This window comes from Diabrotica undecimpunctata, chromosome 2 (genome assembly GCF_040954645.1).
Source record: "Diabrotica undecimpunctata isolate CICGRU chromosome 2, icDiaUnde3, whole genome shotgun sequence".
NCBI lineage: Eukaryota > Metazoa > Arthropoda > Insecta > Coleoptera > Chrysomelidae > Diabrotica > Diabrotica undecimpunctata.
Genome location: NC_092804.1, coordinates 131689056 through 131751297, shown reverse-complemented (window position 1 = coordinate 131751297; position 62242 = coordinate 131689056). Strand labels below are relative to the sequence as shown.

The 62242-nt window shown below is 33.9% G+C and overlaps 1 protein-coding gene across 1 annotated transcript; it reads left to right on the top strand.

Moving 5' to 3' along the window:
* The first annotated feature begins 6654 nt into the window (after window positions 1–6654).
* On the top strand, window positions 6655–50900 carry LOC140434885 (CD63 antigen-like). Its single transcript, XM_072523494.1, has 5 exons — window positions 6655–6866; window positions 22741–22929; window positions 28367–28543; window positions 38921–39145; window positions 50567–50900. Exons 1-5 carry the CDS (start codon window positions 6798–6800, stop codon window positions 50630–50632), a joined length of 726 nt encoding a protein of 241 aa, XP_072379595.1. The 5' UTR covers window positions 6655–6797; the 3' UTR covers window positions 50633–50900.
* Window positions 50901–62242: the final 11342 nt, after the last annotated feature.

The window sequence follows — 62242 nt, the reverse complement described above, 5'->3', positions numbered from 1 at the left end:
GCCGTAATTGTTATAGTGCATTTTTTTAATATACCCCAATATAACTTTGTGGACGAACTATTTGCTTTTTATTTTTTGTTATGATATGAATTTATATTTTTGTGCAAGGTGTATCTCTTTCAGGCATTTTTATTGATTTATATTATTATTTGTTTTATCATATAACTAGTGTATATGTGTCGAAATATTAAGTGTGTACCGCACAATCATAATACCTTTTCCCTCACGGTTGACTTTATTCTCGCGTGATTATCTTAACTGTATCTTACCTTTCTTGTTATCGTATTCTCTATGTCTTAAGGTTTCCCTGTTCCTCTAAAAATAGGGTGGTGCCCAAATAATTCCCTTCTCTTATCTTCTAACTGCTCTTCTCTTATCTTCTAACTTCTCGTCTCTGTATCTTCAGTACTTCTCTAACTGATTCTTTATATTTGAGCTGTAATAAGAGCCCCGACCAAGATACCTCTACCAGACTGAAGCCCGAGCCTAGTACCGTTCTTTGTGTAACCTCTAATCTGTCATTAAAGAGGGTATAATACCAAATTAACTGTTTCCTCTCAATATCTATTGTTAAGTAACCGTCTACTCCAATTCGTCGTCTTATTTCCTTATTTTAAACTCTTTCCCTGCGGGATATACCTAACATTCTTCTAAATACATCTATTTCTACAGCTTCTAATTTTTTTCTGTTGTTCTCGGTTATTCGCCAAGTTTCTGCTCCGTAAAGTAGGCTGTTTTTAATTAGTGTTTCATATATATTGTATTTTCGCTTTATTCCTATTTCGAAGCTCCAAAGTATTCCATTTAGGCAGCCAATTGTTCTTCTAGCTTGTGTTACCCTTTTCTTTATTTCCTCATCGTCTTTTCCGGTTCTATCGAAGATTACTCCCAGGTACGTATATTCACTACAGGATGTAATTTCTTCATTATTCTCCAGTTCGATATTGGATAACTCAACTTCTATGGGTAGGTATTTAGTTTTTTCCACATTAATTTCCAAGCCCCACTGTCCATACTCCTGCTTTAGTTTCCTTGCCATATACTCTAGATCGTCTTTATCATTAGCTATGATGACTTGGTCATCAGCAAATTGTAAGGTATATAAATAAACCTCTCCGAGGTCTATACCCATACCGTGACATTTACGTTTCCACTGATTTAGTGCTTTTGCAACATATATCTTGAACAACGTTGGTGAAATACAGCATCCTTGGCGCAGACCCTTGTTAACGATGAACTTTTTAGATAGTCTTTTCCCAATTTTTACTTGTGATGTAGAATTTTCATATGGATTTTTTAAAGCTTTGATTAGAGTGTAGCTAATGTTAGTTTCTTGTAGTGATTTCCACAATTTAGTCACAGGAACGCTCTCGTATGCTTTACGGAGGTCAACAAACATGAGATGGATCTCTTGATTGGTTGCTAATTTTTTTTTTCGATTAGTTGTTTTAGACAGAAGACATTATCTGTGCAAGTCCTTCCGGCGCGGAAACCGGCCTGTTCTTCTTCTTGTTCCCTATACTATATCTCAATGAGATTTCTAAGAATGCGTCCGTACACCCGGCTTAGTGTACTAGTTACCGATATTCCTCTGTAATTTGAGCAGTCCAACTTATTTCCTTTTTTATGGATGGAAGAAATATAAGCTACTTTCCATAGACTGGGTGGTGTGACATCGTTTATATATTTGTTCATACACCAAGTAAGTGCTAGAAAAAGTTTATCTGTGCCAAATTTTATTAATTCGGCTGGAATGTTTTCTGGTCCAGGAACTCTACCATTTTTTAGTTCAGTTACAGTTTTCTTCACCATATCAACTCCCAATATTGTTTGAATGGCGTTTTTCAAAAATAAGTGTTTACTTTTATTGTCAATGAAATACATTAAAACAAAAAAGAGTTGTTTACTTTTATTGTCAATGATATCCGTTAAAACAAAAAATCTCTACTTACATTTTTTTCCAACTATATAATGTAAAAAACCGTACTTTTAAGGATACCATAAACTATTGCTTCTGCAATTGGAGTCTGTCTGTCATTTTTGACTGCTTTAAATTATCCAGTATCATTCTATCCTATCATATTTTCTAAAAATATGAAACAGTTGTATGCTTCTTCATTTACGTTTTGTCTTTGGATAAAGTTTCTTACAACGTTTAAAGCACTTTCCACATCTTGTCTATTATGACCTTCCTGTGTAGATTCACCGCGACTGTCTTCTCCATCTTCATCACTTTCGTCCCTGACGATAACGCGCTCCGCCGGCGGATTTATTACTTCCGCGATAATTTCACTATCCGTCGGAAGATCACTAACAATGACGTCATCATCAATGGCAATGAATTCAGCAAACTCGTCATCATTGTTCAGCTGGGTTAGTTCTTTACCTTGCTGTTGTAACCTCAACCACTCTGCTACAGGATATTCATCTTCCACATTATTTAGGATTTGCTTAACTAAAAGTTTTCTGTAGTGAACTTTAAGGGACCTTATGATGCCATGATCCATCGGTTACAGAACAGATGTGCAATTTGGGGGTAAAAAAAGAAGGTGAACGTTTTTTAAACAGGCAACTTTCGGATGGGCTGTACAATTGCCAACAATTAAAAGATTTTTTTATATCCCAACTCTTTGTCCCAGTTCAAAAGTTCTCCACTAAAAATTTCTGCTGTCACGCACGATTTTTTATTAAATTTATATGTGACAGGAAGCTGATTCACACCTCTGAAACATCGTGGTTTTTGAGATTTCCCAATGACGATTAACTTCCTTTTTTAGGAACCGGACATGTTGGTACACGTGAGTACAGCTACTCTTTTGTTGATAACTTGCCACCCATACAACGTTCATTTTTTAATTTGAGGGTCTTATCTGGAGTAAGTCTAAAAAAAGTTCAAGCTCGTCGGCATTGAAAATATTATCGTCACTGTAATTTTGTCTTATTGTAGGCCATGACTTCAACCAGTTGTCGGTGACTTCTTTGCAAACACTCTTCGCTTCACCGCAAATTTTTCCACACGTAATTTCGTGCCTGGCTAAAACGGCTCATCCACCCACTCGATGCTTTAAAATTCTCATGACCACCTAGCGCCTGCGAAAACTGTGTTGCTTTTTCTTGAAGGAGTGGTCCACTTCTTGGAACATTCGCAGCCCTGTTTACGGTAAACCATGTGACCATTGCAGTATCGAGTTCTTTATTAGTTGCTGCACGTAGTTTTTTCAATTTACCGAAAAAATATGAACCTGCTTCAAAAATCTTGTGTTTATTTTTGAGAATGGTAGATAGAGTGGAACTTGAAATTCCTCTTTCACGACAAACTTCTGCTTTCTTCTTACCGTTCTCAACATCTTTAAGGATGTTAGTTTTTTCTTCTAAAGTAAATCCTTTTCTTTTAGGAGTCATAGTGTGTAGTCTATGTGACTATACAATCTACATCAAAACTTTCAAGACGAGAAAGCACAATCAGGGAAAAAACGATAAACATCTACGACAAAAACAACTGTGAAATAAGATTCTGGTGAAATTTGTTTCATTTTTCATGTTTACGTAGCCTCTTTACGTAGTTTGTTAGGTGCGAATGGTCAAACCCCTACACTGACACTTAAAATACACTCATAAATTGTAAATTTCTGACAACACAATCTCGGTCGGTAGATTAAACTGAAGAAGTTTATTAACAAGGGTATTTATTTATAGCCACGACCGGGCCAAAAACGTAAAAAAAACATGTTTTTCGATCTTATTTGCTCTCGTTATAACCAAATTTGACTCGCTATAGAGGGTTATAGTTCAATAGAAATTTCACGGGACATCTAATGTACCTCGTTATAAGCGAAACCTCGTAATAACCGTGCTCGTTATAGAGGGAGTATACTATATTTTAGTTTTTTTCACTTTGATAGTTCTTATCACATCACAATTCTTTTGTAGTCTTTTTAGCGCTTCAGCATTTGTAACTCGTCGAATCCACATTATTTCCATTATAAGTCTGCAGTATCACATTCCAAATGCTTCCAACTGTTTTATATGTTCTATTTTTTCCTTATATGTTTTCTATTTCTTTATATGTTTTTCACCACATCCAATGTAATTCAAAATAATTTGTTCAACGTAATAAAAAATTAATTACTAAATTGAATAGATAGTTGAGACTGGGATCAGTGAACCAAGTATAACGAAGACTTGATGAAGAATGAAGTATATTTTTCGCAGATTACGCCTGAAGAATGTGATTTTACATTCAATGCGTTTTAATCAAATTTATGCAATTACTACGACCATGTCAAAATTTGAAGAACGTTACAAAAAATTAATTACTAAATTTACTAGGCAGTTGAGAGTGGGATCAGAACATGTTTAACTCCAACAAACGTAATAATAATTTTGAATGCACCTAGAGAAAATGTGGAAAGAAAGATTAACACTGTGCACACATCAATCTGGTATATTCTTGGAAAATGATTGAACAGGCTGTTTATTTGTTCTTCAATTTAAATTTTAAATCAAATATATTTTTGAAGCGAAGTTTCTATACTTACTGGCGTTGTATTACTTTTTTTTCTATAGTAAAATGCTCAGGCGAGCATCACGAAACTTGCGGCGCGAGAGGGCGTCATGGACAGCGTCACGAAATAACGGTTCTTCACAGAGAACAACCAACACATAAAAGTTTTCGGGGACTTTTGGCCCTCAGTAATAATGTGGTCTTTCATTCTGCGTTTAAATTTTTCAAAAATACTTATTAGTTTTTTCGTGTATAAAACCCTGTATATATTTTTATTTCTTAAAAATACTATATCGTATTGTTGTCTTCGAGCCCGCTGACACTTGGCCACCATCTGTTGATTTTTTGACCTGAGCCTTCGGAGACTTGCGTCTTTCAATAAAAGAAATAGCACTGACACCAAATTTAATGTTTTCATGTTGAACTATCCCTTATCACACCAAAGTTTATTTTTTATAGCTCGGACAGACACGTCGGCGTCGGCTTACTGTTCGAAAGTCAAACTAATACTATTATGTAATAACTAATAATAATTACAAAGCAATAGTAATTACCTGTTATTATTCTTAGGAAATCTAAATAAACTTATTCCTTTTCCTGTCACAGATGAACATCCGCGAATCGCACAAATATATCCAGACATTTTAAATATAAATTAAACTTTTAACTATAAACTATAACTATAAACTTATATATTTAACTATAACTATAAACTATGTTTTAACCTTTTAACTATAAATAAATTATATAAATGGTCAAATGCACTTGTTGTGTCGAGTATTTACCATAGACGCCTACGGACTATCGAAAACAACCAGAATTAAAGAATAAGCACGTGTTTTTGACAGTTAAACAACCAGAATCGGGCATGCGTATACAAAAATGGTACACGCTTTTGGACCGCTGTGTCGCTTCTATGTGTTGTTCTGTTATTCTATGGTTCTTCACATCGATTTACTTTTCTCGATAAATTTGTTTCCAGTCATCATATATTTATTCTAAGCAGGTTTAAATTAAAAACTGCATAAAAAATAACTAACAAAATAAATTAAATAAGAAGTAAAAAATTAAAAGAATATATGTCAATATAAGATTCGATTCGTAAAGATTGTCAAAATTTAAAAGTAATAAAAGTCATCCAATTATAACAATATTGAATCGTCTGTTTAAAATTTTGTGACACTTCTCGTTTTACACTAATTTCATATACATACAATTATTATTTTTAAACATGTTATTTAGTTTATACAATAATCAAATGTACTATCAAATGATATCTATTTATTTATATTTTATTATTAATTTAATATTTCGTCTAAATTTGACAGGTCTATCAGAAGTAAACAACGTATGCCTTGTTAATACGTTAACAGGGGGCGTTAGGAGCAAACAATAATTTATTGAATTATTTTAATATGTATTTACTATTTTAATGGGAATAAGCCACAATTGAAGGTTAAAATAAGTTTATTGACGTTTCAATCCCCACTTCGGAAATCGTTCTCAAAATACAAACGTCAATAAACTTATTTTAGCCTTCAATTGTGGCTTATTCTCATTAAAATAGTAATTACTTATATATAATTATAAATAAAATATAAATAATAAATAAATAATAAAACTACTGTATTCAATTTTAAAAATATTAATAAAATTTAAAAAATAAAAATACAAGTATGAAGCTTCGCGCTAGTCTACTGTCACAGAATAATAAACAATTATTGTTATTTATTCTGTGCTACTGTACCGCCTACTTTATCATCTTTTTTTTTTCGCTTACTTTTAGATTTGATATTTTATAATAGCAAGGACATAATTTAAATTCAAAATGTCTTGTTTCAAATGAGGGCGGTAGTAAGTTGTTTACATTTTGCGAAATTGTAAGAATAATAAGATAAAAAAATATTTTATTTCTCTTGATGCCTATAAAATATTTATAGATAAACACAAACACAATTTTAACATCACAATTTATAATAGAAAATTTGTAGTTATAAATATGTATAATTTAAAGTTATCAATTATGCCAAATACGTTTTTAATCATTCACTTAAAATCTTAAAAAACAAAATTCAGTTTGACTTTTGACTTCAGTACCAGAACTTCAAGGCCATCTGTCTCTGCTTCAAGGGGTCTTATGTCAAATATTAGTTCATTCTGATGTCTGTCTGCCAGTGTCGTCGCTGTCATTGTGCGTAATAAATTACATTTTAGTAATATAAGCAAATTAGTAAAAGTAACAATTTCTGGGGCGAATTTTAACATTTTATAGAAGTGATAGAAGTTATTGAGCATGGATTGCGCTATGTGTATGAGGGGTTATTCCCGTTATATGTTAATACTTTTTAATTTCATATTTGTGGTAAGTATCTTTATTTTTTAGGCTGATATGCGATGTTATAATAATATGTCTGCCGGTATCTCTTTGTTTATAATTACAGAATTATATATGATTTTGACGCAGTGTCTTTCCTCTCCAGTAGTTTCCAATTTTCAATATAATAATATTTCAGTCAAGTGAAATATTTGTCATTTGTTATAAATAGTTTTAACTGCACAGATTCTTTGTTATCTTATCAAAAAAAAAAAAATGTTTTGAAACATATGCCCCATACCTGATAAGTGATGACTAACACTTCTTAGAATTGGTCAAATGTTTTTATAGCTGTATGTTTTAAGTTAGGAGGCGTATTTTCTTTATTTTTATTTTCGATTAATATAAATAATATTGAATGTAAAACTATTGTGAAATATTGTTTAATATTTCACTAGCTTATATCCAATTAATTTATATTAAAAGTCCTTTATTTTTAAAAATATTTTTATGGTAATTGATATACCTAAAGAGGATATTGAGATAACAGCAAATATCAAAAATTAAAAATATTACAGATATAACAAATGAAGTACAAACCTGTGAACCTGTAGTTAAACAAAAATTGTCTTCAACAATAGTCATTGATAACCTTGAAAACTTTATTATGAACACTTCCTAATCCCAGACACTTTATTGGAATCCTTTATCCAAAAGGATTGAGCTCTAGTGGGTTTCTTTCCATGTTATCAAGCCCTAGGTGACTTGATAGGCTGAGAGTAGCACAACTTTCTGTATGGTTTTATAGAAAGTTCACTTAGAGCCAGATTTTTACTTTTTTTATGAGGTTCTTCCAAGTCTTCATGGTCCAGTGGATTTGGCATTGAAAAAGTGCTACAGACAAATTTTCCTCTATTGACGTCAAATACACGATCAAAATGTGTTTTGAGGGATTTAAAAAATGTTTTGAAGTGAATTTTTGAAATCTTCGACTTTTTGTTCTTTTGAATTTTATTATTTGGTTGTTGACCAACATATGAGAATGTTAGGTCTGTTTTTGTTTCATTGAGAATTTAAGTATACTCCAGAAGTCAACAACTTCTGTGTAATCGAATTTAGAAGTTCCATCCAATAATTGTATATTATGTATTATCTTTTCCTACTAAATAATGTTACAACTTAACTCTTTTTGGGGAAGTAAGAGACAATAGTTCTTTTTTTATTGAAATTCAAATAAATGTCTCAGTGCTTCATGTTCGTACAGCTTAGTATAACTTCAGTTTTATTTTATTTTATTCCTGGTGAAATTAAATTTTTTGAAAGTAAAAATTTCTAGTTGGCAAGATGTGAAAAAGTGGCCTATTCATTATTTAGCATATGGCTTGACACATATGCATTTTCAATATACTGTAACACTAAATGGCGAGTTACCCCAGCGTATTTCCTGAAGTATTCTACCATCTATGCCAGTTCTTGACTGAGGGTTTGTTTGAGTACATTTATCTTGATGTGTTGGGTTGCGAGGGCAATGCCATCAGATACATGATTGGTGGATTAGCCAGATAAAGGTTGAACAGGAGAGGCACAAGCACTGATCCTTGGGTAGGCAGCTGCTAAGGAATTTTAATTTACTGAGCGATCCCTGCATGTTTTCCAGCATAGAGGTCATCATTTTGCATTTGGTAGTAGCTCAGTTTGTGAAACATGATATTTCGCTCTTAATCTTTTTAGGAAATCCAAGCTCTTATGCTAGTTTGTTTAAAGCTTTTTTCAGTAGTTTTTTTCTGGACTCTGTCTGTTATGAATCAGTTGCACTGCAGCTAATTGGTTTAATGTACATCTTCCATTTCTTTATGATACCCATTCCAGAATTGTGGAATCCTGTACTAGCTTATACAGGTCTAGTGAATTGCTACCATATATATTTGGTGTTACTTCGTTGTCTCCAAAAAGTGTTTACCGCCTACAATCCAATGCCTCACAGTCATCCAAGATATGGTTGACTGTTTCAGGTTCTCTGCTACAGTGTCTGCAGCTCAAGTCTCCATGAAACAGTCTTATTGTATACAGGTGCCCCTTAACTGGCGCATGTCCATTAAGGAAGCCTGTTATGTCTTTGAGCTGATTCCTGCTTATGTTCCTCTGTACTTCAACCCTCTTAGCACATGTTTGTCCAATATACATCTTGCCATATGTTTGGCTGGGTATATTTTCCCAGTGTGAGTTGTGTTGGCTTCGGATCCAGGCTTTTTACCGGTCGCGGGTGATACTTTTTTCCGGTCGCTGACGATGCTTTTTGGCACTCCCACAGCCAGCTCTGCATTGGCTCTTTCATTGCTGTATAAGCCCCGATGAGCTGGAACCCATACCAGTGTAACAATGTTATGTTCATTTTCCTAAGAGTTTGTCTTTTCTTTCAATTGATAGTTAGTCCAAATTGGTTGCCTGTAGTGTTCACTTTATTGCGCATCATATGTAAATATTTTATGTTATCTGCCAGTATAACAGTATCATCCGCATATCGAAAATTCCTTCTTGGTACGCCATTAATCTTAATGCCTTCATTGTGCTATTCTAGTGCCTCCAGAAATATTTTATAGGTTGAAAAGAGGTGGCGAAAGAATGCAACCCTTTAAAAATGGTTATATTTTGACTCACCATATGTTCATATGTGGGCTGTTTGATTCAATACAGATTTTTAATAATTTTTTTTTAGTATTAAGTCCTGAAAGATGTAATAATTCTATGAGTTTGTCATGTTTGATAGTGTCTAACGCTTTCTTGTCAATAAAGCAAGAGTAAACATCTTTTTGTTGATCCAGGCATTTTTGAACAAAGACTTGCATTTCAAAGAGCGGCTTTTGCGTTCCAAAACTACATCTAAAGCCTAACTGTGTTTTACTTACGCTTTATTCTAATTTTGTTCATATTCTAGAATGAATAATATGCAAGAATACTTTAACGGTGTGGCCCATTAAACTTATAAGGCGACATTCACTACATGTCTTAAAATTAAATTTCCTAGGAAGGGTCACAAAAATGTAGACTTCAACCAGTCCGATAGAATTTGACTGGTATCATATTGTCGTGTATCTTATTAAATAGTTCCAACATTATTTTCAAGTTGTTCTCCCTTAAAACTTTTAAAATTTGACTGGTATTTCGTCGCATCCTGTTGCTTTTCCATCTTTCGTTTGATCTATAGCTTTTATACCTCACTTATCACTTTTCAATATCCTTGGTCCATTCGTTAGATGACAGTAATCTGTAAAAACTTTTTTATGTAAATTTCACAAGTCTGTAAATGTTCTTTGTCTACAATAAGTTTGTTGTTATCGTCTATTAACCTACCAAACTCTCTTCGATATCTGTAGAGTAGGGAGGGCGAGTTACGTTTCACAGCACTTAGGCCACAATTGACCCATTGTGCATCCTTCCAGGGACCTGTCACCGTTAGATCATTGTCCATCCTGCCATTTCTAGGAAGGTGGACAAGTCACCAGGAGACATCTCTCTTATGTGGGCAGGTGTGGGCCAGGACTCGCCGAATGCGTACTCTCGTATTAACGATAACTCCGGGCATTCACATAGGAGATGCTCTACAGTTTCGTCTTCTCGTTCACTTTTCTTACATAGAGGTGTGTCTGCTAGCCCCAGTGTATGGAGGTGTTTGCTTAGTTGACAATGACCAGTTTAAAAACCAACTGTCAAACATAGGTTTTTCCTGTTCATTCTCAAGTACTTCTTTGATGTTGACTGTTCTAGGTTACTTAGTGTTACCCTGGCAAGTTTACATCCTTGCCCTTTTTCCCATCTTTTTACGGTGTACGTATGGGAGTGACGTTTGACAATTTCCGCGATTGTTGTAGTTGACCAACCAAAAAGATCCCCAGGTCCTAAGAGTCTTAGACCTGCCGCCTTCCTAGATAATTGGTCAGCAATGCGGTTGCCTTTATTCCTATTGTGTCCTTTAACCCACCTCAGGATGATGGTATTACCATCTGAAGCTTGAGTTAGTGACTCGTGACACTCCATTACTAACCCTGATGTGACACGTGGTTTATTCAAGGTTAGTAGTGCTTGTCTGCTGTCTATGCAGATCATTATAGTTTTCCCTGCTATACCTTTTTGGGTTATCTCTTTTGCGGCTATGTAGATACCAGTCAGTTCTGCCTGAACTACGCTGGCATTTTTGCCCATACCCCACTTTATTCTTAGGTTCAGTGATCTGGAGTATATCCCGCATCCTGAGCCTTCTTTCATTTTGTAGCCATCAGTGTATATGCAATAGGCATTTGCCAAGTTTGTCTCCCTACACTGTCTTGTTTCGATTTTGTAGGGTTTGTTAAATGTTAAAGTTTGAACTTTGGTTCAATTGAGTCACAGCCTGCCTGTAGCATTGATAGCGTATCCAGCTCTCCCCGCCAGAAACGAGCTCTCAATTGTCCCATTCCTACATCAAGGTTTGCACCAGCTGAGCGCACTCGCATCATTGTCACTAGCGCCACCTCTTTGACATATATATCTAGAAGCGTGATGCCAATGATCAACTCCATTGCAGCAGTTGTTTTCATGGCACCTGTTATATTTTTGGAAGCCATCCGCTGAATATGATTTAGTTTGTTAATCGTTGTTGCCTGCAGCACTTTTTTTACCCAAGCAACAGCTCCATAAGTTAGCATTGGCCTAATGAGCAGTGTAGACCCAGGCGATCACCCTGGGCGAAAGGCCTCAGGTACGTCCGACTGTTCATCGACACTGCTCATAGGCAATATATGCTCTGTTAGCTCTACCATCTAAGTGTGAGTTCCATTTTAACTTCCTGTCAAGGGTAATACCAAGGTACTTCACCTCGTCAGAAAAAATTGGGCTGTAGTTTAGAATCCTTGGGGGTATTAAGCCCGTGATTCCTCTTTTCCTGGTAAAGAGGACCATCTGTTTTCTTAGGATTTATAGATAGTGAGTGTTCCTTGCACCAAGTTTCTATTAGTTGGAGAGCAACTTGTAATCTCTCACATAGTGTGTTCTCAAACTTACCGCTTTGCACAACAGCAATATCGTCTGCATAGGCTATTGTGTAGAAACCGTTGCTGCTGAGTTGGTCAACCAGGGTATCTAGAACTATGTTCCAGAGGAGTGGTGAAAGCACCCCTCCCTGTGGACACACCCTCGTAATCATGCCTCTAACAGAAACGTCTTCTACATTTATGCTTATTGCTCTATTAGAGAGCATACTGAATATCCATTCGCTTACGGCCAGGGGAATATTCCTGACGTTGAGCTGTTGGGTGATGGTTGGGAATGTGGTTGTATCAAACGCTGCCTCAATGTCTATAAATATACCTAGGGTGGATTCTTTATTATCCAGCGATCTTTCAATTCTTCCCACTACATGATGCAGTGCAGAATCGGCAGATCTTCCCGAAGTACATATATGCATGCTGATTTGGGTGAAGTGGGTTATGGACCAGAACTTCATCCCTTATGTACCTCTCGCATAGCCTTTCCATCGTTTTCTATAGAAAGGATGTTACGCTAATTGGTCGGAAAGCCTTTGGTAGGGTGTAGTCCATCTTACCTGGTTTTGATTTGATGACCAAACGTACCTCTCTCCACTTCCTAGGAATGTATCTCAGAACCAAAGAGGCTCTGAAGGATATCCAGTCCCCACCGTAGTAGGACTGGCTGGATATATGCCGCCAGGCCCTGGTGATTTGAAAGGGGTGAAGCACAATATGGCCCATTTTACCTTTTCTCATTAATCATTGTTCTGGCGAGATGCTAGTCGTTTATTGAGGGTATGGTTGCTTCTTCCATCCAGTTTGGTGCTGTTGAGAAACTAGAACCGGGAAAGTGTGTTTTCATCTGGACCTGAGCACTTTCGCGAAGGTTGGAAGTTTTGTTTCCATCTTCCTTCGTTAGTAGGCCGAGATGCCGATGTGGGTCCTTTGAGAGCGCTTTTTGTAGCCAAGAAGCCTGAGGGGAAATCTTCGATTTCCTCACAAAAGGTTCTCCAAGCAGCTCTTTGTCTTTGTCTGCAGACTTTTTTAAACTCTCTGAGAGTTGATTGATAAGAATCCCAATCCTTTTTGAGTTTGGTGCGTTTTGCTCTATTAAAAGCTGTTCTTGATATCTTCCTAAGGTGTTCCAGTTCAGTGCACCACCAAGAGTTGGTTTTGCGGCTTTCCTGGACCATGTTTATCGGACAGAATTTTTTTATAAGCATAGCTTATTTTGTTTTGGATAGATACTGTATACCTTTACAATTCTGTATTAGTTCCTGGAGTTAAAGCCTTTTCATTCCGCAGAGCATCTTCTAAGAGTCGGTTGTAGAGTTCTACATCCGTCCTCCTAGGGTCGTGCGATTTGATAAGTGTTCAATCACAAATTAACCCCTTAATTTGTAATCTCACATTATTCTTAACTTCTTAATCTATTATAGTTTCACCGTGTATAAGTGACATTGTAAAACCATATCGTATAATATTTTAATAATTAGTTCATTTACCTACAACTAAATAAATTGCCGAATAATATATTTTCTAATTGAACTTCCTAAGTGTCGCAATTAAGGCGTAGATTAAATTGTAGGGTAAGCAAAGTTTGTTGGTATGGTATGATCGGAATCAATAACCTCTATGCTGAGGTATGAATTATTTGTGAGATTATAAATTGGGGATTTGAGCTCATGTGAGCGCAGTCTACAACAGTCAATCATAAGTAGTTACCTAACGAACATCATATTGTGTAATTACCAGTAGCTGTCAATAAATCAACACTTTTACTCCACAACTTCAACTTTATTATACCTATTATCGTCGATCGACAAGAAGCGGACAAAGGGGCATTTACAAACCGATTCGAACCTCAAATCCAAGTTCGAAATTTTCCAGACTAATATAGGTTAGCCAGCGGTGGTCAGACATAGAGGTATCCTCCGATACCTGCAAGTTCTGAAGTTTATTCGATATTTCAGCTGTTGCCAGCTTGATATCTATGACTGTTTGGCTACGAACATTAATAAAGGTAGGTTCGGTGCATCTATTTAAGGTATACAAATCTTTTCTAATAATATAGTCATAAATAAACTTACCTCGAGTGTTGTTATCTCTGCTGCCCCAGCCTAAGTGGTGAGAGTTCGAATCACAGCCGATAATAAGTTCTACCTTCTGACTGGTTTGGAACGCAAAAAAGTGCTCTTTCACCAAGACAATGCACCGGCTCACCGATCGGCCGTCGCCATGGCAAAATTACACGAATTGAGCTATGAATTGATTGAACACCCACCGTATTCCCCAGATCTTGCCGCCAGCGATTTTTTCCTGTTTCCAAACCTAAAAAAATGGCTCGAAGGACGCCGTTTCGTAACAAATAATGAAGTCGTCGCTGAAACTTCAACCTATTTTGAAGAGCTCGAGCAAAAGTACTATTCGGATGGGATAAAAAAATTGGAACATCGTATCCTAAATGTATCGAGCTAAAAGGGGACTATGTTGAGAAATAAATCGATTTAATTCCAAAAAACTTGTTTTTTCTATCAAAGACTAGTTTTATATCAATCCACCCTCGTACATTCAGGTGCAAAAAATTCGATCCATGATATATTTCCAATTTATTGCGAGTTTTAAAACTCATGGCTTGGACATGGACTTATTATATGGCGTATATAAATTTAGACAAACCCACTTCTTCTTAGGGTGCCTGTCCGTTCCGAACGTTTGATGATTATTTTGTTGGTTGCTATACGAAATAGCCGTGTTGAGGTCTTTCTATACCATGCTCTCAGGTTAGCAAGCGAGGATATTCTTCTTCGTCCTGGGGCCCTTTTTCCTTCAATTTTACCTTGTAAAATGCATTGAAGTAGCATCCTAAGTAGCATCCATGAAGTAGTATCTGCCTTGAGTTCTCATTATATGTCCCAAGTACTGCAGCTTAGGGCTCTTCACGATGTTGACCAAATCAGCAGTTGTGTTCATCTTCCGCAGTACTTCTTCATTGGTGACTTTGTCTGTCCATGGTATCTTCAGGATCCTTCTGTTTGACCATAGCTCGAAAGCCTGAAGTTTTGATAGAGTTTCCGCCTTCAATGTCCACGTTTCTACTCCGTACAGAAGCACTGAGTACACATAACATTTAAGGAGCCTTATTCTTGTTTCTAGGGTGAGGTCATGGCTCTTGAACACAGAACTCATAGTCATGAATGCACTTTTTGCCTTTCCGATGCAACATTTAATCTCTTGGGTATTGTCCCACGACTCATTGATTATAATTCCCAAGTAGTTGTATTGTGAGACACGTTCAATTCTCATTTGGTTCACATACAGATTTGCTCCAGTTATGTTTTCCTTGCTGATGATCATTAGCTTAGTTTTGCTGGTGTTTATATCCAGTCCATATTTTCTACTTGTTTTCGTTATTTTGTTTTTTAATTTTTGCAGCCCTTCTATGGTATTGGAAAACACTATTGTATCATCTGCATTCCGTAGGTTATTGAGCTTGACTCCATTTATTGAGATGCCTTCATCAATATCTTTTAGACCCTCTTCAAAAATGTTCTCCGAGTACAGATTGAATATCAGTGATGAAATTATGCAACCCTGTCTCACTCCCCTTAAGATTTTGACCTGATCTGCATATTCTCCATTTATTCGGAGTGCCGCTAATTGATTCCAATACAGGTTAGCTACTATTTTTAAGTCTTTTCCGTCCTCTTCAGAGAAACGTACGTAAAGTACAATTATTATTTTCTATACCTTGTTTTTAAATTTTTATGACATTTCTCATAAATAATAGGAAATTATGTTTTTGTCAAATATTTAAGTTCGATAAGCGACAAGAAATTAATTTATTTTCATAATGATTTTAACAACCCGACCAATTTTTTATTAAAACGGTTGGACTTCAAAATTTTAAATTGTACTAAAATGATATTAATATGGCTATGTGTGTGTGTGTGTGTGTGTGTGTGTGTGTGTGTGTGTGTGTGTGTGTGTGTGTGTGAGAGAGAGTTGATGCGTAAGACAGTGGTGTTGCCAGATTTCTCCCAGTAGGTCACATTCTTTCTCAGCGGCACAGGAAACCTTTTTTTACGAGTGACCCTCGTACTAGGTATTAATAACAAATGACATCAACATTATATTTTTATAACTGTTTTTTATCAACTAAGCTAATTTTTATTTTTTCAATTTTAAATAATGTCATATGTTTTTATAAATAAATATTTTTTTTCTCATAAATTGTGTTTCTCTTTTACATTTACTGTATCTCCTTAAATCCATGCCCAATCTATAAGTGGCGTCCCCAAAAATGTGTCTTCTTCTCTATAAAATAGGCGTAGATCAAATTTTTTGCACCTGAGTGTAGTTCACAATCGAGATTATATTATATATTTTAATTTTATTGGGATTGTTCAATAGTTTGCAGATGTTTACATGCATCAAATGAAGTAATTAATGTGCTGTACGCTACGAGCGCTATATTGCAATGTGCTCCGCTATATCAACAGCTATCATTTTGGTCTAATTTGTCTTTGTCGGTCTAAAAATATGGTTATAAGGTAAGTCGACACTGCTCGAGTATGATTTTATCCATCGGACAAAATCCGTGAAATGAACTGTGAATAGTGAAAAGTATTATGGAATGACAATTCTAATTATATATGTTATTACTCACAAGGCAATGAGTATGATTCAGCGTTTATATATTTAAACACACAAGAATTACTTCTTTGTAAAAACATCAATTTGTTTGTAATCAATGTTTATCAAAATGACAAAAAAAGTTAAAAAACTAAATGATTGAAAAAAAAAACTAAAATATAATTTTCTTTATAGATCATGTTATTAATATAATATTCTAATGAGTTGTTATGTTTAATTTAGGTTTACAGTAAATATTTTTTAAGTTGTGATGATTATTTTACAAAAATGATAGCCACCGAGTCGTCGGTTAGGAAATCTTGCATGGAAAACGCAATTTTAAAGGTTTTTATATAACTTATAAGTTTTTTACTCACAAATTTGTTTCAAATGCTTCACTTTTTTCTGATGGACGAAAAAAATCGAAAATTTACCGTTTTTTGACCTTAATTTGTTAATAACTAATTAAGTCCAAAAATTCGACTGCAGGAAATATATAGGTTCTTGTTATAGAGGTTTATACTACTCAAACCAACTGTCGTTTGCCTGCCTTATTTCCCTGGGCTATTTAGGGCAGTATGCGTATCGAGAGGGACTCTTCACAGAAAACGGCACTGCACCATATCCTACAGAGGGTGGAGTATCTTCTGGAAAACCAAGAGGTGATTTCATTTCGCGATATAGAGGGAGCATTCGATAATACCTCCTAGTAAGCAATTACAAGGGAGATTCGTCTAAAACAAATAGACGAAATAAGCTGCAGAGGGATAGACTGCACGCTGTGGAACTGTGTAATAACGCAACGTTACTTGGGGATACAGTGTCAGCACAAGTAGACAGGCTATTCGCAAGGGGAGTTTTATCTCCTCACTTGTGGAATCTGATCATGGATAGGGTGCTAGCTAAGCTCGGCAACTACATGCATTATGTCCTGGGCTATGCGGATGACATGGTCATCTTAGCCCATGGCAAATTTACTAGCACAGTCAGAGATACAATAGAACATGCTCTGACTGTATGTAGTTACAGAATAGACTCAAGTGTAGGGCTTAACATAAGCCTACAGAATTCCAAAATCCTGAAATTTATCAGGAGGAATTTAGAGAGATTGGATCCTCTAAGCCTAAATGTTACCATCTGAATCTGATGAGTGAAGTAAAATATTATGGTGTAATATTAGACTCAAGGCGTACTTAGGATCAGCAGATAGAACGAATAACCAAGAGAGCGGAGTAATTATGGTGGAAAAAGATGCAGTGCCCTCCTCAATCTAACCAATGTGCAAAACTTGCTTTCCTCGGAATCACTTGCTTTACTCGATCTTCCTTCTTTACTTATACTTATAATGGGGTGGCGAGAATGGGATATTATAGACTGCGAGGAAACCTGAGCAACGTACTAGTTAGATTAGGACATGGTCAACATTATACATAAAATTAGGAATATCGAATGGATGATGATTTCTGTTCATATGGTACACATACATATGCCTGAAGTATCTTGCCAAGTGGGGATTTGGCCAAGAGATGTATGGTGCAGAGAACACTCAACCCAGACTACAGGATTATACCTTGTATACAGATGAGTGTAAAACTGCAGAAGAGTCGGGTGCAGGAATATTCGGTAGTGATGGAAATTTAAACATTCCTATTCCATTGGGACAATTTATATTCAGGCAGAGATTTTTGAAATCTTGCTGTTTGCAAGAAAAATTAACATGGGGGCTTTTAAATTGCCCTAAGCTGGACTCTAGGGTAGTGTGGGAATACCGAGATGAACTCGACAGACTGGCTAAACATAACAGTGTTACAGTGATATGGGTTCCAGGTCACCGGAAATACACGGCAATGAAGGAGCTGATGTTTTTATCAGGAGAGCATCAGCTAAAAATACTGGGGTCAGAGCTGCCCTAGGGGTGGATCCGAAAGCAACATAACTCACAAAGGGAAAATATTCCCGGTCAAACAGATGATAAAATGTCTATTGAACGGGTGTCCAATACTGAAGTACTACGGAAAACAAGCAATAATCATCTGGATCATAACAGGCTTCGTTACTATACTTGCGCCAGTTACGGGCACCTGCATACAATGGAACTGTTTCATGAAGATGTAGCCTCTGTAGCAGAGAACTTCAAACAGTCAACCATATCTTGCGTGTGATTCTAAAAATATATGGTATGTCATCCACTAGACCTGTACAAGCTGGTACAGGGTTCCCGAATCTTGGAATGGGTACTTTGAAGGAATTGAAGATGTACAATAAGCCAACTGGCTGCAATACGAACAGTTTACAACAGACGTCTTCCATGAAAAAAAAAAAAAAAGAAAAAAGAAAAAAAACGTGGAAGATGGTTTTTAGGAACTTAATAAGTTCCTAAGGCGGTTATAAAATAATAACCAAAGGCGAAGTATGAGGAGTTTTAAAGGGCACATTATATGAAAACAAACTAAAACGCATGTCCGCTGAAATTTATTTTAAGTATGCTTAAAGATGCTAAAATCTGTTAAATACCAATAATTATTCCACACAGTTCATTACAGATGTATTAGATGGTCTTGGACTAAAGCAGATGGTAAATCAAGCAACTAGAATCACCCTGTTCACATCGACTCTGCTTGATTATGTAATCACATCTACTGAGGCTAAAATCTTGTCTATTGAGTAAAACATATCCCAGAAATAAGCGATCATGAAATGGTTGTTTTAAAATTTGGTTGTGATGTCAAAACTAATATAAATAAATTTATTACTACTCGGAATTTCAAAAATTTAAATTAGTCAATTTAAATCTGATGTATGTTCCATGGTTAACTAATACCATCAGCCAATTAATGTTAGATAGGTATAAAGCACTTAATGCTTACAAGTTTACTAAAAATATAAATCAATGGAATGACTACAAAGTATTGCGTAGTAACAGCCATGACTATGAGGCAGAAAAAAATCATATTTTAAAAACATACATGATCAATCTTCTAAAGATATGTGAAATAATTTAAAATATTTGGTAAATAATATTGCAAAACCAAAAATAACTTCGAAATTAAATACGTGTGGAATGCAAATGAGATAAATAAACACTTTATTGAAGTCATACCAAACATGAAAGCAGATATTGATACACAAATATTCTATGAAAATAACTTTAAGTATTCCCTCAGTTCTTCTCTTACCTTTAAACCAGTATCTGAAATTAATATTGTACATATTATTAATAATCTTAAAAGAAAAGCTATTGATGATGATGGTATTAACATATTAACGCTGCAGCTGTGTATTCCCTTTCTTCTACCGTATATCACACATATCATTAACTATTGCTTAACAAATTCAATTTTTCCCACTAAATGGAAACGGGCACATGTTATTCCTTTACCGAAGACTAAAATTACAGAAAGCATGAATGAATTAAGACCAGTAAGTGTACTGCCTACATTATCTAAAATTTTGGAAAAGGTGATTGATATTCAGTTACAAACGTATATAAAAAATAACAACATAATCCCTATGATGCAGTCCGGTTTTAGGTCCAGATATAGCTGTCTTTCTGCTTTATTAAATATTACAGATGATATTTTTAGAGCCTATGACCAAAACAAAATATAAATTCTAATTCTTCTAGACTACTCAAAAGCTTTTGATACAATTAACCATAATTTGTTATTCTATATTTTAAAATATATTGGTCTAGAAGCGAGAGCAGTTAATCTAATGAAATCCTATCTTTCTAATAGATGTCAAGCAGTAAAACTTAATCAAAATATTTCTTCATTTCTAGATCTTAATACTGGTGTGCCTCAAGGATCTATATTAGGTCCAATTTTATTCTCTATATACACATCTAATTTTCCCTCTGTGTTTTTGTCCTGTTCACAATATTATTACGCAGACGATACCCAACTCTATATGTCATTTTATCCAAATGAGTGTGATCAAGCGGTAAATGCAATAAATCATGACCTTCTTCAGCTGCAGATTTTTTTCTCAAAATCATTGTTTAAAATTGAATACATCAAAAACTCAGAGTATCATTTTTGGGAGGAATCTCCATAGGAAAATATTTTTAGAGAATTATGCCAATCGAATTATCTTAGGAAATGACAATTTAATTTTTAGCAAAAAGATTAAAAGCCTAGGGGTTTGGTTCGACGAAGATTTAAGGTTTACATATCATGTAAGCATTTGTTTACAAAGAGCTTACGCCGTTTTAAAATTACTGTATCAAAGCCGTAATTTATTAAGTAGGGCCACAAAGTCATTATTATGTAATGCACTGGTGTTATCAAAATTAAATTATTGCGACGTGCTTTACAATGCGTGTCTCACTAAATTTGATTCATGGAGAATACAGAAATTGCAAAATTCTTATTTGCGTTTGATTTTTGGCATCAGGAAATTTCAAAGGATAAGTCATGTTTTCACCGTAGTCAAGTGGCTAAATATGAAAAATCGTCGGAAACTTCATGCTTTATGTTTTTACCATAAAATCATTCAAGAGAGTTCAATCATACCTGTACAATCGAATAACTTATAGGACTGACGTTCATAATCTTAATCTTCTTCTTCTTCTTCTTCTGGTTCCTATCCGTTTCGGATGTTGGAAATCATATTGGCAATCATGACCTTGCTCGCTGCGGCTCGAAACAGCTCCGTTGAGGTTTTCTTAAACCAAGTTCCGCAGCCATGATATTCTCCTTCTACCGGGTCCTCTCTTACCTTTGACTTTACCTTGCAATATATACTGCAGCAGGGAGTAACGGTGCTGATTTCTCATAACGTGTCCCAGATATTGCAATTTTATACGTTTGATCGTAATCACAATCTCTGGTTCCTTCTTCATTTTTTCTAGAACTTCCTTGTTCGTGATCCTTGCTGTCCATGATATTCTCAGCATTCTTCTATAAAGCCACATCTCAAATGCTTCAAGTTTTTTCATAGTGGTGTCTGTAAGCGTCTATGCCTCCGCCCCGTACAACAACACAGAGAAAACATAACATCTTAAATGTCTCATTTTTGTATCTAGGGATATGTTGTGACTTTTGAAGATGGCGCTCATTTTGTTAAAGACCGTTCTTGCCTTTCCTATGCGGCACTTTATTTCCTGTACATTGCTCCACTGTTCGTTTATAATAGTTCCCAGGTAGCAATACTGTTTTACTCGCTCTATCTGCGTCCCATTAATGTATAGATGAGCCCCATTTATATTCTCCTTGCTGATAATCATTTGTTTCGTTCAGTGGGTATTAATGTTTAGTCCGTACTGTTGACTGTACTCGTTTATTCTGTCCATTAGCCTCTGAAGTCCCTCTAAACTATCTGCTATCACCATGGTGTCGTCGGCATATCTAACATTGTTTACTCTTTCACCCTTTAGAAGGATGCCTTCGTCTATTCCGTAAAGAGCCTCGTTAAAATTTTTCTCTGAGTACATATTAAATATCAACGGCGATAGGATACATCCCTGTCTAACTCCACGTAGTATTTTTATGCGATCTGTTTCTTCTCCGTTAATTTTCATGTATGCGGTCTGATTCCAGTATAGTTCTGAAATTATTCTGAGGTCTTTGTCATTCAGGTCTGCTTCTTTTAAAATGTTTATCATCTTTTGATGTTGAACTCTGTCAAATGCCTTTTCATAGTCGATCAAGCACGCGTATACGTCGCAGTTAACGTCCCTGCATCTTTGAATCAGTACCTGTACTCCGAAATCTACACACTAATCTTAATCTTACACACAAGAATACCCTCACTGTACCTAAACATACAACATGCCTTTTTAAACGTTCATTTTCGTATTCAATTGCTTGCAATATTAACAGTTTGTCGTACAATATTATATATGTCCAGTGTCAAATTCAAGAGATTAATTTATGAGCAGTTGTTAGCTGAACTGTAATTTAAAAATTTAAGAATTAAAAAAAAAATAAATAGTTTATAATTTATAAATTTAATATGTAATATTTTTATGTTTCATTATAAAATACGATTTCATTATTTAGATATATATCTATCCTATCTTCGGGGGGTTAGGTAGAAGAGCAGTTGTATGCCGCTGTTACACAATGGTATAAAAACTGAATCTCGCCCTACTGATACTATATTTTATTGTAAAGAAAAATTTAATTTGTTTGTTAATAAAGACATTTATTATTATTACGCTATTGAGAACAACAAACTAATTTTCTTAACCATTTTCTTTCTTATAATAAAAATTACAAACTCATATTAATTATTCTTTAAGTGATAGTCTATTTTTTATTAATTATGTATTTTTTTTTTAGATCACTGGTATTGTAATAATTTCCGTGGGTGTCAGCTCCAAAGCTTACTTCAATGAATTTGATCAACTTATGGATAACAAATATTTCTACATTTCCGATTTTCTCATAGTCATTGGAGTAGGAATATTTTTCATCGCTTTCTTTGGCTGCTGTGGAGCAATGAAAGAAAATGCATGCATGACTACTACAGTAAGTAAATTATTGACAACTTTAGGTGTCAACCAGATGCTTTTATGGAAAACAAATATTTTAAAAATATAAGAAAAAGTTAAATTACTTTTTATTAAAAATAAATTAGGTTATTTTGAAACGAACTACATACACTTGGTGTATATTGCGAAATAATTTGTTTTTAATTAAAAACAAATTTGTACATTATCATGGTATTTACTAGCTTTGTTAACTGTTAAAAATGTTATCGACATTTGAAATGCTGAAACAGGAAATCAAGAAACATCTGTATTTTGAATGTGATAATGCCATTCAAAATCGCATTTTAACAAGTTTCACGATAACTGAACAAAATGCAATTCTTTATGCCGTACATTGCATACAAAGCTTTCTATTTTCTTATTTTTACGCCTACCAGTGTTAATAATCCCATCGTTAATAGGAAAATACATCGCTAAAAGGGATTCATCGACTCACCCTAGATTTAATTTTTTTTTAAATTTTTTTACGTTCGTGTTCGTATACGTGATTAAAAAATATGACAAGCACAATTTTAGCCCGTCAACCCCTCCCCCAAAAAATGTCATTTTGAAGTCAATACTTCTTATCGCTTGGTATGATGTTTTGCACGGGCCCGAAATCCTATTCAGCGTGACTCGAAAAATTGAGACGGGTGTATTAATATATTTTTTTATAACAAATCGAGAACAAATCTATCGATTTGGTTAATTCTTATTTTAAAACATTTGTATAAAATAAAATAAAAATAAATTAAGTAAAATTATATAAAATTATAAAGAATTATAAAAAATCATTACATAAAATTATTATAAACAATTATAGGGCATTTGAGGGCATTTTGTCTATCTTAGCGGGGGTATCCTTTCTTTTATTAGTATTTTGGCACTGATTTTTGGACCTGACAGTCTATTTATGGTGTGCTTGATCTTGATTTTAGAATAAGAAAGTTGGTCACTTATTCAAATAGTTTCTTATTATTTTCTTACATGAACACGTAATTTTCTGTGAATTTTCGTTCCTCTGCAGTTCACCATTAAAGTGGTTTTCTTCTTGAATTATTTCATCTTCAAACTCTGATTCTATAGAATCTGCAAAGTTTCTCTTCTAATGATTTTTGAGAATGTTTTGGACACAGAAGGGCTCCTGTACAATGACTTTTTGTCGAAATATCTATTTATATTAAAAGTGTAATATTTCGGAAAAAAATATAGAAAATTTAAAAAATACTCATATAAATAATGAAAATTCTATGTGACAATTTGATTAGAATAAAATAGAATTATCGTAGGCAAAGAAAGATTAATATAAGGAATATAAAAGAGTAATCGCAGGTCTATAAAGGACTTGCTAATGAATTTCATACTACGTGATGATTTAGGCAGGCAAATCTTCTCAAAGAAGTTCATGTCATTTCACGATTGGTCTATAAAAATTCTATACGAATAGACACTAGTCTTTTTGGCGGATTATTGATTATGGTAATACTGCTTCTACTACGTGCTTCTATTGGTAGAATCAATAGAAACACAATTTGACTATCTAAACAAATAAATTCTGTATACAGCGAGAAGTACGTCAATGCTATTCACGACGCTTTTAGAACATACTTGTAAGAAAGCACATCTGAACGAGCACTGTATTAACACAAATGGAGATAAGCTCAGTCATTTGAGATTGTAGATGACATCGTCCTTATAGCGATCGTATGGATGATGTAATAATGTTTTAAAAATTATCTCACGCTTCCTTGGAGGTCGGACTAAAGATTAATATGAACAAGATGCAAATAATGACTAATTTGGTGCTAAATCGAAATATTGCTGTTGATGGAACGGATATTGTGCAGACTACATCGTATAAGTACTTAGGACATGAAATTCGGTTGGGCAGAGATAACCAAACATGTGTGTTTCAACGTCGCATAAAATTAGCCTGAGCAGCGTCTGGTAAATTAAACTATGTATTTAAATCGGGTCTACCCATATGCCGCAAAAGGAAAATCGTCGATCAATGTGTGTTACCTGTACTCACTTATGGAGCGAAATCATTAACAACCACAAAAAATGTAGTGAATAAGATTCGAAAAACGAAGAAATACGTCGTAGAACAAAAAGAGCAGACGCCTTTGAAAAATCGCGTCGCTAAAATGGAATTGGACAGGACACGTCGCCAGATTATCAGACAACCGATGGACAAAACGTATTGTCGAGTGGAGACCAAGACAAGAAGCAATACGGAGCAGAGGACGCCCACCAACTAGATGGACTGACGACCTGAAGCGTGCAATAACTGGATTCAAGCGGCACATGAATTGTATTTCTACTGTGAGGTATTTTGCATCTGCAGTTATATTTGAAGGTATCTCATTATTGCACAACGTGTCTGTAATATGATGCTAAAGTCTAAAGAGAATTTCTGCAACTGGTCTAACAAAATCATACATTTTACATATATATATATATATATATATATATATATATATATATATATATATATATATATATATATATATAATTTCGGTTTACAACGTTCTTCGACATCTTCCGATTTCCAATCTCCATCTCATTCTATCGTTCCATAGATCGTCCTCCAGTTCTCTTTCTCTGATTTCTTTATCAACTCCTTCTCTCCAACTTCTTTTAGGCCTTCCTGGTCTTCGCCTACCTCTTGGTTGCCATTCAAGAATTTGTCTTGGTATTCTATTCTCCGGCATTCTCCTTACGTGTCCGTACCATCTGAGTTGTGTCGTTTTGATGTCATCAACAATATTATGTGTAACCCCCATGATTTCTCGGACTCTCTCGTTTGTTATTCTGTCGCGTCTGGAGATTCCCGCCGAGCGGCGCCAGAAGTCCATTTCTGTTGCTCTAAGCATTTTCTCTGATCTGTCTTTTAGGGGCCACACTTCGCATCCATATGTTGTGATACTTTTTATTATGGTGTTGTATATTCTTCTTTTATTGTCTTTAGAGATGTTTTTATCCCACAGTACGCTGTTTAGTAAGGCTATGCCTTTCCTTCCCTGTGTATTTCGTTCCTTAATGGCTGCATCTAATTTTCCGTCTTGAGTGATCTTTACTCCTAGGTATTTGTAGTTATCACATAGTGTGATCTCTTGATTTTCCTCTACGAGAAGGTTATGTTGATCTCCTCCGATACTCATGTACTGTTTTTTCCATATTCACTTCCAAACCCCACTCTGTAAACTCTTCTAATAGTTTTCGCATCATGTAACTAAGGTCTTCAGAGTCCTGTGCGATGATGACCTGGTCATCCGCAAAGCACAGAGTGTACAAAGTTAAGTCTATTAGTGGTATGCCCATATTCGTACATTTTTTCTTCCATTTGTTGAGTGCTGCTTCGAGGTATATTTTGAATAATGTTGGGGATATACAGCATCCTTGTCTTAGTCCTTTAGTCACTTTGAATCCCGGTGTTATCAGATTTCCTGTTTTAATTCTTGTTGTTTGTTGGTAGTACAACGTTTTTACTGCTTCAATCAATTCTATATTTATATTTGTTTTCCCCAGTGCCTCCCATAATTTATCAAGCGGGATACTATCATATGCTTTCCTAAGGTCTACGAACGTCAGATGGACTTCTTTGCCACGAGCAACTTTCTTTTCAATTATCTCAGTAATAGAGAAGACATGGTCTATTGTAGATCGACCTGCACGAAAACCAGTCTGTTCTTCGGCTTCCATATCTTGGTATTCTTCTTCTATTCGATTTTTTATAATTTTCCCATATATTCTGCTAATACTACTAGTAACTACAATTCCTCTATAGTTTTCAGGTTTCGATTTATCTCCCTTTTTATGGATGGTGCTCATATGCGATTCTTTCCATTCCTCAGGTATTTCATGTTTATTTATGCATTCCTGGAAAAGTTGTCGTAGTCGTTGAATTAGTATTTTGGGTCCATGTTTAATGAGTTCCGGAGCTACATTTCCGGGGCCAGGTGATTTGCCATTCTTTAGATGTCTGCATACGGTTTCGACTTCTCTCTCATTTATTCTGATTGGTGACCCTATCAGCCTGACGCCTTGTAAACCATAGTTCTCTATCTGTTTGAAGGGTTCTCTTGTCTCTATTAGTAAATCTTTAAAGTATTCTTCCCAAGTTTGCGGTGATATGGACTGGATAATATCTCTTTTTCTGTTGTTTCTTAAATTTTTTAACAGTTTCCAGCTTTCTGAACTTTGGCTTCCACCAATGTATGTATTTATCATGGTGCACTGTTTTTCCCAGGATTCATTTTTCTTTTGGCATATTTTTCTTCTTACCATCGCTTGCATTCTTTTGTATTCGATTCTATCTTATTAATCATACATTAATCATACATTTGTGGACGACATTGTTATGATAACAGATATCTTAAAAGAGATTGGAACTATTCTTACTGAGTTAGATGCCGCCTGTAATGAAGTTGGTTTGAACATAAATTTTGGAAAGATGCAATACATGCCAAATCTGGTACCAAGCGAAAATCTAAAAGTCGACTGCAACGAAATTGGATTAGTTCATAAATATAAATACTTAGGTCATAAAATTCAAATTGCTAAGGACACCCAAACTGCTGAACTGCAAAGAAGAATCACTTTAGCATGGTCGCACATGCAGCTCTATCAGACATCTTCAAGAGCACCATGCCAAATTAATCCAGGCTACAGCAACCAAACTCAGAGTAGCCCAAAAGACGAATGGAACGCTCGCTACTTGGACTGACTCTTAGAGACAGAGTTAGAAACGAAGAAATAAGGACAGGCGCCACAGATGCCATAGAGCGCATAGTATGGCTGAACCGTAGACGTATATATTAACCTAGACCGAGCAGTCTGTAGAGTTAAGTGACAACACCATCTTTGTTGTTTTACTTTACTTTTCTATCGATTTAGGATTTTAAAAGGCACTGTTAAAATATTTTGAACATTGTTGATACAATGTCCCGCTTTACAAAGATATTTGTAGTTTAAGTTTATAGTATATAGTTTATCCTAAATTTAAAGATTAAATTAAAGGCAACGCTATGTCCTAAGTCTCAACAGTTGATTAATTCTTCGTTCATGGTAAGTCAAATATCTCATCATCGCAATAAGTCATAATCTTGTCATAATCTCGTAAGTCGATTCATACAAAAACAACATACATATTAGAAACATCATCCATGTGATATTCTTATTAACTTATCCCTTTATGAGTTCGTTAACTCATGAGTTAAAAATTATAAAATCCCTCTTCGTTGGGTATTGGCAGCATTTAAATTATAATTTTAGTGGTCGAGTCCGGAATGAAAAACAGAAGAAATTACAGGTCTATCGCCAAGATCAAAAGGCAGGTTGAAATGGCAAATTTGGTAATCATGAGTTGTCATAAAACTTTTGTAGTAATAAATATTTAATACTCTTTATAGTAATTGTATATTCGTTTTTAGTATTCAACTTTATTGGTTATTATATTTATTCTTGAGTTGGCTGTTGGAATTACTGCTGTAGTATTCAAGGGTAAAACTGAAGAATTTTTAGAGGACAGATTAGAAGAAACAATGTATACATATAACAACAAGAGCTTCAATGAAACTACAGCAGTTTGGGATACAATACAATCACAGGTAAGTGAAATAATTTTATTTTAAGGTACTAATACCGTCTAGAATTACCAAAAAATCAATTTTTACATTTTTAGATTCCTTTCACCTTCAAAAATAATTAAAATTAAAATAATAGAAATTCGAAGCCAATCCCGAGATATAAAGTATTTACTGTTAGTTGCGCGACTTTTATTTATTTACCTTTTTTTCCCAATAAATATCGGTTATTCTTTTACATATTGTATTTTTAGCTTTCTCATACATCCTCAGTTCTATTTCTATAGAATCGATTTTGAAATAACTCTACAAAAAAAAAGCTAAAAAAAACTTAAACGCGATTTTTTCGGACCTACGTTTTAAAACTGGCGGACATTTAATCTCCGGTAGATTTTAATAAACCTTGATGTATTTTGTTTATTTTGGTTTTCTCTTTGATGGCTTACCACGATTTGACAAAAAAAATAATGAAGTTTTTGTGACTGAAAAAAGTCGCAAGAAAGATAATTTTTGAACAATTCTTTAAAATGTCCGTCATTTTCTTTTTTTTTTATTTTCAAATTTTCTGGTAAACTATCACGTAAGGGCACTTCTTTTTTAAAACCCTTCTCGAATTTTATGTTTCACGTTCTAGAAATTAACTGTCAGCCATGGATCAGTAATTTTTGGACGAAAAATTTGGCGCCATCTTTAAAATACAGGAACAATGGAAAAAAACTTTATCTTCATAAGTTGTATAATAATATAATAAAAGTTTAATTGCCATATATAATAAATAACATTTCGAAGGATTCTATTTTAGGGAATATTTCTGAGTTGGCATTCGTTATCTTTTTTTTTAAGATCTTTCTTTGTAGTGTTATCTGGGTTCTTGTTTGAGGAATATAAATCACGGTAAAATGTTTGAGTAACTTTTAGGATTTCGTTCTTTTCTCTTATTTCTTTTCCATCTTTATCCTTCTCTGAGATTATGATAGGCTTTCCTAAGTTGGATCTTAGACATTTTAGGCCTCGGTTCTTTTCTATTATTTTTTCTACCTTGTTTTCATTATAGATCCTTAAATCTTCCTTTACTCCCTTAAGCTATGGCACAACTAAAGAACAATAAGGCTCCGGGTCCAGATGGAATACTTGTGGAAATGTTGAAGGAGGGGAGTGAAATTATTCTGGAGGAATTAAAAAATTCTTTCAACGAATGTCTTGTCAGAGGAGAAGTCCCAGATGATTGGAATGAATGTTTGACAATACTTCTCTTCAAAAAGGCAGACAGTGGAGATTTGAAGAACTATAGGTCAATCTCCCTGCTGTCCCAAATGTACAAACTGTTTATGAGAGTAATAACTAACAGGTTAATGTCGAAACTCGATAGCTATCAAACGGTAGAGCAGGCAGGATTCCGAAAGGGTTGCAGTACAGCGGATCATCTTCTGACAGTCAGAACGCTAATAGAGGAAGCCAATGAATATCACTTGAACTTATACATTGGCTTCGTTGATTATGAAAAGGCATTCGACTCCATAGAACTTTGGGCAATAGAGAGAGTTATGAACAACTGCAGGATAGACTCCCGATACAGAATGCTCATACATAATATTTACAAGAAAGCTACAATGAAAATACAAATAGATTCGCTATACCAATATACGCAAAACCAAAGCTATACCAATCAACAGAGGAGTTCGCCAGGGAGATGTTATCTCACCAAAGCTATTCACACTTAGACTGGAAGACGTGTACAAAGACATTAACTGGGTAGATAAAGGAATAAATGTTAATGGAAGAAAACTGAGTCATTTGAGACTGATGACATTGTAATTTTTTCTACAAGTTTCGAAGAACTACTGACCATGATGACTCAACTATTTCAAGCTTCGGAAAAAGTAGGTCTTAAGATGAACTTGGAAAAAAACAAAAATAATGACAAATACACCGAACATTAGAGAAATAACGTTGAACGACATAAATTTAGAAACAGTAAACGAATACAACTACCTGGGACAGATAATGAAAGTTAACAGAGAAAATCAAACTGCCGAAATTACCAGAAGAATAAGGTTAGCATGGGCAGGATTTGGAAAACTGAGTTGGATCTTGAAAAGCACTTAAATAGAACACTATTTGAAAACCAGAATTTACGATTAGTGTATCCTCCCTATACTCACGTATGGTTCACAGACGTGGACACTCACCAAGTCTAATATGGATAAAATAGTAAAAGCACAAAGAGCGATGGAAAGATCAATGCTCGGGGTGAGACTTATAGACAAAAAAACAAACAAATGGATTAGAAGCAAAACCAAAGTAAAAGACGCCGGGGAACATACTGCCGAATTAAAAGGGAGCTTCGCAGGACACAATGCCCGACTGAAGGATAAAAGATGAAACCACGAAATACAACAATGGAGATTATGGTTAGAAAAGAGAATCAGAGGAAGACCACAAATGAGATGGGTTGATGATATTATGATCGGAGGATACAACTGGAAGCTAGTGGCGTGAAATAGAAAACACTGGATTGATTTGGGGGAGGTCTATGTTCAAAGTTGGATTACTTAAGGCTGAAGAAGAAGAATAAATAACATAAAAACAGTAGAACAGTAGGCGGTACAGTACACTAGCGCGGAGCTTCATACAATGTTTTCTATATTTTTAAAATTTAAATAATATATTTAAAATTAAATAAAATAATTTTATTGTTTATTTATTTTTTATAATTTAAACAAATTTAATAAATTATTATGCTTACTTCTAACGCCACCTATTAACGTATTACAAAGTATAAGGTTATTTATGACAAACCTCTAAAGTTCAGACCAAATAATAATAATAAAATATAAATATCATTTGATAGTAAATTTAATTATTATATAAACTAAATACGTTTAAAATAATAATTGTATTTATATGAAATTATTTTAAAACGAGAATTTTTATAAAAATTTAAACACAGGATTCAATGTTGTTATTAGAGATTTGACGTATCGGAAAAAACCGGAAAAATTGAGGAAAAAAGCAGGTTTTTTCCAGACCATTGGAAAAAATGGGAAAATTTAAATATTTTTTAATTGAGACTTGAAAAGTAAAAAAGTAACCAGCAAACTAATTCGTTTGCAGTCATTTGATCAGTTTCGATGAGGATATAATTATTGAAAGTGCGTTGTATATTATTACATATTAGTCAGGTGGAGACCGAAGCAGTAAAAGACCTCCACAAAAAACGACGAAAACGACACTGGTAAACAACATCATTGTTTAAAAGCAGAAGGCGGTATAGAGGAATATACTTATTTATTGATCTAAAAGTTGAAATAGAATACGGGCTTTTTAAAAAAATTGTTGTAGAATGAAGTCTACTGATTTTGAATGGTTATTAAATGAAATTGGTCCAAAAATCGCGAAAGAAGATACAAAGTTTAGAGAAGAGATACCGCCAACAGAAAAGTTAATGTTAACCCTACGATATTTAGCTACTGGTGACTCACATACAAGTTTTATGCACTGGATTCCATAAAACTTCCCGCTCTCGATATAAATCAATAAGTTTTAAACAAGCAGAATTAGTCCACTCCATTATTGCAAATTATAAAATCAAAATAAAATCGCGACTACGTTCGACACTTTTACTCGGCGTTCGCCAACGTGTACGCGCCTTTCTTCGATTATGAGGTAAAACTCGCACTGGCTTCTGACTGAAAAAACGCGTGTTTTTATCCCAGAGATTCTGGGATTATGTTATCTGGGATTATGACGTAGTAGTTTGTATTTTCCAGCCAGAGAGCCAATCAGTAATTTTTACCGATGCGAGAGGTGCTGTCGGTACGCTGATTGGTCAGTGAATGGCAGCCTACGACAATATAATATCTGTTAATATGTAAGATATAAGTACGTATGTATATAGGGTAAAAAATTATAATTATTATGTAATAACTAAAAGTATCAAAACTAAAAACTCAATGGTAGAAAACACATTATTTAACCAAAGCGCTTAGTGGTATATTTGAGTATATTTGCATATTATAAAGCATCTGATTCAGATTCGATCTCCGCTTCATCATCCTGGACGGACAAAACAACATGATTTTTGTCAGTCTCTTCTAAAAGTGGGTCTGGTCTAGCATCGTAAATAGATGTCGTCTGTTTTTCGTTTACAACTAAATTTGAATGAATAGCAACCAGCTTCTGAATTTTATTCTGTGATTATCTATTTCTTTTGCTTATAAGAATTGGGCCGTGTACAGACCAGATTCTTTCTGAAGAGGCAGAATATAGAGGCCCATTTAAAATTCGGGAGGCAATTGGCATAAGTGGCTGCGACGTACACAAACCTTGCCACCATATAACAGGATGAGTAGGTACTATTCGCACTATCCCATAAAGAATTTCGACTAAAAAATCCAGTTTTTGTTTTAAATTGGACTAGATTTGCCACTACCTTTCCTACATCTCGATTTAGTGAACGAGCCATTTCAGAAATGAAGTCTACAGCTTCAATTAGTTGGTTTTCATTCAATTGTTCACCTTTAAAGTGAGCATCAAGAAGATTGACTGCAAAGTGAATCGGCTTGGAACAAAATTCGTAGCGTTCTTCAACATATTTTTGCAAGCATTAGTTAATAAAACTAGTCTGATCAACTTCTTCTTCCTCTTTATAAGCAATTCTGCTTGTTCATTGACGCATTAATACCTCTATGGAAGGTTGTCACCCCATCTTGTGCGCGGTCATCCGATACTTCTGCCGATTGGTGACTTATCTCTTGCTATTTTGACGACACGGGTCTCCTCCATTCTGCTTATGTGGGTATTCCATTCTTTTTTTCTGTTTTTCACTTCTCTTTCGATCTCTCAGCGTATTTCCTGTAATTCTTCTCAGTACTCTCATCTCTGCCGTTTCCAGTAACTTTTGCGTTGTGGCTGTGTCAGGTCTTGTTTCTGAGGCATATGTCATTATTGATCTTACACTGGCTTTATAAATTCTTTATTTCATCTCAGTGTCAATGTGTCTGTTTCGCCATATAGTGTTATTAAGGTATCCTGCCAGTCTATTTCCTTTTTGTACTTGATCTTTCACTTCTTTGTCCAGGTCCATAGCTAGACATTGTAATTCCCAGGTATTTTATTTCCATTACTTGTTCAATACTGATGCCATCAATTTCTATTTAACATCTGGTTGTATTTGCTGACTACTATTGTATTAGTGTTCAGATGATATTGTCATATTGTTATTGTGTCATATTGTGAACACAGTTGTTTGGTCAACTTGTTGGGGGATATTTAATATTATGTCTTTTATATACTTAAAGACAAAAGGCACTTCTGATAATATAGATCTACACGATTCTATTGAATTGATCGATTTTGATACAGGATGCAGACTTTGTTTAGTATATTGTAAGTTTCTTCAGTGTGTATCATAAAATAAATGATGCGCATAGTGCGCATCATTTAATATTTTGTTTTACATTCAGGTTTTTCACTAATACAGTACATTGCAGAGCTTCCTTATTTCTTAAAAGCGAATTCACGGTTTTAAAAAGAGAACCCCATCTTGTTTTTGCAGGTAATTTGAGGGAAATTACTTTTCTTTTTGGGTATTTTTCGGCCCCTGGCTTTTATAAAGTCCTTTAGTAGTAAATTTATAGTGTAAGCTGCACAACCAACACAAGATATATGAGGATATGTTGTATTTATTATATGCCAAACAGCTTTCGTATTGCTCGCATTGTCAGTCACTATTAAAAAAAAAATGTGGCCCTATTTCTTGAATAGCTTAGATAAGTTCATTACTTTATACGTTCCCGTTTCTTTTGCAGTGCCACGATTAACAGCTTTGTAAAATAAAGGTATAGGCGTGCATATAACAATATTGATTAATCCATCTCCAACTACATTTGTCCAACCATCTGTTACTATTGATAAACTATCGGATTCAGAAAGCTTTTGACTTTGGTTTATCTGTACACGTTCATACTCGGCATTAAGTAAGTTTGTTGACAGGGCGTAAGGGCTAGGTATTTTGTATGACGATCTATAACATTTTTTTGGTATATGAAAAGAGGAAAAAGAGCACCAGTGGTATAAAGAGCCCTAGCTAATGTTATATCAATTTTAGCAGACTCTGAAACAGCTATCTTATCGAAAAACCCTCTCAATGTTTGTTGGCAGTTAGCTTTCTTGCGTTTTGCTGCTGGTAATAGAGATTTGGAAGATGATCACATTGATGACGTGTCGTTTGTGCTAGTTGAAGGGAGACTGGTATCTCTTTCATATCTTTCACTTTTTCTTTTGACGTCGAAAACTTCGAACTCGATTGTATTTCATTGCCATATTTCTGTTAAATTTCCAAAGGACATTTTTAACATTGGTTTAATATAAGATTCGTTATGCCAGTTGCATTTGGAAAGGCGTATTTTAAACAGCAAAACTTACACATAGCCTTGGATTTTTTATCTATTTTTCCAATATCATAATCATAATTGCCAATAATTGCCAAATATCTGAAAAGGGTCGAATCATATTGTTCTATAACAAGCAAAAAATAGATAAATAAAATATATATTGCTGCACTTCATCAACTGATTAAATTCTTGTAATTTAATGAGTATACAGATAATAATTATTATTGAATCTTTAAAATTAGTAATAATAATGAAAATATGCAAGGAAACTGAAATCACACCTTCAAAACACTTAAAGCTATTCCAAATTTATATGAGCATCCACAGACATCAATCTCCCACTCAATCTTAACCCCAAGACTCAGATCCTCATCATACGAAAACTTTTTTTCCTTACGTCAAAGGTGGCAGTGACAAAATCTACAAAATTCTTAAATCAAGAGGAATAAAGACAATATTTACCCCTTAACAAAAACTTTCATCTTTTGTCCGATCAATCAAAGACAAATCCACATGAAAAACACGGAGTTTATGAAATTCGTTGTGTAGACTGCCCCCGATCTTATATAGGCCAAACAAATCGTAGAATCCAAAATAGGATTTATGAACATTCCATTTCTGTTCGCAATTCCGATTCAATTTCAGCTCTAGGTCAACACCATCTTCATACAGGTCACAAAATTGATTTTGAAAACTCCAGAACCATAGCCCCCATCCGCTTTTATAAACCAATAATTACGAGAAATCATAGAAATTGAAAAAATGCCAAATTTGTAACGATTATTTTTGCCTACCACATTGGGACCATTATAAGGGGTTGAAAATTGGGGACAGAAATTAGGGGGCTAGAGTTAGGGTAAGCAAAACAAACCGAAACGGCTACTCAGGGTTTTTTTGGAGACCTGGGCCGCAGATAAGTGAATGACAAGGGGACTGGACTGGATTGAACTACAAAAATGAAACAAAAAGGGGTACTTACATGAATCTCCGGACAAACACAATACAAGAAGGTTTAATAAGCTACCATGACTACCAAAGAGAATTGAAATACTATTATAAAAATAATACGTCAATCAACCATGGGAGCTTATCGTCTATGCTTCGCCTAGCTCAGTGTCTCAAGTGTGAATTCGTCTTGTCTTAAACTATGAATTAAACCATGAACCCTTAGCTGATAGCAAATAAACTAATTACTTAACTAATCATATATCATATTTATTAAAAATAAGAAATAATCAACCCTGCCAATGCTTTACAATAAATAAATTTGGCGATACTTATGGCATCGATGGGGGATTGTGTGGCCTCCCAATTAGATGGTTAGGCCCTCCTGACAGCTGCAGTTAGGTCCTTCAGAGCATATTATTCCATACAATATTCAGAAATTTCATATAAAATCTCCAATAAAGTCTTCTATACAGCCAATAAGTTCTCCAATAATACCAATAAAGTGGTAATGCAGCCAATAAAATAAAATATAAGGCTTGTATTAGAGACACATCAAAGGGGGTTTAATTTCCTTGACATTTTACCAAATTACAAATAAACAAATAGCAGATGGCAAGGATAAAATGAAATAGAATTACTGTTGAACTTAGTTAAATTCTGTTGGATTACTACTACACAAAATTGAAAGCGTGGTTTTACAAGAAGTGAGGTTACAAATATTGAAAATGCTGTCAGAATTATAGAATATAGATAACAATTAAAGTACTCACCCCAAGAGAATTCTGAAGGCCATAAAATGAAGCCTATAATAATTTTTGCCTTCTTTTATAAATTTTAATTACAGACAAAAAATAATCCCACTACGTTTAGAAAAGTTGATTGACAGAAAGTAGGGAGATTAAAATGAAGTTAGCACAGGTGACATAGGACGTATGCCTATGATGGAATTAACTCTTCTGTCAACATAGAAAAGAATAGTTAGTCTACCGGACAGAGATAGAAGGCAAATATTAATTCTACGGGACAGAAAGGGAAAGAAAAGAAAGACAAAGGGCGCCAACTACTTTTTGAAGAAAAAAAATAGTGAAAAAGAAACTAAAGGTAAAGGAATTAAGGAATTAATAAAGAAATTAAAATAAAATAATTATTTAAATATAAATTAATAAAGATGTGACGTTTATAACGTTACAAGCTATTTAAAGTAAGGACTTCGCTTAGAAGAATCTTCCTGCTGGATGAAAGAAAGGCTTTTCCTTCCTAAAAAATATAAAAAACGGTTAGAAACTTTTTAAAAGAAATAATAGGGAAAAAAATTACATATTTATTGTTGTCTCACCATAAACAGTTACAACTATAAATAGTAATACAAAATAACAAAAAACAAACTTACTATGTTACTATCGGTTTACAAACTCTAGAAGTTGGAGATACTATAAGAACTTACAATTGTTAATGAGCGATATTTTGTAGCAGAAATAAATTTTTACAAATTAAAAATATCTTTTTAAATGTAACTATGCACAAAGGTTAACCTTTTTTGTAAAAAAAGCAAAACAAAACATGATCTCAATTTATGATTAGGTATGTATCAATTAATTGTCAAGAAAATAAATCTAGCTGTCAGATGTCAATATTAAATTTTAAAACTTTGAGAATAATTAATATGACAACTAACCACTCCTGAACATTTATAATTTTACTTTTTACAATTTCTCAACTTGTCATGAAAGAAATTATTGATGGAAAATGTCCATCTTTACTTCAAAAGTTCAACAAAAAAGTTACCTGAATTTCACTAAATGTTATTTTTTTTCCTTTAAAATTTCTGGGGTTGGAACTGGATTCAAATTCACTGCAACACAAACAACTGCGAAAATAGTCTGAAATGACAACCAGGGACAAACAAAATGACGGGGGAAGCTGGGCACTGGGACGCAATCTTAAAAACTCGGCTTCTTAAAAACTCGAGACATAATGGAACCATGTGGGTATCCTTCTAAGTTGTTGGAAACGCCGTTTTACAAATCTCTCAAATGAGAGACGGCACGAGTATAACTCACTTTTTTACAACAAATTTGCCGGTTTCTCCAGACTACCCACGCCGCGTCTGCTCTTTATAAAATCTCTTCCAAATCTCTTTAACTACACATTCAACTGCTACATACTACTAAACTTCACTATTTCCGATAACAAAAAAAAAAACAATAAGGAAAAACCATTGCGAATTAGATGAAAATTCGGACCAACACCGAAACCATCTGCCTCTGACAGCGGCTCCACTGAGAGTCCTGTAATTATCTTTAAAATTCATTCTCCCAACTCGGTATAAACAAAGCACAAACCGAAATATTTTGTTTATTCGACGCTCAAAATATCCTAAAGTGGCTTCACGATCAAGGAAATACCAAGGAAATACGCATCTGTGTTATATAAACAACTTTAAAATGTGTTTATTATAAATCTCGGCGACGCAAAAAGGATTGAAATAATATTTCGGTGTTTTGACCTATACAAGGTGATTTGAAATGCTACAAATTGTCTCAATAAAAGAGGTGACGACATCCTGTTACCTTCGACATGAAGACCTCTCTTAAAGAAAATATGGTCCGCTCGACCCTCCAATTAAAATCCCGCAGTCAGAAATGTTCTCGCCATTCCATTCCTCAGAAATTTCCATTTATTTAAAGGAAAACCTTTCAAAAGCTTGTTTCATATAATTTTTGTGTCATATTTTCTCTGTGACTCCGTGCTTTGTTATTTTTTATCGACTTATGGACAATACTTAAAAAATAAAAGTAAAATGTCACAAGAAAATAGTTTTAAAACCAAATTAATTATAGTATTGAAGGGGAATTGACATATTTTGATTTTTTTTTGTATTGTTTAGGTATTTCATAGCAATGGGCATCTATGGCCTGTTGAGCTGTATATATATATATATATATATATATATATATATATATATATATATATATATATATATATATATATATATATATATATATATATATATATATATATTTATATAATAAGATATTTCATAGTACAATTTTTTTAGTTCCAATGTTGTGGGGTCAATAATTACACAGACTGGAAGAAAGTTCCTGCTCTGTACAATCATACTTTACCATTGTCCTGTTGCAAAATTCCTGCAGGTGCTACACAATTTACCTGCACCCCAATATTTGCTTTCCATGAAGGATGTTTGGAAAAGTTCGGTGATTTCGTAAAACAAAACATCTCGTACGTCGAAGGGGTTGGTATTGGGTTGGCCGTTATTCAGGTAAGAGAAAAAATGGCTAATTTTAATATTTAATTATTTTATTTAATATGTAGTAAATTTATAGCCTGCTTTTTGTCAAATGAAATGAATAATCATTAAAAAAAAAAAGATTTTATTTTATGTTGTAATTAGTATATCGTATTTAAGTTTCTAATTATATCAATCATGAATTGGCACATAATTATTACAGACGTACATTACATATTAATTACTGCATAATCAGAATCAAAACAAACTCTTTGATCTCAAAAACAAAATACATTTTTAAAAGTTTCTGTAAACGTGCAGTAAAACTTTATTCAGAAAGAAATATTTATATCTTCAGTTTCTATCGAAGAAAAGAAAAACTAATTTAGGGGACTTGCATTTTATCTTTTTTTTTAATCTATGACTCGCAGTATAACTTTTCCAAGACATCTAACTTTTGAAAGAAATATGACATTTCATATTTAATTTAAAATTTTTTGAAACCTCCACAGTTGGTTAAGTCTTCCGTCGTAAGCATAATTCCATTTCAATATCGGTCGTACGGACATCCTTTTCTTCTTAAATTCGTCAAAGATAATTCTTGCAGATGATGTGGATGTTGAATTTATTGAGGCAAAGGATATGTTTTCTTGGGCTGTTTTGATCCTGACAATATTTGTTCGTAGATTGAATTTATAAAATAGTTCGTATCATAGCCTTTACTGATCCCTTAACGTTCATCTGTCCGTCATCTGTCTTGAAATTGCATTGTCTTAAAATTTGAGTTCAAGATTAAAGTCACATTATGTACTTCATGGAGTTGAAATCGATTTTTCATTTCTTTTTTTTTGTATTTTTAATTCCTTAACCAAATCTGAATCTTCAGGTTTCATTTGGCAATGCTTGTTAAGCTGTTCTTGTCATAAAACGTATCACTTGGTAGGTATCTCAGGTAAGATGCAAACCTGAACTTGAATTTTTAGTAAAGTAACGTTAAGGTATATGATTTGTTTTAATATAAACCAATATAAAAGTGTATCCGTTTATTATGACTTCGCTTATAACGACTGAATTTCATACAATATTGTCCGGTTACAACGACGGCGAGCATTGACATGTTTACTATTAAATCCTAGGTTAGACGCTATCTCACCCCCTTGCCAAAATGTCGGTGATTAGAATGATATTGTTTATTATTCCGCAGTAATTTGCGGGTAATGAGTGAGTACGTATACAAAAAATGGATTCTACAAAGCGAAAATGTTTTTCCATTGAAGAAAAAAGTTTTATGATACAACGTTTAGAAGCCGGCGAGTAAAATGTTACGATTTTTAAGGAAATCGGTGGAAATTAGTCGACAATATCCACAATTCACAATATCCACAATATCCACAATTGTCGATCGGATAGCCAAGCGGGCTGGGCGGCTGGCTTCTCCTTCGCTTCAATGCGAGAGATGTCAGTTCAAATCCCCGGCTCGGTGAACAGAAAACAAAAAGGCTAACGCAGTAGTTTAAAATTCTAAAATGAATCTGCGGCTTAGTCTAGAATATGCTGGTATCTGATCGGCCTATGGTGGAGCAGTACGGCAAGAGATAAGGGCTTGCGGCTAGGTGATACTCCTCCATAGATCCCTACCGGAAGGGCGTGGAACGCCTAAATACCGGGTATATATATATATATATATATATATATATATATATATATATCCACAATTAAGAAAAATAAACACAAGATAGAACCTTTGTTCAATGCGAATGTTTAAAAACCCAAAACGTGTGAGGGGTCGTCTCAAGAACAGACAGCTTACTGCCCTTTCAGAATGGTTTAAGCTGCAACCTAATCGGAGAATACCCGTAAATGGGCATATGCTTCAATGAAAGGAAAATTTTTTCCCAAAGAGTTAAAAATTTTTAAGTCTGATGGTTGGGCAAGTTGGAGTAACCGTGTAGAGTAGACACAATCTTTTCGCCGAAAAAATTACTGGCTAGTATTTGTCTTTGTGGTTAAATAGAGCGATATGACTAAATCGCAAACCAAAGTTTGTCGTAATTTGCGTGCAAAATTTAGTGACGACGAAATATTTAATGCGGACAAAACTGGGTTATCCTATATATTCACGCTAGATAAAATATTAAATTTTATAGGTGAAACATGCTCGAGAGGAAAACTTTAGAAAGACAGAATAACTGTGATGATTGTAGCTAACATGAGTGCCACAATAAAAAAGAATTTGTTAATTATTGGCAAGTCAAAGAAGCAAGATGTTTTATAAATATACGATCTCTGTATACGAGAGCAATCGCAAGTCCTGAATGATATTATCTGATATTTTTATCAAATGGATACTGGCTATTGGGATCGTGAACTGATTGAAAAGAAGCAAAACATTGAGAAGCATAACTCTCATTTTCCGACCTCCCAATACAACATCTGTATTGCAATCAAAGGACCAAGGAATAATTCAAGTGTTAAAACAAACCTTCGTAAAATCCTGGTTCTAGTAGTTGCCATCAGTCTTGATGTAAATGAAGACACCAGTGCCAAGCAGCTGAAGATCACAATACTGGATGCCTTTTTAATGATTTACAACGCTTGAACAAGCTCACGCCATCGACGATTTTCTACTGTTACACACAGATTCAAAGTGGCCGCCGATAATGATGATGATAATGATCATGTGTCTGTCTGGGCGAGAGCTCTGAATAAAAGACTACATATAGGAAATGAAGAACGAACAATATTCTGCTGTTGATGATCTCTTAACGTGTGAGGAGCTTACTGACGAAAGTATTCACAAAATATTTTATCATCGACAGCCAAGATATCGACGATAATAAGGATGACTAACTGGAAGAACATTGTACCACTCTGATTCTAAATAAAGCTCTCAAAGCTGAAGAAGTGCTGAATATGCTTGTGAATTCTAATTTTAATGAATGCAGAATGCTTCTTACTATAAAAATTAAAAATAACATAAAATTACAAACTTCTTTTTGCACTAGATATTTTGTTGTTAGGTGTGAAATAAATGAATATTTTGATTTAAATGTTTTTTTTTCTCTGATGGTCACATAAATATTAATATTTAAATATATACATCGTGTATGACATTTTGAATACTAATAATATTACCTTCTGGTATATTCAGTGGACAAAGATTTTTTGCAATAAAACTTAATTGTTGTTTAACAATAACTCCTTTCTTAAAGCTGGCAGAGATTTAATTGCAAATTTTTCCAAGGAAGTTTGACTGTTTTGGTGTTGCTGGGAAGAGCTGGAGAGAACATTGATACCTTAAGAGATTTTCTGTCCCGCGTTTGGAAATCTATCACAGTATCTGTACGACACGTGCCATGTCGCAGGTTCAAATCTCAAATATGCGTATTATTGCTATTGCGCTCGATTAGCGAGATTACTAAAAATAGTCCCGTACTGCGAACTGAAGCAATGGACGAGAGAGCGTACAATCGCAAGTTTTCGAAAGTTGAGCTCAAACTCTCTCACTCATGTTCACATCCCGTCACGTTCATACCCGAGAAGGTTACTCACGTTACGTGAAATAACGAATTCCTTTTAGTTAAGTTTTTCTCACATGAAATTTATCTGTCTATCCCACACCTGTCCTAATATTTGTTGCTACTCCCTCATATTGTCTTTCACAATCTTTACTTATTCATTGGGAACTTCTTTCTTATTGATCGCTATATATCATATGCTTTCTCAAGATCAATGAATATTATACTCTTAATTTTTTCATCAACTGCCATATAATGAATGCTTGTTCATTTGTCTGGCATCTGTCTAACTTCCATAATTCTATGAAATAAACTTGTTCCGGATAGAGACCGACCGATTAATCGGCTTCGGCATCGGCTTCGGCCACCTTCGGCCAATATTTAAACCTTCGGCCAAAATTCGGCTTCGGCCAAAACAAAGCCGAAGGTTTCGCCGAAGGTGGAATAATAAAATGCTCTGTCAGTATACTATACTACTATACTATAGAAATGAAATAATCTCTGAACAATATGCTTCGGCGAGTCTTTGATAATTTGAATAATATTTACACCCTATTTTATACCCTTAACTAAAACGTTTTACAAACTTTCAGGTCAGGTAGTAGGTAGAATATAAATTTTAACAATAGGCCAATATGTCTCAAAGATCATCATTTGAATATTTCTCACGTAGTAAAATTCTGATAATAATAATTTTATTGTATTTGTTAAAACTCATGATTCCTGGTGTTTTGACTAGATACCTAAATGGCAAAACATCGACCATCGACTATGAATGTTTCGACTTTAATGTTTTTTATTGTTATTTATTTTTATTATCGCTTCTATTACCAAATAATGTATAAATGTTTGACTTTTTTATCTCATAATTTCATATTTATAACTATAATGCACATTATTTAAATTATTAACATATAATAGGAATAGGTATATTTTTAGTCACCTTCGGCTTCGGCTTCGGCTTCGGCCGAAGGTATCCTACAGGCCGAACTTCGGCATCGGCTTCGGCTTCGGCCAAAAAAATCACATTCGGTCGGTCTCTAGTTCCGGACTCTCTTAATGCTGTCCACATTTCCCCAGGAATATCATCTGGTTCTACTGCTTTAGCTTTATTTTTTGAATTGTTTGAACCATTTCCTTGTTTTTTATTTTGGTGATCATTGCTGTTACTGTCTTCTCAACTGATTTTCTTGTCAAATTCTTCATGTAACAAACTGTCAAAGTACTTTGTCCATATTTTTTTGACTTCCTTTTCGTGAACTAGCATTTTATTATTTTCATCTCGATATATCTACTATGATTAAAGTCTTTTGATTTCTTTGCTACATTTAGCTATTCTTTATATCTTTCCCTGGTGTCAAGTTGATCGTATAGATTTATATACGCATAACATTCGATACTTCTTCATCAAGTACACATCTTTCATTTCACTATCAGCAATTATATCAACTCCATTCGTACTGGTACTTTTCCCTACATACCACAAATTGTATATTTTAACTAGATCTATCGCACTTTACCCTTTCCACCTAATCAACTTGTTGCAAGCAATTTGTACTCTCCTGATTTCAAGCGCATTACCCACTCCATACTCTTACCTGTAAGATTTCCAAGATCTTATCCTAATTTTTCTAATATATAATGTTTATTGGGGATACAAATTATTTTGGAAATAATAGAACATAATAACAGCTTAACAGTATTGCGAAGAGAATAAAATACATTTATAAGCTCCGTTACCCAGACGGCACAGTTACGAAAAAATAATCCAAATAGTGGAAGATTACGGCGAGCTGTAAAGCATCCCACCACTAAAAATGACGTAATAAATATTCCAGTAGTTGTAATCAGGGCTCCAGAAGATACACCGGAAATTACATCATCATAAATTGAAATGGCATTAAGAGAAATGTAAAACAACAAATCCCCAGGAAAATATGACATTGTGATTAAAAGAATTCAATCAGGCACAGAAAATTAATTCACGCTCTCAAAGTCATATTTAATAGATTCTTAGAAAGTGGAAGAATCTTCGTGTCCTGGAATAGTACCATCATGATACTAGTACATAAGAATGACGACCCCACAGATTTTAACTACTGTCCGATAATTTCTCTCTCCCACATGCACCAATTATTAATAAAGATACTAACAAGACGATTAATTCCCAAACAAGATTTCTATCAACCTAAAGAGCAACCAAGGTTCAGATCAGGTTTTGGTACAAACGACCACTTATTAGTTATAAAAACATAAGAAAAACAGTAGGATACAAGAAATCATTTGTCCTAATATTTGTGTGAAACTTCACACTGATAGATAAACACACATAGTTTCAAAAGTTATACATCATCCCTTGTATTCACGATTTTTATCCCTATATAACATATTTAATAGGTCACTCTTTATATAAAATACACCTTTTTTGGTTTTTTTTATTTTATTTGAGTACCGATTTAATTGATCTGGTTTTGCTAAGGTGTAAGTAAACATTTGAAAAATGTATTCTGGTTAAATTTGTGAAAACGTATAATGAATCGTAATTTAATTTCTGAGTTGGACTGTGCAAGCATTATCGCTTTAGTTGAAGGTAATTCAGTTGAAGCGTGGGTGTTTCTCAGAGTGATGTCTCACGGATATGGAATGGGTTTCTGGAGACAAATTTTATACAGAATAGAGGTCGCTCTGGTAAACGCTGAGTTACTAATGACTAATGAGTAACATAATAGATATATCAGAATTTCCATTGGGAAAAATTCTTCTATGTCTGCACCAGCCCTCGAAAGAGACATCAGTGACGCTACAGAAGTCAGAGTATCGTTGGCTTCAATAAGAAGAATTTTTTGAGTCAGGTTTGAGGAGTCGTCGACCAATAAGAGTTCCTCAGCTACAACCTAGACATGTTTTGCACCGCCCCCATTTGGCTTAAGAACACATCTCAAGCTTCCTGAACAGTTTTGGAATTTTGTGTTTTTTCAGACGAGACCAGAATCTGTTTAAATAGTGATAGCCAGCGAATTCGTATTTGAGGAGAACCAACAAGAGCTGCACAACTAGCACATGCCCGTCCCATACTTGCTTTCGCTGGTGGCAGTGTTATTATTTGGGCAGGTATTATGGTAGGTGGACACACGGAATTACGGATCTTTTAACAGGACAAAGGTACATCACACGTATTTACACGTCATGTGAGATTATGGCGAGGAGCTGTGGGTGAAAATTTTGTATTTATGGATGATAACGCCCGCCCACATAGGACCCGCGGTTAATGACTATCTTGAGAAAGAAGATATTCATCGTTTGGAGTGACCTGCGATGTCTCCAGACATGAACCCCTTTGATCATGCATAGGATGTGCTCTCCAGAGCTGTTCATGTCCAAAAGGAATCCTAAAACTCATCATGAACTGACAATTGCCTGTAGAGAACAATGGGAGAATATATCACAGGAAATTATTGATCGACTTGTTAGCTGTATTGGAGCTCGAATCCAGGCTTACATCGATGACCGTGGTGGAAATACACGACATTAAAATTGTTAATTATTTTTTGATTAGAAATAAATTTTTTAGTTTTTAATTATTTATTTATTAAAAAAAAACAGTTTCTCTTCTAAAACAAAAAATACGTGTCAACGTTATATTTTTTTATAAATGATCTATAATAATAGTTTCTGATAATAGTTAATAATATCGAAAATTTTGAGTGAGCATAACTTTTGGAACTATGTAGGTGTATTTAAAACGGAATGCGGAGTACGGCAAGGTGATAGCATCTCACCAAAATTGTTTACAATGTTTCTGGAATATACAGTGAACTGCTAAATTATGGAATATTATCATTATTTCGAGAACCGTTGAGTTTTGAGGGAAATCCAGATACATTTAGATTTTTGTTATAAAAGACACATCTTATAACGTACATGGAGTAGGGATGACGTCACCGGTGTGGGTGTAGTGACATACCGTTAATTTTTTTTAAATAGAAATTAATATAATGCGACACCTCATTTGAAGGAGAATTTAATTCTCTTTTTAACGACATTACATTTTTAACTAAAATATTTTTTTAAGGGTACAAAAACAATTGTTTTTAATTTAAATTTAACTAAATTACTACTAATGATTTAATTCATAATGTACTTTAAAGTAGCCAAATTATGCATAACAATTATTTTAAATTAAATGTTCGAAATGCCATCCATCGGTTCCTGCCATAACTTTCTGAAGTAAATACTTAAAAAAGCAAAAATAAGTAAAAATAATAATGGACACAAAAAGTTATCTCATAAACACTGAAACTTTTTGTAAAATGTTAATTTAAGCAAGTGATAGTGGCATAGTTACTGTAATATTTATTGACGTAAATGTTTTGATTTTGTGAATTATCATCAGTTGTCAATTGTAATTTTTACTTTTGAATACTAAATTATGGCTCACCTAAATGAAACACAACGCATAGAGATATTAATTCTTAACGGATGCGGAGATAAAAAAGAACACAGAACGAGGTATGCAATTTATTCAACGCAAAATACACAGACAGACCCATCAGCCAATCAACAATAAGTAAAATAGTCCGAAAATTTGGAGAAACTGGGCACGTTAAACATTCCAAACGCTGGGCGTCCTAAAATTGAAGACAATGTTAAACTTGATATTTTATTAAATGTACATGACAATCCTCACAGTAGTTCAACACAAATGGATGAATATGCTGGAGTTTCCCAACGATCGGTATTACGTATTAAAAAAAAAAGGAAAATACCATCCCTACAAAAATCAACTACATCAGGAATTAAACGACGACGATCCCGATGGCCGGCTTAAATTTTCTGAAATTATGCAGGATTTATGTATCTGCAATCCATATTTCATCAATCAAACCCTTTTTTCTGATGAAGCCACATTTTTTATACATGGTACCGTGAATCGTCAAAATTGCAGATATTGGAGTCAAGAAAACCTACATTGGATGACTGAGTCACACACGCAATATCCTCATAAAGTAAATGTATGGGCAGGGATGCAGACGATGTAGCCACGTCATCATTAGTAGGAATAAGCCACGACTAATGGAAGTGTTCAAACAAATTGATCCTGAAGCAAGAAAAAGAGGTCTTAAAATAAACGAAGCAAAAACGAAGTATATGACAGTCAAAAGAATAACTGACAATGAAAATAATATCACAATAGACAACTATACTATCGAACGAGTGGATGCCTTTACATATCTCGGCACAGAAATCAATCAGAAGAACTCCGTAAGTAGCGAAATTAATGCACGTATTTCCAGCGGGAATCGTACATACTATGCTAATAAAAGATTGATGACATCGAAATTATTAGACAAAAGAACCAAAATGACTATCTACAGAACACTGATTAGACCCGTAGTAACCTATGGATGTGAAACTTGGGTAATGACGAAAAAAGATGAAGCCCAACTCAGGACATTCGAGAGAAAAATACTGAGGAAAGTATATGGCCCGGTACAAGAGGAAGATGGCACATGGAGAATCAGGAGAAACGACGAGGTTAATGAGTTAAATGAAGGTTATGACATTGTAAGATTTGTGAAAAGTCAAAGACTGTCATGGCTGGGACATGTGCAGAGACAAAGCGATGCAAAAACAACTAAGAAAATGTTACAATGGAAGCCCATAGGAAGGCGAAAAAAAGGAAGGCCCAGAACGAGATGGTTGGATGACGTAGAAGACGACCTGAAAACAATGAACATAAGACAATGGAGAAGAAGGGCACAAGAGAGATCTGAATGGAAGGACATAGCCAGACAGGCAAAGACCCATCCAGGGTTATGATGCCAAAAGAAGAAGAATGGGCAGGGATCATTAATGACAGAATCATTGACCTATTTTTCTTTGAAGAAAATCTGACAGGAGAACGTTATTTAACTTTTTTGAGAAATCAACTTATACCTATCTTTTCTAACATGTATCCAAATGCCAATAATCCAAATTTACCTAGTAAAAATATCTGGTTTCAACCAGATGGAGCTCCTTCGCATTACGCACGTGAAGTACGTCAATTTTTAAATCATTGCTTTCCCAGGAGGTAAATCGGAAGACGAGTTTTTATAGAGTGGCCAGCAAGGTCGCCAGATCTAATATCAAAAGTGGTTACATAAAATCAAAAGTTTATGTCAGTAGACCCCAAAACTTATAGGATTTGAAAGATAGAATTAGGCATGAAATGAGTCTAATTACTCCAGAAGTCATCCGCAATGTACTTGATAAATGTGTCCGTAGATTTGCATATTGTCAAGAAACCGATGGATGACATTTCGAACATTTGCATTTCTTATGCATAATTTGGTTACTTTAAAGTACAATATTAATTAAATCATTAGTTGTAATTTAGTTGAATTTAAAGTAAAAAAAATATGTTTTTGTACCATTAAAAAATATTTTAGTTAAAAATGTAATGTCGTTAAATAGAGAATTAAATTCTCGTTTAAATGAGGTGTCACATTATACCGATTTCTATTAAAAAAAAATTAACGATTACGTCACTACACCTACGCCGGTGACATCACCCCTATTCCATGTACGTTATAACATGGGTATTTTATAACAAAAATCGACCTGTTTCGGGATTTCCCTCAAAACTCGACGGTTCTCGAAATAATGATAATATTCCATAATTTAGCCCTTCACTATCCGTGTTTAAGAAATATGTAATTGAGTGGAAAAATATGAGAATTAACGTCGATGGTGAAATAATAAACAACTTACGCTTTGCTAATAATATCGTGCTAATTCAAGGTGGTTTAAACTAAAGACCTTAATTATAATTCATAAAAATTAACAGTAAAATGACCACTTACTGTCTTACAATCACATATTTTAAAAGCTTTACTCCGATTTTGCATAATAAGATTTATACTTACCTGACATTTTATATGGAATATAGATGGATTTAAGAAATCCCTTCGTAAATGTGATATTTATATTTTAACAAAAAGTAATATCATGTATTTTCTTTATGTATTTCTTTTATTTGTGTTTTAAAACTATTCCAGTCGTCAGAGACATTTAAATTTTTTTTTTTCAATTACTCTAGTACGTTTTTCAAAAGAACAAAACTTCTGCAATAAACTATACCCAAAACCGTCTTCTTAAATGAATTTATCCTGACGTGTGATATTTTGTAATGTAAAACATTAAATTCTGTGTTTTTATGCATATTTCAAATGCCTCATATTTGTTACCACAACTCAAAATTGAAATTACATGTCATAGGTTTTAAAGCTTGATCTCTAAAAATGGAAATTTTACTACAGCTGGTCAATGAAAGTGATCAATTTTATTGATTTCACAAGAATCTGAAAAAATGGCAAAAATCGCGATACGTTAATTTATTCAATATCTTTATAAAAACTGAGTATATTCTCTGCAACGTACAAAAACTGCATGCGAAAGCACTATTTGCCTTTAAAACGCATCTTGATTTTTGTCGATAGCACATTTGGATCAAAAGATATCGAATTTTTACCGTCAAGCTGATACAAAATTTTATTGAACATTGACTTTGAACATTTTTGTTTAAAATCATCTCAGTTACATTTTTTATTTGAAACATTTTTCTCTACAGTGTACAGATTCTTGATAAATCGATTTTTTTTGCGTTTTTACCCCCCTGCGACGCGGGTTTTAGGGAGAAACCCAGGGGTAAAAGTGTTAAACTTTATTGCATCTTTTTTGGGGTCCCAAAATTGATATTCTCTGCAAAATTCAGCTTGTTCGTATGATTTTTAGGGGTCAACTCTCTGACGACTGGACTAAACTTCCATTTATGTTTATCATATTGATTATTATTAAATATTGAAATTTTAATCATGTTTAATATATTGTGTTATATAAAATGTATTTAAATGTTAAAAATAAACAGTTATATAATAGTTTATTAAATTTTCAGCTTCTGGGTATCCTCTTTTCCTGCTGCTTATCCAAATTTATAAGAAGTGATTACGAGACTGTTTAAAAATGATGTTTAAAAAGTAGTAACTTGTATGATGGCAATACAATATAAAATATTAGTTTTAGGTGTACTTGATAATTGAAATTACATAATTGCTCCTTGATATCGAGTAAATAATCTATGTCTATTAAAATATGGATGTTTCTATTTACAACAAACTATTATAACGTATCATGTTTTAGATTCTAGTATTTAGGGGGACTATCTTATCGTGTGATATTCTTTACAAAACTTAATTATAATGATTCCTTAATAAACGATGTAAAATGTTTTTGTTTTTTATTGTTGAAACTATCTTCCTTTTTAGCCAAGAAAATTTATTTTTAAAGCGTAAAATGTGATGCAGTGAGGACTTACTCCTCTAATAGTCCAGTTACTGTGGCATTTTCCCTTTAAATTTTTTATAACTGCACCGATTTATCTGAAATTTTTACAGTGGGTAGTAAATTACTCAAAAAGTTATATGGTGCCGATGTGTGCTTCTACCCCTGGAGTGGTTGGCACCCCATCTAGGGGGTTGAACTTTTTACACTCAAAATAACCCCGGGAATTGATAGAGAATAAAATTTTAAACAAAAAATGGCATATAAATTTTTTTCGCTAAATCAATACTTTTTGAGTTATACGCACTTGAAAAAGTAAACTTTTCGCAAAAAAGAACATGTTTTCCAATGATTTTGTACGAATAACTCAAAAACAAAGCGTTTTATTGAAAAATCTATAATGAACAAAAATAAAGCTTATAAAAAAATAACGAGATTGTTCTTTTATTAAGTTTTATAAGTACAATACTAAGCGATTTATAATTGTTTGAAGATGACTTTTTATTTTCGGGATACTATACTCGATGCATTTAACATCAAATATCGGAAAATGGACATCTTTTTTGATAAAAACTCATACAACACTTTTTAAAGAGCTAGAAAAAACCTTTAAAATGAGCTATGTTAAAAGCCATTTCGATTAAAACAAAGCGAAATACGAAGGAAAGAATTTGAATTACTCTAGCGTTTAAAAAAAAACGAGCAGTATAAGTAACACTATTTCGATAAGAATTGAAATTAAACGTATATCTTCTACAATTCATTTCTTTTTAGTGTTATTTATAAGTTTTAAAAGTTTAGTTTGTTTAAAATGCGTATTTTTTGAAAAAATCATGTTTAAATTAACAAATCTTTTTTTTAATTATCTAAAAATTTACATTTTTTCAAAATAAATCTAAAACTATAAGAGATACGTAAAAAATGGTTTTATACCAAAATGTAGTTTTTTTCTTAACAAAAATTTTGATTGTTTTATTTTTGTTATAGCTCGAAAAATAATAGAGATATAGCCAATTGAAGTTTGAGATACAGCGGCTGACACACCTGTAATCAGCACTTTGGCCCTTTACTATTTAAAAAGAAAAAATTTTTAATCATATATAAAACATATTTTAATCTACCTAGTCTTGTAGCTTTTGAAATTACCTTCAAAATATTTTTTTAATGGACACTGTAGCTTAAAAATTAACGGAGTTATTCTAAAAAAATTTTGGAGCATGTTATTTATATTTTGGAGCATCAACTTATTTTCTGTATATATAAATGCTTTATTCAAGTATATTCGAAAAACTGGTAACAGACACACTAACACTCACACAAATATGTATATAATACATTATATATATATATATATATATATATATATATATATATATATATATCTATATATATATATATATATATATATATATATATATATATATATATCTATATATATATATATATATATATATATATATATATATATATATATATATATATATATATATATATGTTATTTATATAATATAGGCACCTCTAAACTGAACATTTGCTTCAGAGAACTAACGAACACAGAGAAGCGACACTCCTTTGAAATTGCGTGGGCAAGCCGCCAATGAGTGCCAATGACAAGAGTACTTCAGATCTCGAAGACATTTTAGAAGCTGGGAGATACTGTACAATATTGCTGTATGGCCTTGCCAAAGACACCCACATGAACAAAATGAATAAGGTCGAAGATTATTCATCATTACTTGAATAAATGCGATACGAATCCTTTATTAAAGCCACAACTAAAAATAGTGCAGTTAAACTATCATCTCTTGTACCAACTGTAAGTGCCCTGGATGAGCATATCAAAAGAGTTTATTTACAAACTCAGATATGGCTTGGAAACAAAGAGATTGATATAACGGATTGGGGATGGTTCAAGAGTGATGATATTTTACAACCGATAAAAATGAAAAGTTCACCTGCACCAGAAGAACTATTGAAAATGATTCTTTGCAATTGCATGTGTATACTTTCTAATGTAAAGTATTTTCATGCATAATTTTTTACAATAAAAACATCATGAGTATACTTAATTTTTTTATTTAGACATTTACCAAAGGGGAATTTGTTTCGTGAGCATAGAGGTGGTTTTTAAGCGTTGAAAATAAGCAACCAATCAAAAACTATTTTATTGATAAGAAAGGAATTTTTGAATATAAATGTACATTAAAAACTTTTAAAGTTGTTTAAAAAGATTTTTTTATATATTTTGACATATGGGGTAGTTTTTAAGGGTTTAAGTGTTGCAATCAACCAAAATTATTTTATATAAGCAGAGAATTACATTGTAGATGATATAAATGCACTACAAAAGCGTTTGAACCTGTTAAACGATTTTTTACAAATATTTTTATTAAAAGGGGTGGTTTTTAAGATTATTTAAGGGTTGAGAATGTACACAATATCCATTATTATAATTGACAATATTTCAATTACCTAATTTAACACGATTTAAATCCATAAAATGCTTTAATATAATTTTTTTTTCATTATTTTCAATAAGGGGTAATTTCACCCCTTAAAAATAAAAAGCTCACCTATCGCATATATAACTTTTGAAGAGGGAGGTAATATAAGTCTAATTCCAAATTATTAGCAAAATCGATTCAGTTATAAAAAATTTAGAGGTATTAACCTCTTTTCCTCCACAGTGACTAGAGTATAATGCCACACTTCAGCTTTGTAATACGGACACCGTGTCATGGACTGCAGCCCACGCAGCAAGATAAATTATATTGTAAGTTGGACAGAGTAGTCCGACGAGCAAAATAATTACTGATTGGGTGTCAGGCAGTTTTTAGGAAATATAAAGAAATTATAAATTTTTATGACAAAATGAATATTTTATTTAAAATGCACAAAAATAAATAAATGTAGTAATAAAATATAAAACGTTATTGTTTTAATATGTCGTTATATTTCGAGAGAAAACAAGGAATACAATAAAGTTTTTTTGCATACGCATCTGTTTTTTTCCTTCTACAAGCTCATGCTTAATATTAACATGTTGAGATTAGTTTAATTAGTGGACATTTCGACCATTAGTTCTATAAAGACTTCTTTCTGCTCCGTTAGGGAACCAGTGCTAACAAGTTGAGTTGTACGATTGATCATTGTATGAACAAGGGTAACGCTGATATAATAATAATCTTTTCTAGTAGTTGGCATCCAATGTTTGTATTTTTTATAATTAGCTACAAGAGGTCTGCCGTTTATTTGCTGATCTGCATATAAATTTGTTTAATCAAATAAATAATTAATCAAGTCATCAGTCACAAATAGTTTGATGATGATGATGATGATGATAGTGTGTTTGGCATGTGAAACGTTTGTGCCTCAGATTTTTGCATGATTTATGTTAGGTTTAAGAATTTGAACTTGATTGTAACAAATTTATATTATATATCCGGATGCATATATGAGCCTCTTCCCGTATCAGTTGGCCCAACGTTAGTTTGATAAGAAAATTAAATTTTAGAGAACAAAAATAAAAGCGTAGCGTAAATTTTAGAAGTTTTATTGCATCGAACAACATTTTTGAATTTCCTAATTGTAGAAAATATTTTAACACGTAATGAAAACTACTGATTAAACAGAGTAATAATGAATTTTAAAAAGCATATAATATGTAATATTAACAAAAAAAATGTGAATGTTTACCACTGAGTTACATCCCCTTTATTTTTAATGACATACACAATTCTTCGAGGCATAGTTTTTACAAAGTTCAGACAAAATTCTAATGTAAACGAATCCCATATTTCTTGCAATTTTTCCTTCAATTGTTGATGGACCTGACAGGATGTTGAAGAGCTCAAAGCTTTTTTCATTTCGCGCCACACAAAGTCTCTATCGGTGACAAGTCGTGACTGTTAAAAACCCATTCCAGAAGTGGTATGCTATGGTCTTTAATCCATTTTAAACTTTTTTTTGAGGTATGACAACCTGCGCCGTCCTATTTGGAAGACAAAATCTTTCGCTGTTGTTAAACGATGTTCGATAATCGGTAAAAGAGATTCCTCTAAAATATTCAAATATTTGTCCGTGTTTACAATCCCTTCGACAAAATGTAACTTTCCCACATCTTTAGACGACATGCTGCCCCAGATCATGACAGATGCAGGAAATTTGACTTTTCTCTTTAGACAGTCGGGATGGAAAGCTTCATTTTTCCTGCGAATGACGCGACTCCTACTGTCTCCAACACACACTTCAAATCTGGACTCATCACTCGATTGTATAGAATCCCATTGCGACTAAGTCCAATTTTTATGCTCTTTTGACCATCTTAGTATATTTTTCTTTTGTTGTAATGTTTAAAGTGGATTTTCCTTAGCCTAAAATAAAATGAAATTTATTAAAAACAATTCGTACTAATTTTTCCAACTATAAAACTTACTTTGTAAGTACAAAATCCTAATTTGTGGGCCTCTCGCTGGTATGTTGATCTAGAAACGTGTTTTCCAATAACGTCACTCCATAAAACGCTTAACTCCATATATTTTCTCGTCGATTTTTTACTAAAATGCGTCTTAATGCCCTTCGATCTGCTCCGGTTAATTTTTTCGTACATTTCTAGGACCGAACCTGTAGTTTTGTATCTTCTGACTATATTTCTTACACTATAGCGTGACAATTGCAACATATCCGCGATCTCCGAATTGAATTTTCCAGAATTAAAAAATCTAATAATGATTGAACAAATTTTCTTACCGATAACTTTACCTCGACCCATTGTCCAATCCACAAACGGCAAAAAACTTTACAATACTACAAAATACATTTGACATTAACTGACAATATTATTGTTTTGATTTCATTTTTCCATAGCTACATATTTATCGTAATTATGAAAAATCAACGTATCAAAGTGAATGCATAGCCAGGGTTTAGTGAATTTTTTTTATTGTTGAAAATAATTAAAAAATTATAAGGGTAATGTTTTTAATAAATATTAATAAAAATGCCATATTAATTAATATGGGGACTTATAAAAACATTAAGAGTATAATTTGTTTACGGTAATCGCCTTAAACTGCAAATTCCATAGGTGGGAAAACTGATATGGGAACGAACTCGTAAGTGATTCCATACGAGTTCGTATATTGATTTCTGATTGAGTAAAAGCAGATAGGTTATGTTTACTGGAAGTTGCACATTACTTTTAACCAGGTTTTCATAAAACTTAGCTGAAAGTGCTTTATTTTTAATACGTGCAAACAGGAATCACACAGGAATTTCCTAATCGTATAATGTTTAATCTAGCCAGGTGAGCAGGAACAGCGCCGTGACTAGTTTTTAATCTTGTGATAGCTGCCGCTGATCGTTTGAATGTTATAATGGAATATGAGACAGAATGAGTAGAATCCTTAGCAAGCTAGATTACTGTTACCTACTATTTCATTACCTTTTATCCCAGTGTGACTTTTTGCCTGAATAAATGTTACATTTTTGTTTCTCACTTTTTGTTCAATGTCACAAATCAGCTCACATGTCTGTGTGTTGATGGTCTAACTCAATATTGGTAAGTCCGCCAAGAACCGACTTAGAGTCTGAGATGATCACAGCATATTGCAAATTTTCGTGCTGTAGCCCATCCAGAGTTTTCCTAATACTTCTTCTGCAGTGTAAATAGAGCAATGTGAACTAAGTTTTATTTTAAGTGATTTGGTATTGAAAGGAATGTACACTGCAGACCCTACCTTCCCTACCCTAGTTTTATTAGTGTATTCACTAAATATGGAGTTATTTATTTTAAGTGAATCTGAATATTTCGGAAATATAATATTTGATTTTTTGAAGATCGTATTAAAGTTTAATTTATAGAGTGGTATAACAAAATTTGTTGGTATTGTAACCGGTAAATCATTGGTTTCCAGAAAAACATTCGCTAATGGTGGAAAATTTTTAATTTTCCAATAATTGTTTGAATTAGATTTTGTATTTATAAGTCATACCGCATACTCAGTAAGCCACGTGTTTTGGCCCTTAATTTTAATACATATTTGGTTGCAAATACTACTACTACTAAGGATTTCCACAGTTTTTTCTTCCTTCACTCAACCGTTTTCTCCAATTTTCCCTGTCATTCCAGTCTCCATCTCGCAGGGTTCTTTTCTCCATAGCCTCGTCGATTTCATCTCTGAATGACCTTCGGGGTCTTCCTCTCTTTCTTCTTCCAATCGGGCTCCATTCTATGATTTTGTTTATCCAGCGTCCTCTGTCCGCTCTTCTGACGTGGCCGTACCAGGATAGTCTCTTCTCCTCTATATAGTCGATTATGTCTGATTGCACTCCCATTCTCCGCTTAATCTCTGCGTTTTCAATTCTGTCTCTTTTTGTAAGTCTACAGCTTCTCCTCAGGAACTCCATTTCTACTGCTCTTATTCTACCTCTATTTCTCTTGTTTATTGTTTAGTTGTCTTATACAGTTTCTTGTTTGTCTCAGTCTGTTGTTTATAGCTTCTTCTGTTGTTCCCTGGTTCGATATTATGGTTCCTAAATACTTGAATTTATCTGTTCCATTTATTTGTCTTCCCAAATAAATTTCTACAATTTTCTAATGACATTTCATTACTTTCAGCAAGTAACAGAGGGCATGGTGTTGATTTCATAGCACCCAAAGTTAATCTCAAAATTTTAAACTGAATACGATCTATTTTTAGTAAATGTTTATTGTTTGCTGATCCGTATAACAATGGTATAACATACATCCGTAATCCTAAATTGATCGCACGTAGGTCTTTTACAACATCTGCAACTTTGGGATCAGCACTGCAGTTTTGGGATTACTAATTTGAGATCTAGGATTATACCAAGACATTTATGCTCAGTCACAACAGGTATAACATATCTTGATGTTACTGAGCATAAATGTCTTGGTATAATCAATTTTCTTCAATGGTGAAGAAAACCTTAATGATAGTCAACCTTCTGAAAGGATATTGCACTTAAAGAAGAAGACAATTGAACGTATTGTATGCAAAAAAACTGAAAAATGTTTTAAAACCTACAAATACAAATTAGCTCGAACAAAAACCTATTAAGTTAAACTGTACATTCATTTTTATTAGCTGAGCTAAGCTGAGCCGTGAATCATTGCGAAAAACATTAGGTACATGATTTTAATTTTCGATATATAAAACGATGCCGGGATTCCATTTTAATTGATAAGTAAAAAATAATATAGTGCGGACGTAATTATCTAAGCTTAATTCGGGAATATCGTGCGGTAAAAAGAAAGTTTATTACCTTGACGGGACTTTGATTCCCGTCGGACAGATAGTTGGCAAAGTTTTGCAAGATAAATGCTCAGCCAGCCTTTGTTAAAGGTTTATCGACAGGATTTCGAGTATCGTCAGATAAGAACCAGCGTCTAATTTTCTTCCATATTGGCAGCGATACTGGTTTTCTGTGAAATGGTACCCTTGTTTTTATATCGAAGAAAACGGAACTATCATGAAGACATGAATTCCAAAAGCTTCGAGAAATGGTTCGAGAAAAGTCTCCAGCGTGTTATATTAAGTATTATATTAATATATAATAACTTATATTAATATTATTATTAATATCCAGATTTAGTCATACGGCTCACACTCCCTCTAAGGGGAAAATTCAATCATCCCAGATACCTACGATATCAAAAGGATTGAGCTCTGGGACTTTTTCCGTGTTATCGAGACCTAGGTGACTTAGTATGCTGGAGTATCTCCCAAAAATTTTCGTACACATCTGGACGTCGCGAGTACAGCTTTCTGCATGGCCTTATAAAGATGTTCATTTAGACCTAGCTGTTTTAAGTCGCTAGGAGATTTTTGGGAATAACACCAGTAGTAGATAGAATAATAGGTACTTTCCATTCTCCATTGTCTCCTGATTCGTATTTCTAGATCTTTATACTTGGCGATCTTTTCGTTGTATTTAACACGCAAATTATTATTGTTAGGTATCGCCACATCAATAAGTGTTGCTTGCCTAGTAAGTTTATTAACTAGTATGAGATCTGGTCTGTTATGCGCCACTGGTTGGTCTGTGAGCACAGTGCAGTCCCAGTATAGCTTGTAGTTGTCATTTTCAAGTATTCTGTCAGGGACGTATTGATAGTAAGGTAGATGGTCGGTTTGGAGAAGTTCCAGTGTGTCATCAAGTTTTTGGTGAATAATCTTTCCTACTGGGTCATGGCTGGCGTTCTTTATAATCAGTGCCGACAAATGCCTGGCAGCCACCGGTAAGATGCTGGATGGTTTTTTGTGCTTGGCATCCATATCGGCATTTATCATTTTGTACTTGAGGATCTTTAAAGATGTATTTCAGGTAATTTTTAGTTGGAATAACTTGAACCTGAATGGCAAGTAGGAAACCCTTAGTCTCGGGAAACATCTTTCCTTTCCTTATTAACCCGTAACTGGTGATGCGGGGTCATACGAGCCCCAACAGATTTTTAAAGTGACATACTTCCTAGCTTATTTAGTGCGACTGCTTGACCGCCTCAGTACTTTTCCGTCAGTGTGTTGTGTGATATCGAGCGGGATAGTCGTGAGCAAATAAGTTTACAAATTATACGGAAACAACTGCGCCGTGGGGACACTGTGACCCCACCTCACCGGTTACGTTTTTTTTAATAATTAGTTTTTTATCTTCAGTTGAAAATGGACCTGTCACGATATAATAAAATGGATTCCGATGATCCTAGGTTTGAACAATGAGCTCAAAATATTCTAGACGCGGATGAGAGTGATTTCAGCGGTAAAGATGACTCAGACAATGATTCCGACTATGTCAGCGAAAACGAAACTGATTCAGAAATTGAATGGGAGCCGGAAACCGTGGAACCTCTATTGGATGTTGAAAATAATATCCCGCAAAATGCAGCACCTTCGGAGGTTAATTCGGACTCGGATCCACATGAGCAGCAACAAACTCCAGGCCCTTTGAGAACGTAATATGGCAAAAATCGATACAAGTGGAATGCAGAAGCTCCACCATCAAATGTAAGAACAAGAAGTTTCATTATCTCTCATCTTCCTTGGGTTGTTGGGCCAGCCAAGTCTCTTGGGAAATTGTGTCTCCAGAAAAGTGCTTGGGAATGTATAATAACTAAACGATATTTTAGAAGACATTGTTCTTAGAACAAATGAAAAACTTGACAGGAAATATACCGATAGTAATAGAACGGATCTAAACGATTTAGACATTATTGAACTGAGACCGTTTATCGGTTTGTTATTTTATTCAGCCATATTTAAATCCAATACGGAAGACTTGAATTCGATATTCGCCACCGACGATACTGGTAGAGAAATTTTTAGATGCATCATGTCAGTAAAACGATTTTTAGTACTTTTGACAGCGCTTAGGTTTGATTACGAAACTACGAAGAACGTAAAAAAACCGAAAAACTTGCCCCCATTTTATCAATTTTCAATAAGTTTGTAGAAAACAGCAAAAAAATTATTGCATAGGCAGTATGCTTGTATTGATGAAATGCTCATTGGTTTTCGGGGAAGATGTTTTTCGCATGTACATGCCTCAAAAACCTCGAAAATATGGCTTAAAGATAATGGCACTAACGGACGCCCGAACCCATTACTTTTTGAATGGGTATGTATATACAGGTGCTGGAAGTGATTGCCAAACATTGTCAGAAGAGGAAAGAAAATTTAACAAACCAACGCAATCAGTACTTCGTCTAGTAAAATGTATCGAGGGTTGTAACCGTAACGTAACAGCAGACAACTGGTTTACATCCTTAGAAGTGATAACTGAGTTGGGGAACCGAGGCCTAACTTAAGTGGGTACTGTTAAAAAAAATTAAAGGGAGATACTTATTTCTTTTTTGTCAACTAAAACGAGGCTCACGGGATCATCTCTATTTGGATTTGGCGATAGAGTTACATTAGTTTCATATGTACCTAAACCACGAAAAGCGGTACTTTTGATGTCTTCAATGCACTACAGTAATGCAGTAAACGATGAAACAAACAAACCCGAAATTATCGAGTTTTATAATCAAACAAAAGGAGGCGTTGATGCATTAGATGAAAAATGTACAATGTATTCTCGTCTACACATCGTAGAAGTCGAAGATGGCCTCTTGCTTTTATACAATTTTTGATATTTCTTCCGTCAATGCGTTTATCCCTACCTGGAAACCCCCAAAAGTCGAGGTATGAATTCATCAAATCTCTGGCTCGGCAGCTTGTGCCGGATCATATGGAAAGAAGACTAACTATTTCTCAAATTCCAAGGCAACTGAGACATAATATCGCTTCCATTTTAAAAACAAACATTCTTGAACAGAAAAATGCTATTTTAGAAAAAAGAGTAAGGTGCTCAAAATGTCCACGATCATTGGATAGAAAAACGGAGATAGTTTGTGTTAGTTGCAATGCGCCAATATGCCACATGTGTGAAATACACATTTGCAAAGATTGCCTATAAGAATGGATTGTAGTTTGTATTCTTCATTTTTTTTGTTACATGATAATGTTTAGTCTAGTTACAAGTTTCAGTTTTAGCCCAGTTTGAGTTTTGACGCAGTTAGTTTAATTTTGTATGCGTGATAAGTATTTCAAATATTTGTTAAATTTATGTTATAACAAAATAAACGTCTGTAAGTTATTGAAGTCATTTTTTTTTAAATATAAACAAATATCAGTGTCTAATTTTGCAAAACAAATTGCGGTCAGTGTGACCCAACTCACCATATACGTAACAAAAAATGGACCTCACTAGTTACGGGTTAATATTATTATATATATATTAATATTATATATTGTATACTATTATATAGTATTATTTAAGTATTATTCAACACTATAACAGAGTTACCTGTTATAGTGTTGAATATTACTTATCACAGCCGCATTGTTGAACTTATTGCAACGATGACTAATTAAAAATTGGTCATATGAGAAAAATGCATTTTATTTATAGAGGATATGGCAAAGCAGAACTAGTGACAATAATGAAGCATCGTGGTAGATATCGTCAAAATGTTGCTGATTCAGAAGCTAGACTTCATGGTATTACTGTTTTGAGGCTTCCACCTTACCATTGCGGGTTAAATCCAATTTAATTAATTTAGACTTAAATGACTGAATATGCGCCCGCCCGAGAGAACGTAACATTTAAAATTTGCTATGTTCAGCGCCTATTACAAACCAGTATTGATCATATAAATCCTACAAATTGGGAGAACGCCGTTGACCACGCGGAAGAATATGTGAGAGCTTGATGGAAAAATACAAAATGT

Bases quoted from the DNA above. Each gene is read 5' to 3' on its own strand.
- LOC140434885 (XM_072523494.1), top strand. From the start codon at position 6,798: ATGGATTGCGCTATGTGTATGAGGGGTTATTCCCGTTATATGTTAATA. The intron at 6,867-22,740 runs GTAAGTATCTTT...TTTTTTTTTTAG, and splicing joins TTTTTAATTTCATATTTGTG to ATCACTGGTATTGTAATAAT. The intron at 22,930-28,366 runs GTAAGTAAATTA...ATTCGTTTTTAG, and splicing joins ATGCATGCATGACTACTACA to TATTCAACTTTATTGGTTAT.